The sequence below is a fragment of the Acinonyx jubatus genome, chromosome X, assembly GCF_027475565.1.
Source record: "Acinonyx jubatus isolate Ajub_Pintada_27869175 chromosome X, VMU_Ajub_asm_v1.0, whole genome shotgun sequence".
In the NCBI taxonomy this organism is placed as follows: Eukaryota; Metazoa; Chordata; class Mammalia; order Carnivora; family Felidae; genus Acinonyx; species Acinonyx jubatus.
Window position 1 is genome coordinate 32567676 of NC_069389.1, and position 72089 is coordinate 32639764.

At 41.7% G+C, this 72089-nt stretch overlaps 1 long non-coding RNA gene across 5 annotated transcripts; it reads right to left on the minus strand.

The window, feature by feature from the left end:
* Positions 1 to 260: 260 nt before the first annotated feature.
* LOC113597275 (uncharacterized) lies at positions 261 to 29602 on the minus strand. Of its 5 annotated transcripts, none has more exons than XR_008290073.1 (7): positions 29538 to 29602; positions 28319 to 28450; positions 25949 to 27400; positions 25642 to 25823; positions 24703 to 24807; positions 24438 to 24536; positions 261 to 727 (listed from the first exon to the last, which is right to left on the minus strand). It is a non-coding gene; the product is annotated as an uncharacterized LOC113597275 (long non-coding RNA). The 5 variants fall into 5 exon arrangements; XR_008290076.1 differs by having other exon boundaries at positions 25642 to 25819; positions 25949 to 26040; positions 26287 to 28450; XR_008290075.1 differs by having other exon boundaries at positions 25949 to 26040; positions 26287 to 28450.
* Positions 29603 to 72089: the final 42487 nt, after the last annotated feature.

Here is a 72089-nt window from a genome sequence, read left to right on the forward strand (position 1 = left end):
GAGAGCATCTCTTGGCGGAACTGTATCTCCTTTCACCTTTGCAAATTGGTTAACCCTTGACTGTGTTCAGTTCTTGACTGTAGTACTCTGCTAAAAGAAGCCAAGGAAGACCAACAAAGTGAGTTTTGTTAACTGCTTTCCCATAAGCTACAAGCTCACTAGGCAAGTGGCGTGCCTTTTGATGCACTGACAACAGTTTTACCAAATGTTTGCTATGACATAACGGGGGTCACCATCTATCCAGACTGCGTTATCTGTTTACTGACTGCCTGCTGCCCAAAGTGCTAAGCAAATGGCACATATTACATATTCTGTTAAGTCAGCCCTGCTTCTGGTAGCAAATTCGGTGTTAGTTTGTTTGGGCACCTTAACAGAGATCAGATAACAATGATCTTTTGCAAGACAGAAAATTTATTTCTCCCTCACAGAAAAGTCTGACCCGGGAGGTAGACTGAGGAATAGGGAAACTGCTCTAAAAATTCATCCAGGGACCCAGATTTCTTCTTTCTTTTTGTTTTACCAGCCCTTTGAATGGTGTCTTCATCTGTTGGGTTAAAAGTGACTTGCGCCTGGGTGGCTCAGTCAGGTAAGTGTCCAACTCTTGATTTCAGCTCAGGTCATGATCTCCCAGTTCGTGGGAGGGATCCCCACTCTGGGCTCGGTGCTGATAGCATGGAACCAGTTTAGGATCCTCTCTCTCTGCTCCTGCCATGCTCACTCTCTCTCTCTCAAAAAATAAAAAGAAAAGAAAAGAAATTTAAAAAAACACTTAAAAAAAATAAGTGACTCACCACCACTTAATCTGTATTCTGGACTGCAGAAACAGGGAAAGGGGAAGTGGAGGGCAAGAAGTTTCCTTTTAAGAATGTGACAAATATTTCACACATTTCTTTCACTGGATGGTGTATGAGAGCTGTCTCACACAGCTTGTACCAGCTTGTGAGAGGCGATTGTTAAATCTTCAAGAATTTTGCAAGCTGGTGGCTAAACACAGCCATTATTAAAAATTAAATTATGTAAATTTACCATCAAACAAATTGTATTTTAAAAAGGCAAACATTCAAAGCTCTTCTTAGCTATTTTAGTACATTGTACTATTGTCTGTGCTATTGCTGCTATTTGAATCTATGTTACCTGTATGGCAGCAACAGTCTATAATGGTCTACTGCTGATTTCTTCCCAACTCTGCATTTGGTGACCTTCTATCTTGAAATCAGATGTGGTGGGAGTGTTTACACCATAGACATCAGCAAATGCTGCACATCAAGTCTCCTCTTCCCATACCCCAACCCCTGAGAGCTGGTGGTTCAAGATTTACTGACACATCGTTGCTTCCATTATATCTCTTTGGCCAGCATTTCCTGACTTGGCCACACTAGCTGCGAGGGAAGCTAGGACGTGTAGTCTCTAGCTGGGTGGCCATAGGCCCAGCTATAACTCAGGGATTCTACTGCAAGGAAGGAGAGAATGCATATTGAAGGACAATAAGCGTTCTCATGCTTTGATGTAGAAGAACTAGCTCTAGACAGGTTTTCAGGACTGAGATCTACTCTGTCACTGGTTCCTTAGTAGAGGTGGTAATAAACTCAAAAGAGATTTTAGTGCTTGTCTTGTTCACCATGAAGGATTTAGTGAAAATTAGCAATTTCAGTTTATTGTAGAGACTGGGCACATGAAACAAGCCTCGCTGCACTGTGTCCAGTTCCTAGAAAATGCAAGACAATCTAGAAAAATATAAATAAATCTATAAATGTGCCAGAAAACAAGAAAATGAGCCCTTTTTACCTCCAGAAACGATGAGGAATCACTGAGGGGAAGAACAATGATACAGGATTTAAGAATGTACCTAAAACCCAAAATATGTCCGGGTGAACTCTATCCCTGGCTCCACTTTTAAGGAAATCCAAATCAAAACAGGGAGTATACTCAGATAGAAAAGAAAGTCTGTACTTTTGATTTGCTAAGGAAATGGAATGTAGAGGTACCTAACCTCTGGTTCTCTTCCCTTCCTCAAAGCGGTTCCTTATAAAGGGCGAGTCTTGTTTCAAAGTTTTAAGTCTGGGGGCACCTGGGTGGCTCAGTCGGTTGAGCATCCGACTTCGGCTCAGGTCATGATCTCACAGTCCCTGAGTTTGAGCCCCGTGTCGGGCTCTGTGCAGACAGCTCGGAGCCTGGAGCCTGCTTCGGATTCTGGGTCTCCCTCTCTCTGTGCGCCCACCTCAAAAATAAACATTTTAAAAAATTAAAAAAAGTTTTAAGTCTGTAGGTATTTTTTTCTGCTGATATGCCAAACTCTATACTTTAGTCCTCAATGGAGACTCCTAAGGCAAGAAAAGATATGAGCACTGACTGGATGCAATGCTTGACTTGGGTATTTGTTTCCAGAGTGAATATCCATGCAAACTGTTTGCTCTTCCTACATTCAAGTATAATGAAGATGTTTGGACTATGTAATATGGTCAGAGATGTGTCTTGTGCATATATAACTTATATTAAATGAGCATTCTATCCAAACATTTTATCTTTTAAATCATGTTAGAACCAAGAACAAAAAAAGCCAGAAGTAAAAATATTCCAGGGTGATGGATATTAAACTATTTACTTCCTCCTCATAAAGAAGAAAATAAAATAAAAATGGTGGGTGTCTGTTTTTAGCAGCATTTTCCACAGGAGATCAGAAAAGCCATTACAGGGTCATGAATGAATTATTGGTGTTTGATGATAAGAATGACTAGTGCTTCCATTGATTTAACACAGCTGGAAAAGGCTGTGCAGATAAACAATACTTGAGGATGTTGGACCTCTCAGTTCTGGCAGGAAAGAATATAAAATTATAAAGTTATTTTAATTTTTTTAATTTATTTTTTTATAAAATTATTTTTAAATGATGTATCTATTTCTCACTTTTTGATCATTGGACACCTTCTTGTAATAATATTGAGTCCCTACTATATGTCACATGCCACTAAATCTTAAACTAAGCACAAAGATGCCCTCAAGGCGCTTACAGTCTAGAGGGGAAAAAGAGAAGGGCGCCTGGGTGGCTCAGTTGGTTGAGCATCTGACTTCAGCTCAGGTCATGATCTCGCAGTTCATGGGTTTGAGCCCCACATTGGGCTCTGTGCTGACAGCTCAGAGCCTGGAGCCTGTTTCAGATCCTCTCTCTCTTGTCTCTATCTGCTTGCACCCTTCCTCTCTCTCTCTCTCTCAAAAATAAATTTAAAAAAAACATTATAAATAATAGAGGGGAATAAAGAATATTTCAGCTCAAATTTTTGTAAAAATATTGAGGGCAAATACATATTGACTGTTCCATTTTTATTTTATTTTATTTTTTGTTTTTGAGTGAGCTCGTGAGTGTGAATTGGGGAGGGGCAGAGGGAGAGAGAGAGAAAATATTTTTTTAAATTGTTTTTAATGTTTATTTTTGAGAGAGAGAGAGAGAGAGAGAGAGAGAGAGAGAGAGCATGAGCAGGGGAGGGGCAGGGAGAGAGGGAGACACAGAATCCGAAGAAGTCTCCAGGCTCTGAGCTGTCAGCACAGAGCCAGACGCGGGGCTCGAACTCACAGACCACAAGATCATGACCTGAGCCGAAGTCGGACACTGAACTGACTGAGCCACCCAGGTGCCCAGTACAGGAAATCTTAAGCAGGCTCCACGCTTAGTGCGGAGCCTGACTTGGGGCTCCATCCCATGAGCTGAAGTCAAGAGTTGGACACTCAACTGACTGAGCCACCCAGGTGCCTCAACTGTTCCACTCTTAAAACAAGTGCTCTTTCTCAACAAGTTGGGAATGCCCAAGTTAGGAGATGTGTGGTAGTAGGCAGGAGGCCTGTAATTCCTCAATTTCCTCAGCATTCAAAAAGCACAGCTTAAATGCCCTAGTTTAGAGGGAGAGATAAATCCTTTATAATAAGCCCACTTTTCCCCTAAAGAGGTTAAACTGGGAGAGGAAGGAGAGAGGACAGGACTGAGCTAATCATTTTCCACAGACACTTTGAATCTTGCTGTTGGCTATGACAGGATCCATTTTAGTGATGTATATGGATTCCCAGCTTTTCCTCCTCTCTCACCTTTTGAGAATCCCAGGTTGTTGGAGCATGGCCGCCACAATATTAAGTGGAGAGAAGGATTAGACAAAGTGAAAACACTAAGTTGATTTACATAGGAAAGGGTAGAAAACTACTCCCAGAAGACGAGAGTAGTCTGGAAAGGCTGGAGATGTATATGAGAGGCCCTGGAGAGATTTCAGAGAGAGAGGGGGGAGCCAGGTGTGGGGGGTGAGGGGGAGTTACCATAAATGAATGAGCAGAGGAATGTCTCAAAGAGGACATGAGCGACGTCTCGCAGCGTGGTGAGGTATAGTTCCTCTTCGCCGCTCATGAACAGACGCCAGGAAATGCATATGTAGATTTACAAGGTGCTGTAGAGTGAGACGTGTGTTTTTGTGTGTCCGTTTTTTTGTTTCGGATGTCGTACCATGACACTGTGGGCCTTAAGCAAGGGGTAAGAATGGTCACACATTCACTGAAAATAAAGGGGAAAGGATTCTGTCCAGTTGGAAACACAACACCATTTTACTGTAGGCAAGAGTGAAGTCCTTAATATGTCTCCTCCCTTCCCCTTCTATTTTCACTTATCTGTCATTCCCCTGGCTCTAGAGGTGGGGGAGTGCAAAGTGCTGTGCACCAAGAATCAGTGGTTGGGAGTTGGAGTTCTTGGATCCACTCCTTAGGCCATGGGACAAGTCACTTCATCTTTTGGAGCTTCCATTTCCTCGTACGTCAAATGGGTGCGACAGCACTTGCTCTGCCTGTGTCCCAGTGTTGCGTGACTTAAAGTGGGAAACCTCCCTGCAGAGTGTGATGGGCATGTAAGAGATGGCCTTCTTCGCTTCCTTTTCCTGAGGGCTTTGCTGTTATAGTCTCCTCTAACTTATTACTTGGTAATAAGTAATTACCTGCCCTTCCTTCCAACAGGTAGTTGCATCCTTATAGAGAGGACTCCTAAAGATTAAATATGCTCTGAAGCACGATGAAATGGTAGAATTTCAGCTCAAAACAAATAGTGCTGAGAGGTGGAAGTTGAGGCTATTTTTTTACTTATTTTTAGTTTCTTTCTTTTTTGTTTTGTTTGTTTTTAGAGAGAGAGAGTATGAGTGGGGGAGAGGGGCAGAGGGAGAGAGAGTAAATCTTAAGCAGGTTCCATGCTCAGTGCGGAGCCCAACTCAGGGCTTGATCCCACGACTCTGGGATCATGACTGAGTGGAAATCAAGAGTCAGACACTCAACCAACTGAGCCACCCAGGCACCCCATGGCTATTTTTCAAATATATCACATAGGTAGCTGTCTTTCTCACTTGAGGACAAACTGAGTACTTCAATGTCTAATGTCTCCATTTCAAATTTAATTTTGCATTAAAGTATGGTACCAATTTTCTAACCCCCACTCCTCTCAGTCCCCTAGTCCTGTTTTCAGCCTTATGTGACAAATTGACAGGCTTTCTCAGGATTTGACTTTCCAGAGCATTACTCTCATTAGGTATAGAGAAAATTAACATTAGGTTGCTTAAGTTATGTCTCTGCCACCTAATACTGGACTATTTACTGGAATTGAAATAGAAGATTAAATTTAGATGAGAATAAGTAGCATAATTTAATAATTCCCCCCCCCCCAACTTAAAAGTTCATGCTCATGGACTGGATTGAATAGTCCACTTTTATACTGGAAATGCCATTTTTGAAACAAGAATAGCTCACACTGGATCTTCTAAGACAAAATAATGTTATATTGGAGGGGAACAGGAATGGGGAAATTTCTGAGAAAAAAAGTCCAGGAATACAAAACATAAGGTGTAGTGGGAATTACAAGAAGGTCTATCTTTTTATAGTTTTCTAGCCTTCAAAAATGAGAATGTATGACTTTAAAAACCATGAGACAACTAATTCCATTAAAAATTAAATGCGAGAAACATATCTACTTATATAATTTGCAGAGTTCACTGATGCTCCTAGGATTACTGGAACAATAACTGGCTTTACTAACTGGGCCACTTCCTCAATTTTCTGGATGAAGTCATTGAGGTCAGGGAGGTCTGGTGCCTTGCCCAAGCTAAGCTCCCACAGAGTACGTTGGCAGATCTGGACACGGAATTCGGTTTTCCTAGTGTCTTATCCAACGTGTATTCCACTCACTTGTCCATCTTTTTTTTCAAGCACGGGACTTAATTGTTATGCCTCTAGTAACCATTTACTATGGGGACATCTGGTGATCCCCCATTGGACATCTGGCGTCCACAATTCTAAGTCTGTATTTGAGCAAATGGAACAGAAGGAACAAAGTGAGGGATTCTCTCACTATTTTTAGGAGAATATCTGGATGGTATCCATGATCTCTCCTTAACCCACAGAAAATGCACAGGGTCCACTTGTCCATCTTCATAGGCTATAAAGGCAGGAGATGCGGCAGGCTCTTTGTTACTTTTCAAAAATGTTGTTAAATATAGCTGTATTTTGCAATTCAAACTATCCTGCACAGTGATAAATGCTTCTCTACTATAAATAAATGTCAAGATAGAAGATAGGAAGGCAGGGTATGGGGCAACTGTCTCGCTAGCCTATGTGTGCCATGTGCCCTGGGAGTGTTACTGGAAACTCAGCCTAGAGACTCTTCCTCTAACCCTTTCAAAGCTCATTTTGTGTTTTGTTTTGTTTTTAGTAGGCCTCATGCCCAGTGCAGACCCCAATGCTGGGCTTGAACTCACGACCCTGAGATCAAGACCTGAGCTGAGATCAACAGTCAGTCACTTGGGGCGCCTGGGTGGCTCAGTCGATTGGGTGTCTGACTTTAGCTCGGGTCATAATCTCGCAGTTGGTGGGTTTGGGCCCTGTGTTGGGCTCTGTGCTGGCAGTTCGGAGCCTGGAGCCTGCTTCGGATTCTGTGTCTCCCTCTCTCTCTGCCACTCCCTGGCTCACGCTCTGTGTTTCTCTCTGTCTCTCAAAAATAAATAAAAATGTTTACAAATTAAAAAAAAAGTCACTTAACCGACTGAGCCACCCAGGCGCCCCTCATTCTGTGTGCTTTTATGTATTTTTTAAATTTATTTTTATTAAGTGTTTTTATTTCTTCTGGAAGAAAGAGTGCAAGTGGGGGAGGGGCAGAGAACGAGGGAGAGAGAGAATTCCAAGCAGGCTCCGCACTGTCAGCACAGAGCCTGATGCGGGGCTCAAACTCACAAACTGTGAGATCATGACCTGAGCTGAAATCAAGTGTCGACGCTTAACCGACTGAGCCACCGAGATGCCCCCTGTGTGCTTTTAATACTCATTTATAATTCCCTTCTTGATTAAGATTTTGAAGACTGAAATCTAGAAATTGCCAAATAAACCCACCCAAAGCAACACAGCCAGCAAAAGGGCAGATCTGGGCTTGAAGTCAGCTCTGACCCTCTAACATGATACTGTAACCACTTGGATTCTAAGGTCTTAGAAAGAAAAGAGAACGGCTCCCCTGCTCTTATCCCATAGTGGCTTTCTTTAGTTTTCAGAAGCAATGATACCATAAAGAGGGAGGCCTCGGGGAGTGAAAATCTCTAATCGGACACTTGATTGCAAGGATTGTGGGTTCCCCTAAAAGGCCTGGAGTTATGAGCAGGACTGAAGAGGACATATACTGCTGCTTTTGTGAATGCTGCATCAGGGGAAACTTCGATGCCGTTCGATGTTCAAGGAAAAACATCAGACTGGTGGAGGATAATTAAGCCAGGATTACTGAGCAGACTCTGCAAGTAATGGGGCTATTTCTGTGTTGGTAACAGGAACCGTAAGCAGCCTGAGAATGCTCCCTGTGGATTGCTGAGGTATCATCAAGCTCCACAGGACTTCAGTTCACAGCGTTTGGCTTGTTGCAGATTGTTTAGTGGAAGTATGCTTCTTTATCATAAAAATCCCTTGTGATGTGGGGTAGCCCCGGCACTTCCAGGTTTGGGAGTTGGTGCCAGCCTACTGAGTAGCTCAATGGAGACAATTCTCTCTAGGGTCATACCAAAACAAAAACCCAAAAAACAACAAAGAAAAGAAAGGAAAAGTTAAGTCAATTTGTTTACAACAGATATTACTAATCTTAGAGATATTTTTAGATGTTACATAGGCTTTTCATAACAAGGTCATATGAAGCCAAGTACCTCCTGGATATGGCATGGGCTTGTATTAGGGGATAATCATACAAAGAGTGTTTATTAGAAATATTGAAAAACAAAGTGCAATTTGCCTAATAATAGCCTACCCAGTGGAAAAGAATTGCTTAAACTTCTCTTGGGTGCTTTAATCTCCGTTCTGACAAAATGAAAGCCTGTTGTCAATTTAACAGTTCCTTGGTTTTTAGCTGAAAGAAAATCGAAATGGAGTGCTGCTAATGCTTGAGGTAAATGTGCAGCCTTGCAGGGCTGGAATTAACTTGTTTTCCAAATACATAAAAATATATCATAATTATACTTCATTGAGATTTTTTTCCTGCATTGTTTTATCTTCATTACGTTTCACTGTTGCCTGCCTGATATCACCAGACCTGTTGTTTGTATATTGGCCTTGCCACTCTTAGAGAAAATTAAATGGGAATCACATGTCCTCTTAAGTTTTGGGTTTTTATTTTGCTCTGTGTAACAATCATCCAAACTAGAATTAAAATGGTCAAAAGACTTAAATAGGCATTTCTCCAAAGAAGATATGCTCATGACCAATAAGCACATGAACAGACACTCATCACTAATCATTAGGGAAATGCTGGGGCGTCTGGGTGGCTCAGTCAGTTAAGTGGCCAACTACGGCTCAGGTCATGATCTCACGGCTCGTGAGTTCGAGCCCTGCGTTGGGTCCTGTGCTGACAGCTCAGAGCCTGGAGCCTGCTTCAGATTCTGTGTCTCCCTCTCTCTCTGCCCTGCCCCTCCCCCCCCTCAAAAATAAATAAACATTAAAAATATTTTTAAAAAATTGAAACCAATCATTGGGGAAGTGTTAAAACCATGACGAGATACCACCTCACATTCACTAGGATGGCTACAATTGAAAAAAAAAAACAGATAATAACAAGTGCTGATGAGGATGTGGAGAAATTGGAACCCTCAAAGGTTGGTTAAACATACAGTTACCATATGATCCAGCCATTCTACTCCTGGGTATATATCCAAGAAAAATAAAAACGTATGTCCACACAAAGACTTGTACATAAATGTTCATAGGTGCTTTATTCATAGCAGTCAAAAAATGGAAACAACTAAAATGTCCATCAGGTGATAAATGGACAAATAAATTGTGGTATGTCCATATCACGGAACATTATTAGGCAAAGCCAAATACCGTTGACCCTTGAGCAACATGGATTTGTTGCATGGGTGCACTTATATGCATATTTTTTTCCTATAAATACAGTGCAGTACTGTAGATGTATTTTCTCTTATAATTTTCTTAATAAAATTTTCTTTTCTCTAGTTTACTTTATTGTAAGAATACAGCATATAGTGCGTATAACATACAAAATATATGTTGATCGTGTTTGTGTTGTCGGTAAGACTGCCGGTCAACAGTAGGCTATTGACTACCTTTCGACTCCCCCCAAACCTAAGTTTTGGGGGGGAGTCAAAAGTTACATGCAGATTTTCAATTGTGTAGGGGTTGGTGCCCCTAAACCCCAGACTGTTGAAGGGTCAACTGTAAATGAATAAAGTACTGACACATGTTACATGTGTCGTAAACCTTGAAAACGTTATGCTAAGTGAAAGAAGCCAGACACAAAAGACCACGCACTGAATGATTTCATTTATGAAATGTCCAATATAGGCAATTCTGTAGGGACAGAAAGAAATTTTTGGTTGTTTATAACTGGAGGATTCGGGGAAAGTGGGAAGTGAGTGCTGATGGTTATGGGGTTTCTTTTCGGAGTGATGAAAATGTTCTAAAATTTGATAGTGGGGATTACTGTACAACTCTGTACACTTTAAATGGGTGAATTGCATGGTATGTAAACATATCTCATATATATTGGATATTTATATGCATATATACATGTGTGTATGTACTTGAATAATCCAAAGAACTTTCTATGGGTATATATTTTGAGGCAAATATCACAGGTTTACTTAGTTTTTTTTTTAAAGTTATGTATTTATTTTGAGAGAGAGAGAGAGAGAGAGAGAGAGAGAGTGGGGGAGGGGAAGAGAGAGAGGGAGAGAAGACGATCCCAAGCAGGCTCTGCACTGTCAGCGCAGAGCCTGATACAGGGCTGGAGCTCACAATCCATGAGCTCATGACCTGAGCCAAAATCAAGAGTCAGACGCTTAATCGACCGAGCCACCCTGGCACCTCTCATAGGTCTACTTATAAGGAAGAATGACATTATTCTCTTTATCCCTTGTGGGCTTGTTGACAACACTCGGCAGCTTTCTGCCAGCATCATCTTACACTTTCTGGGAATGTGATAGACGCAGGGGAAAGGAAATCTCAGAGTGAGGAATGTCTAGGGGGAAACATCTGCATGCTAAACTTCCCCCCAATTCGTCTCTTTCATCTCTTTGGAGAGGTAGAAAGTGAGTGAGCTATATGAAGCAACTTCTGTCGTGGTTTAATCCAACAGCTGTACTCGAGCGCCTTAATCAACATTGCATTGAGGCAGGAACTGTGGGGAGACACAGACATAAGGGACGGGGAGATTCTTCTCTAACCAGTCAACAGTACACGAGTGGATGGAAGTCAACTATTGATCTGAGAGCTGGATGTAATACAAGCCCGAGATATACCAGGAGTCTGAGTACCACAACAAAGCATAGGTTGCCCTCAGGCTAGATAAATAACAGCAAAAGGACATAATTCTATTTGGTAAATGCAAAGCACATGGCATCGGAGCCAGTCACATGTTAAAGCAGTTCCTGAAACATACTGATTGTCAGTGTGTGTCAAAGGTTTTATTCAAGCTTATAGCAAGAAAAGGTGAAGAATCTTTCTGGAATGGGATTCTTTAAATTATTGTTTGAAGTATAACATACACACAGTTAAGTACATCACTCTTAAGTGTACAGCTTGGTGAATTTTTAGTTGTGTAGCCACAGTCCAGATTGTGGTACAGAACATTCCCACCTCCAGAGAAATCTCCCTCATGCCTCTTCCCCATCAACACTGCTTTATCTTATGTAGGCCACCACTGATGAATCTTGCCTGCTCTTGAACTTCATGTAAATGAAATTATATCATAGGTTTTCTTTTGTGCCGGGCCTTCTTTTGCTCTACAAAAAAATGCCTATGAGCTTCATCCATGCTTTTCCTGTGGAGCAAGAGTTGATTCATTTTTATTGCTGTGTGGTATCCCATTGTATGAATAAGCCACAGTTCACCTGTCTAGGTGTTCTTGGACATTAGAATTGCTTCTGGTGTTCCGCGATTAGAAATAATGCAGTTGTGGGCGTGCCTGGCTGGCTCAGTCGGAAGAACATGTGACTCTTGATAGTAGACTATCAAGACTATAGATGTGACTCTTGGTAGTTAGTTTGAGCCCCTCATTGGTTTTAGAGAGTAGAGATGACTTAAAATTAATTAATCAATGAATTTTAAAAAAGGAAAGAATGCAGTTGTGACCCTTCTTGTATGAGGTTTTTGGTGGAATGTGCACTACTTTCTCTTAGGTACACGCCCAGGAGTGGAGTTGCTGGGTCACAGGGTTTGCCCAAGCATAGTTTTTGGAGATAATGCCAGAAAGTTTTCCCAAGTGGTTGTACACATTTCCACTCCTCCCAGCAATGAATGAGAGTACCACTGGGAGAGATTTTTTAATAGGGTGAGCGTGTGGTTAGATCCTGATGTTAAACTAGGTAGTAGAAAGAAGGTCTGGCTCTAGGATACAGACAAGAAAGATGGTTGGCTGTGCGGTTAATGTATTGTGAGCATAAATTTCACTTCCAAGATAGGGCTCTAAATCTCCTCAACATGTATCAGAAAAGTGCCCAAACATTTTTATCAGAGATATAAATACTTTCCAGGAGAGGTTGTTAGTAACATCCTCAATAAGTTCTGGCCCAGTTCACCTTTGCTAAGGTTTGAGAACATTTTTGTTCCCATAGACCTAAGTTCAATGCCAGGTATGCCATTTAGTAATTCTATGACTTTTGGCAAAATAACTTCTTAAACTCTTTGTGCCTTTGTTTCCTTAGCTGTTGGATGGGGACAATAATATCTACCACAGAGGACTAGTCTAGGGTTTTCATGCCCAGCATAGAGCAAGCTTTCAATGAATTCTAGCTGTCCCCACTCCCTCATTCCCTCCCTCTCTTTCTTCCTTTTTTTCCTCTTCCTTCCTTTTTCTTGGAGAGGTCAAGTGAATTTATAATAGTAGTGACAACATTGTGCCTTTATAATATCTTAAACAAAAATGTCCAGGGTGATATGAGGAAAATGAGAGGGTGGAAGATGGTTGGAGAAGAGAAAGGAATAAAAAATGTTGAAGGGCAAGAAATCATGTCCCCATCCTAAAAATAAAGTTCTCCATAATATGCCTGCCATGGGACTGGGGAAGTGGCCAGCAGAATAGAACACCTGATATTTTGAAAATTAAAGCTCACTGTCAATATCAGTATTAAGCACACACATATGCACACTAGAAAACAGACTGATTCAGCCTTAATGGCAATGAACTGCCATCAGATTTGCACTGTACTGAAAATATGTCCATATGAAAGTATATCAAAATTAAAATCTCATTTGCATATATAATATCAGTTAGAGCAAATGTTCATTGCATGATAATGCTCCCTCCAGGAGAGGCCATTAGGTTGATTTGCATTCATTTAAATGTTCAGGCGGATGTTGATTTTGTCTGTGCAATTGCTAGGGTAGTTTATTGTGCTACTAAAACAGTTACAAAATTGCATAGAAGCTAGCTGTAACATACAAATGTGGTAACTGATGGGCAGACTGTAATGAAAACTTCTCAGGTAGAGGCACCTGGGTGGCTCAGTCAGTTAAGCATCTGACTTTGGCTCAGACCATGATCTCATGGTCCGTGGGTTCGAGCCTCACGTTGGGTTCTGTGCCTGCTAAAGATTCTGTGTCTCCCTTTTTCTGTGCCTCTCCCCTGCTCGTGCTCTGTCTCTCTCTCTCAAAAATAAATAAGACATTTAAAAAAATCAAACTTCTCACAGAAATAGACACCCTTTCTTCAGTGTGAGCAAAGAAACTGAAACTAACTTCCTGACACAAATCTCCCCCACCCCTTGCACCACCACCCCCAACCATGTTATGCTTGTGGCAGGAATTCATGAATGAATGGCAAGTCATTTTTACAAGAAGCAAAATAAATAAGTTACATGCTATGTTAGAAGATGCAGTAGATTGCAAGCATGGCCACAAATATCTCCCATCCCTGTTTGAGCACGCTTTTACCATGTTATTTTGTGGTATGGCTTTGCAGCTCTTCTTACCAAGAATTGGAATCTATTTCTCAACCTCTTAAAAAAAAAACTAGGCTGGCCATGTGACTTGCTTTGGCCAATCAGACATTAGCAAAGAAGACACACAAGCCAGGTTTGAAAAGTGCTAGCTCACTGCGGCTTACTCCCTAACTGCTCTTTGAACCCTGAGACCACTATGGGAATGAATCAAAGAAAGACTGCTAGAGGATGAGAAAGCAACATGGAAGAGATCAGAGGTTTCTGAGCCTGCCATCCACGAGAAATGTGAACGGGGCCATTCTGGATCATTCAGCCATCAGCTGACCTGCCAGCTGAGCACAGATGCACGCGCCAACCCAGAACCGATCAGCTGAATCAGTTTAGGATAGAAGACCTGCCCAGCCAACCCTCAGTATCATGTGCTAAATAAAACGGCTGTTGTTTTAAGCCGCTAAGTTTGTAGTGTTTTGTTATGCAGAAGTAGCTAACTGGTACTGAAGGTTATAAATACTTCAGAGAAAAATAGAGCAGAGAACGAGAGAGTAGAAGTGTTCATGTGTATGGGTTTGTGTGTGTATGGGGGTGGTGGGAATGACTTGTGATGTTAAATAATTTTGTCAGGGAAGGCTTCGCTGAGCAGATGACATTTGAGTAAACATTTGAAGTAGAGAAGTGATTCTTGTGGTTGAGAGATGAGAATAGCAAGTAGGAAGTTCCTGATGCATAGTGTGTCTGGCTTTTTTGAAGAAAAGCAAGGTCAACTGTAGGAGATGTGGGCAAAGAGGTCACAGGAGGCCAAATATTCTATGAAGTTCCCTATTCAAATCTAGGAAGAGGATTCTAATATATAGGAGGTGGTGCCCCAAAGGCTTGCCGTGTCTCATATGAGACCATGCTAATCAATCAGTCCAGAGGTAAAAAAAAAAACTAACACAAGCTGAGCCAATCAGTTTCTTCCTCCTGGAAATGTGAAACCTGGGATACAGAAACCCAGAGGTTGGGAGGTGTTAGAGTTCAAGTCACCTTCCTGTCTGAACTTGAGGCCCAGGATCCTCAGCCAGTACTAGCTGTTGAATTTCTGGAGCTGGCCTGCTTCTTTTCCATTTGAGGCTCGGGAGCTAAACTTGTTTTCGAGCCTTTGGAATACCCCTGAAGGATCACAATGCATTGGCTCTTACACTCTATCTTTTTTTTTTTTCAATAAAGCAAAGTTAATTTCGGTTGCTTGCAAATAAAAGAGCCTTAACTAATATAATCATCTGTGATTTCTTTCTTGTTGCTTAATATATGCCTTCTCTTCTGAAATGGATTATTCATTTCTTAGAGACAAGAATAATTTCTTCAATTTATTTTGTATCCTTCCTCTACCCAGCTGTGCTTATAGGACAAGATAATGACAGCTAAGCATTCATTCAGTGTCTATAATGTGTCAAGCACTGTGCTAAGTGCTTATATAAATTATCTTATTTAAACTTCACAGTAACTCATGAACAATTTCTCTGATGATCTCCATTTCTACCCAGAGGAAACAGATGCCAGAGAGGTGACATGGCTGATAAATGGTTAAGTGCAGATTCAAACCTGGGCAGTTCCATTGCAGAGCCCACATTCTTTCAGGACCCAGCCCTTAGCATGTACTTGTGTATGGATTCATTGAAGAGTACTGAGTATCCACAAAATCACCTCCTGGGATAATCAACTGGACTTCACCTTCCAGGCAGGGCTTCTGCCAAGTCCATTCACTGTGGGTAGAGAGGCTTCATTCTAGGCACTCACTCTCAATGACAGGCTAGGCGGTATGATGTACACACTCCAGAAAACCATTCCTGCTCAGAAAGTGTTCCTTATCCCAGGGCACCTGGGCAGCTCAGTTGGTTAAGCGTCCAACTTCAGCTCAGGTCATGACCTCACGGTCTGCGGATTCAAGCCCCTTGTCGGGCTCTGTGCTGACAGCTTGGAGCCTGGAACCTGCTTCAGATTCTGTGTCTCCTTCTCTCTCTGGCCCTCCGCCTCTCATGCTCTGTCTCTCTCTGTCTCACAAAAATAAATAAAAGGTTAAAAAGAATTAAAAAAAAAAAGTGTTCCTTAGCCCATCAGGGCCAGACATGACATAAAGGGTCACATTTGGGGTTAAAATTCTTGTTAAGATGGAAATAAGTTATGCAAATGTGAGTGTGTATAACATGACATGAATTCATTAACGCACATCAGTACATACTAATTTACCAAGGGGGGGGAAAAATACCCCTGGGAGGGCAGGGCCTGTGTCTACTCATCACTGCATCTCAAGTGCCTCATGCCCTACCTGTCACACAGTAGGTACTCAATTGAAAAATGTCCAAATGAATGGGATGAAAGAAAAGAGTTAGACATCAGAGAATCAGCGTCTAGCTCGGATAGTTCAGATACACGCAATGACCCACTCTTGATGGCTGTATATGCATCTTACTATATGAGTTTTACAATTCTTTTGATTTGCAGGGGTTTCTGTGTTGTAGATTTGCTGTGAGCTTAGATGAGGCCACTCCCCTGTGTTTTAGAGGTAGGTCTCCCAGGAAGGATGGCATAACAGTTTGAGTTAACGATCCAGACTGTCATAGAGGAATGCAGTAGAACAGCCATGATCACATCCTTTGACTCTGGTTTGAGGGCAGAACAGACACCCATTGGATCAGCCATAGGGAGCTGGAAGGCAGATGAGAAACCAGTGCAGAGAAGTTGTCTGGTGCAATGGGGAAGAACACTGGGGTAGAATGGTTCAGTGACTCCAATTCCTTCTCCTTTCCTGTCCAGATGCTCTTAACCATGTAACTGCAGTACCCTCCTTGGATGGGGTGAACTCCCCTGTCCCTTAACTTTAAGTTCAGCCTAAAGACTTTATTGGGCCAATGGGATGAGGTAGAAATGATGCTGTGCCGGTTCTCAGCCTAACAAGAGACTTTGCGTGTTTCCCCTTGTGTCTTACCTTTCTACTAACCATAAAGAGAGTGTGCCACAACGGCGCCAGCTTTGTAGTTCCAGATGGTAACAGACTCAACAGAGTAGAGTCACCTCCAACCGAGCTCGGCCTAAATCAGCTGACTCTCATCTAATCCACAGATATATGAGAGTAAATGATTCTGGTTTTAAGCCACTGACATTTGGGGCAGCAGTTTGTGACAAAGTCTAATTGATACCAGCACCTTACTTGTGAAAAATAGAACTCTCTGGCTCTTTTGCTAACTGGCTATGTGACCATGGACAAAGTATTTAAACTTTCTGAGCCTCAGTTTCCTCATCAGTAGAGTGGGCATGATAACACCTACCTTATCTTTTAGGGCTGCTAAGAGGAATATCAAAGATACACGTAAAGATCTTAATAAATAAATAAAAAATAGAGTCATGCTTTTTCTTACTGGAGATAATTGATTCTCTCTACAATACTTCTTACGTGCTTTTTTTTCTTTCTTGGTGTGTCATAGGGTTCTTATTTAAAATTCCACATTGTCTCAACTGTTCTACCCCATGACAAAGTTTTAATGAGGAAACACGGGGCCTCTGGGGCCCATGATGTTGGTGGGAGCAGCTGGCAGATTGAAAGAACTTCAAGAGGAATAATGAAACTCAAGTGAACAAAATCAGTACCTCCCCACTTGATGGCTTTTCTCTGGTGTTTGGTTTACTGAGAAACCATTCCCTGCTACCTAGAGGGAGGATATGGAACCACCTTAAACGACACAGCTGTCCTTCATCTCCTGGCCGCCCTTGGTATGAGAGGCCTAGAGTTGAACCAGAAGATAAAAGGAGGTACAGGGAAATCAAATCTCACCAGTCATCCTAACCTGAGACCTCCCAACCCCAACGGTACTACATTCAGTAGGCTGGAAATGCAGAATTGCCCAATCCTTAGACCCAGACAATCCAGCCACCAGCTACTGCTCCACCTCTGAGCTTACAACACATTCTCTCTCCCCACCTCATTTTCCATTTAATTATGTGCTGCCCCATGACACCAATGTGCTACTCCATAATTAAGAGCATGTTATTTCAGTGTCATGCGGTTTCATTGTAATTTTACTTTTCACACTTTTTCTATTATGTTGGATACTGATAGGAATAGAATATTTCCATGACCAAACAGATTTACAGATTTACAGTCAGCTTGTGAGAGTTTAATGTCAAGATATTATAGAACTACCTATCAGGGAAGAAATGGTTCAGTGGAATCAGACTTAATGATTAATCGGGCTTTTCAGATTTAAAACAAAAATCAAGGAACACATCAAGCAGATTTTGTATAATTTACAGGTATTAGTAAGTACATAGGAGAATCCTTATTGCATAATACTCATTATTCTATTTTTTTAGGGAGGGGGGAGGGAGAGAGCATGAGCATGGGAGGCGCAGAGAGAGAAAGAGGGAGAGAGAGAATACTAAGCAGGCTTCATGCTCGGCATGGAACAATTAACGTGATTCATCACATCATTAAAAGAAAGGACAAAGACCATTTGATCCTCTCAATAGATGCAGAGAAAGCCTTTGACAAAATATAGCATCCTTTCTTGATAAAAACCCTCAAGAAAGTAGGGATAGACGGAGCATACCTCGAGATGATAAAAGCCATATATGAGCGACTCAGTGCTAATATCATCAACAATGGGGAAAAACTGAGAGCTTTCCCCCGAAGGTCAGGAACAAGACAGGGATGTCCACCCTCGCTACTGTTATTCAACATAGTAGTGGAAGTCCTAGCTTCTGCAATCAGACAACACAAAGAAATAAAAAGCATCCAAATCGGCCAGGAGGAGGTCAAACTTTCACTCTTCGCAGATGACACGATACTCTATATGGAAAACCCAGAAGATTCCACCAAAAAACTGCTAGAACTGATTCATGAGCTCAGCAAAGTTGCAGGATATAAAATCAATGCACAGAAATCGGTTGCATTCCTATACACCAACAATGAAGTGACAGAAAGAGAAATCAAGGAATCGATCCCACTTACAGTGGCACCAAAAAGCATAAAATACCTAGGAATAAATCTAACCAAAGATGTGAAAAATCTATACACTGAAAACTATAGAAAGCTTATGAAAGAAATTGAAGACGACACAAAAAAATGGAAAAAGATTCCATGCTCCTGGATAGGAAGAACAAATATTGTTAAAATGTCGATACTACCCAAAGCAATCTACATATTCAATGCAATCCCTATCAAAGTAACACCAGCATTCTTCACAGAGCTAGAACAAATAATCCTAAAATTTGTATGGAACCAGAAAAGACCCCGAATAGCCAAAGCAATCTTGAATAAGAAAACCAAAGCAGGAGGCATCACAATCCCAGACTTCAAGCTATACTACAAACCTGTAATCATCAAGGCAGTATGGTACTGGCACAAGAACAGACACTCAGATCAATGGAATAGAATGGAGAACCCAGAAATGGACCCACAAACGTATGGCCAACTAATCTTTGACAAAGCAGGAAAGAATATCCAATGGAATAAAGACAGTCTCTTCAGCAAGTGGTGCTGGGAAAACTGGGCAGGGACACGCAGAAGAAAGAACCTGGACCACGTTCTTACACCATACACAAAAATAAACTCAAAGTGGATGAAAGACCTCAATGTAAGACAGGAAGCCATCAAAATCCTCGAGGAGAAAGCAGGCAAAAACCTCTTTGATCTTGCCCGCAGCAATTTCTTACTCAACACGTCTCCAGAGGCAAGGGAAACAAAAGCAAAAATGAACTACTGGGACCTCATCAAAATAAAAAGCTTCTGCACAGCAAAGGAAACAATCAACAGAACTAAAAGGCAACCGACAGAATGGGAGAAGATATTTGCAAATGACATAGCAGATAAAGGGTTAGTATCCAAAATCTTCAAAGAACTTATCAAACTCAACACCCAAAAAACAAATAATCCAGTGAAGAAATGGGCAAAAGACATGAACAGACACTTCTCCAAAGAAGATATCCAGATGGCCAACTGACACATGAAAACATGCTCAACTTCACTCTTCATCAGGGAAATACAAATCAAAACCACAATGAGATACCACCTTACATCTGTCAGAATGGCTAACATTAACAACTCAGGCAACAACAGATGTTGGCCAGGATGCTGAGAAAGAGGATCTCTTTTGCATTGTTGGTGGGAATGCAAGCTGGTGCGGCCACTCTGGAAAACAGTATGGAGGTTCCTCAAAAAACTAAAAATAGAACTACCCTATAACCCAGCAATGGCATTACTAGGCATTTATCCACGGGATACAGGTGTGCTGTTTTGAAGGGACACATGCACCCCCATGTTTATAGCAGCATGATCCACAATAGCCAAAGTATGGAAAGAGCCCAAATGTCCATCGATGGATGAATAGATAAAGAAGATTTGGTATATATATATACAATGGAGTATTACTCAGCAATGAAAAAGAATGAAATCTTGCCATTTACAACTACATGGATGGAACTGGAGGGTATTATGCTAAGTGAAATTAGTCAGAGAAAGACAAATATCATACAACTTCACCCATATGAGGACTTTAAGAGACAAAACAGATGAACATAAGAGAAGGGAAACAAAAATAATACAAAAACAGGGAGGGGGACAAAATAAAAGAGACTGATAAATATGGAGAACAAACCGAGGGTTGCTGGAGGGGTTGTGGGAGGGGGGATGGGCTAAATGGGTAAGGGGCATTAAGGAATCTACTGAAATCATTGCTTCACTATATACTAACTAATTTGGATGTAAATTTAAAAAAAATAAAAAATAAAGTTAAATTAAAAAAAATTTGCTTGTCCATACAGAATAGGCTCAATGATATTAAAATAAGTCCTGCTTTCTAGACACTAGGAGTTAGGCAGTTGAACACACATACACACACACGTGCATGATGCACACAGTGGGGAGGCTTTATCTCATTTATTTTTTGCCATATTCCTAATACCAAGAATAGTTTTTGGCACACAACAGGCAAATATACACACAAAAATTTCTTGAGTAACTACAACATGCCAGATAGTGTTCTAGGTACTAGGAATACAACATTGATAAAACAGAAATGCATGTTTTGTGGAGCTTATATTGAACATGTGGGAGACAGAAGATAAATAAATGAATACAATATTTAGTATGTTAGATGGGACAAGAACTATGGGGGAAAATAAAGCAGGAATGGAGGATAGAGGGTGCTGGGGTTAAGTGGGAGAGTCATTGTTTTAAATCAGGCAGTCAAGGGGCACCTGGGTGGCTCAGTCGGTTAAGCAATTGACTCGTGATTTCAGCTCAGGTCATGATCTCATGATCATGAGATCAAGCCATGCATCAGGATCCGCGTTCAGCGTGGATTCTCTCCCTCTCTCTCTGCCCCTCCCCTGTTGCTCTCTATCTCTATCTCAAAAAAGTATTAAAAATAATTTAAAAATAAAAAAATACTTAAAAAAATAAATAAATCAGGCAGTCAAGGAAGACCTCAGACATAGAGGACCTTTGAGGAGAAACATAAATTTGGGAGAGTGAGCCCTGATGATATCTGGGGGAAGAGAGTTCTAGGCAGAGGGAACAGTCAGTGCACCAGCCTTGTGTGTGGATGGAATGGGAAGGAGGCCAGGATGAATACAGTGCAGTGAACTAGGGAGACTATGGAAGAGGATGGGTTTAGAAAGATGGTATGGATTGGGTCATGAAGGGACTTAGGGATGATTATAAAAATCAGGTTTTTACTCTGGAGACAGACAGTGGTGAATTTGCAACAGATAAATGACATGTCTGGAATTGTAGTTTTAAAAGATCATTCCAGCTACTGTGGGAGAATAGATTATAGGAGGCAAAGGGCAGAAGCAAGGAGACCAGTTGGGCTGTTTGTAACAACACAGCAGAGATGATGGTGGTTGGACAAGGACATTAGCAGGACAAGTTGTGAGAAGTGCCAGATTCTAGATGTGTTTTGAAGGGTAGAATAGACAGGATTTGCTAATGGATTGGATGGAGTATGAGGAAGAGAGGAATAAAAAAAATGTAAGGTTTTTTGGTTCAGTATCAATATAAAGAGAGTTGCCATTAAACAAGATAGGGAAGACCTTGAAAGGAAGACCTGGGGGAAATATCAAGAGCTGGATATTGTACAGGGTAAGTTTCATATTCCTATTAGTCATCAAGGTGACTGAGGGTAATCAGCAGTTTCCTGGATGGGGTCTGCAACTCAGAGGAAGTTTTCAGACCAGAGACATGAATCTGGGATTCATTAACAAATGACTAGAGTTTAAAATTTTTTTTAATGTTTAATCTTATTTTTGAGAGACAGAGAGAGACAGCATGAGTGGGAGAGGAACAGAGAGAGAGAGGGAGACAGAATCCAAAGCAGGCCCCAGGCTCCGTGCTGTTCAGCACAGAGCCCGACTCAGGGCTCAAACCCACAAACTGTGAGATCATGACCTGAGATGAAGTTGGACGCCTGACTGAGCCACCCAGATGCCTCGCAAATGACTAGAGTTTAGAAACACAAGACTGGATTAGATCACAGGTGCTTGATAAATATTTGATAGTTGGTAAAAAAAAAATATATATATATATATATATATATATATATACACACACATACACTATCTCTTCTGTTAGAACACATTTTCCATAAAAATGAGCTTATATGCAATTGCAAATAGGGGAGCAATGTCAATATAATGTGGAAGTTGTATTGGAGTATAGTTATAATCTTCAGCAAGAAAGGAAAAACGACTTAACTTGCCTGCTGCACAGTTGGGAGCCTTTTAAGCTTTATTAAAAAAAAAACCTTACAGGTGAGGATCTGCATCCAAGACTTCCTCCCCAGGAAGGTACACCCCAGCCTTGCATGGTTCTTGCATCAGACAGATTGCACCCCCTACTGTGCTCCTCTTAATAGTAGCCTCACTGTCTTAGAACTGTGTTTCTATCTGTATCTCCTCAGCTCTATCAAGGCAGAATTCTCTCTATTGGTTCCTTAAATGTTTAATATCCCTGGAGGCAGCCTTTAACCATACCAAGGTGTGTGTCTGAGGTGTCAAAATTATTACCTGAGATATTCATCTTTTTCTTATTTTATCAATATTCTGCTAATAATGTTGTATAAGTTCTGAGTGTTGTACCCCGACTTGAATTATTTTCTACTAGTCCTATTAATTTTAGTGTTATTTTACAAAATGAGATTTTTTTTCAGGGAATTGACTGTATACATGTAGTTGACATATTACTTCTGCCACATCTTTCCTAGCATCTTTTCCTATAGGAACTATAACTTCCCCCTCAGGTAAGGCTGTCAATCTATTAATGGCGCATCACCCATGATAGCCAATCAGAATACCCCACCAACCTGGCCATGGTGATTGGTCCAAGGACAGGCACATGACCCAGGAGAGCCATTCAGACTACACTACATACCTGACCCTGGTGAATGGTCCAGGGCTAGGCATATGACCCAGGATAATGAATCAGAATACACTACCTACCAGGTAATGGTGATTAATTCTAGGATGGACCTATACCTCAGAGAGACAATCAGAACACCACCCACCTGGCCATGGTGACTGGGCCAGGGATGGTCACATGACCCAGTAGCCAGTCAGAATATACTACCTACCTGGCCATGGTCATTGGTCCAGTGATAGTCACAAGATCCAGGAGGGTCAATCACAATACATAACCAATTGGCCTGGAGATTGGTTCATGGAGAATCATGTGACCCAGGATAGCCAATCAAAATACACAACCTACTGGCCATGGTGATGGGTCCAGGGATATTCACATTACCCAGGGGAGCCAATCAGAATACACTACCTACCTGGCCCAGGTGATTGGTCCAGGGTTCAGCAATGACCCAGGATAGCCAATCAGAATACACTACCTACCTGGCCATGGTGATTTGTCCAGGGGGAGGCACATAACCCAGGAGAGCCATTCAGAATACACTACCTACCTGGCCATGGTGATTTGTCCAAGGCTAGGCACATGACCCAGGAGAGCCAATCAGACAATATTACCTTCCCTAACATGGTGATTTGTCCAGGGATGGGCGCTTGACCCAGAATAGTCCTATGAGCATACATTAACTACCTGGCCATGGTGATTCGTACATGGTGATAGGCATATGACTCAAGAGAGCCAATCAGAATACAGTACCTACCTGGTCACAGTGATTGGTCCAGAGATCAACACATGACCCTGGATAGGCACTCAGAATACACTACTTACCTGGCCATGGTCATTGGTTCAGGGGTAGTCACATGACCCAGCCAATAAAAATACACAACCTACGGGGCCATGGTGAGTAGTTTATGGATGGACACAACCCTGGATAGCCAAACAGAATTCACCACAAACACGGCCATGGTGATTAGTCCAGGTATAGGCATAAGACCCAGATAGTCATTCAGAATACACTACTACCTGACCATGGTGATTGGGCCAGCAATAGTCACAAGATTGAGGGGGCAAATCAAAATACACAGCCAAGGGCTGGTGTTTGGTCCAGGGAGAATCACATGACCCAGGATAGCCAATCAAAATACACAACCTACTGGCAATGGTGAGTGATCAAGGGATATTCACATGACCCAGGAGATCCAATCAGAATATACTACCTACCTAGCACAGTGATTGATCCAGGGATAGCCAAATGACCCTGATAGCCAAACAGAATACAATACCTCCTGGCCACGGGATTGGTTCAGGGATAGGCACATGACCCAAATAGCCAATCAGATTACACTACCTACCTGGCAGTGGTGATTTCTCCAGGGCAAGGCACATGACACATGAGAGCCAATGGGAATACATCCTGGCCACAGTGATTGGTCCAGGGATAGGTACATGACCCAGGATATGCAATCAGAATATAAGAACGACCTGGCCTAGGTGACTGATCCAGTGCTAGCCACATGACTCAAGAGAGCCAATCAGAATACACTACCTTCCTGGTCCTGGTGATGGGTCAGGGCTAGGCACATAACCCAGAAGAGCCAATCAGATTATACTAGCTAACTTACCATGATAATTGGTTGAAGGTAGTCACATGATCCAAGATAGCCAATTAAAATTCACCAACTACGTGGCCATGGAGATTAGTCCAGGGATAGGCACATGACCTATGAGAGAGAATCAGAATTCACTACCTCCTGGCCTTGATGATTGGTCCAGGGATAGCCACATGACCCAGGATATCCAATCAGAACACACTACCTACCTGGATGAGGTGATTGGTCCAGGCCTACACACAAGACCCGAAAGAGCCAATCGGAATACACTACCTACCTTGCCACCGTGATTGCTCCAACGGTAGTCACATGATCCAGGATAGCCAGTGAGAATTCACCAATTACGTGGCCATGGTGATTAGTCCAGGGATAGGCACATGACCTATGAGAGCCAATCATAATACCCTACCTCCTGGCCATGCTGATTGGTCCAAGGACAGGCACATGACCCAGGACATCCAATCAGAATATACTGCCTACATTGCCATGGTGATTGGTCTAGGGCTAGCACATGACAAAAGAGAGCCAAACAGAGTAAACTACCTACCTGGTGCTGGTGATTGGTCTAGGGCTAGGCACATGACCCAGGGAAGCCAATCAGAAAACACTACATACCTGGTGCTGGTGATTGGTCCAGGGATAAGCACATGACCCAGGAAAGCCAAAAGGAATACACTACCTACCTTGCAATGGTGATTGGTCCAAGGGTAGTCAAATCATCCAAGATAGCCAATCAGAATTCACGAACTACGTAGCCATGGTGATTAGTCCAGGGATAGGCACATGACCTGAGGGCCAGTCAGAATTCACTATCTCCTGTCCCTAGTGATTGCTCCAAGGTTAGGCACATGACCTAGGACATCCAATCAGAACACACTACCTACGTGGCCAAAGTGATTGGTCCAGGGCTAGGCGCATGACCCAGGGGAGCCAATCAGAATACACTTCCTACCTTGCCATGGTGATTGGTCCAAGGGGAGTCACATGATCCAAGAGGCCAAGTAGAATTCACCAATATGTGGCTATAGTATTTAGTCCAGGGATAGGGACATGACCTATGAGAGCCAGTCAGAATACACTGCCTCCTGGCCAAGGTGACTGGTCCAGGGATAGGCACATGACACAGGATATCCAACCACAATACACTCCCTACCTAGACAAGGTGACTGGTGAAGGGCTAGCACATGACCCAAGAAAACCAATCAGAATACACTACCTTGGGGCACCTGGGTGGCTCAGTTGGTTGAGAGTCAGACTTCAGCTCAGGTCATGATCTCACGGTTCGTGGGTTTGAGCCCCGCATCAGGCTCTGTGCTGACTGCTCAGAGCCTGGAGCCTGCTTCGGATAATGTGTCTTCCTCTCTCTCTCTGCCTCTCCCCTGCTCACACTGTCTCTATCTCTCAAAAATAAATAAATGTTAAAAAAAATTAAAAAAAAAAGAATACACTACCTACTTGGTGCTGGTGATTGATCCAGGGCTAGGCACATGACCCTTGGGAGCCAATCAGAATACACTGCCTACCTTGCCATGGTGATTGGTCCAAGGGTACTCACATGTTCCAGGATAGCCAATGAGAATTCACCAATTACATGGCCACAGCTTTTCGTCCAGGGCTAGCCAAATGACCAAGGATATCCAATCAGAATACACTACCTACATGGTCAGGTGATGGGTCCAGGACTAGCCACATGACCCAAGACAGCCAATAGAATACACTACCTATGTGGGCAAGGTGATAGGTCTAGGGCTAGCCACATGACCCAGGAGAGCCAACCAGAATGCACTACATACCTTGCCATGGTGATTAGTCCAGGGATAGGCACATGACCCAGGAGAGCCAAAAGGAATACACTACCTACCTGGCCATGGTGAATGGTCCAAGGGTAGTCACATGATCCAGGAGAGCCAATCAGAATTCAGCAACTATGTAGCCATGGTGATTAGTCCAGGGAGAGGCACGTGACCCAGGAGGGCCAATCAGCATCCACTACCTCCTGCCTCTGGTCATTGGTCCAAGGCTATCCACATGACCCAGGACATCCAATCAGAATCCACTGCCTACCTAGCCAAAGTGACTGGTCCAGGGCTAGCCACATGACCCAAGAGAGCCAATCAGAATACACTAGCTACCTGGCCCTGGCGATTGGTTCACAGCTAGGCACATGACCCCGGGGAGCCAATCAGAATACACTTCCTCCCTTGCCATGGTGATTGGTCCAATGGTGGACACATGATCCAGATTAGCCAATAAGAATTCACCAACTAAGTGGCCATGGTGATTACTCCAGGGATAGGCACATGACCTGTGAGTGCAAATCAGAATTCACTACCTCCTGGCTATGGTGATTGGTCCAGGGGTAGGCATATGACCCAGGATATCCAACCACAATACACTCCCTACCTAGCAGAACTGACTGGGCCAGGGCTAGCACATGACCCAAGAAAGCCCATCAGAATACACTACCTACCTGTTGCTGGTGATTGGTCCAGGGCTAGTCACATGACCCAGAGGCACCAATCAGAATACACTTCCTACCTTGCCATGATGATTGGTCCCAGGGGAGTCACATGATCCAGGATAGGGAAACAGATTTCACCAACTCGGTGGCCATGGTGATTAGTCCAGGGATAAGCACATGACCTATGGGAGCCAAACAGAATACACTACTTCCTGGCTATGGCTATTGGTCCAGGGATATGCTATGACCCAGGATATAAAATCATAATAACCTCCCTATCTGGCTAGGTGATTGGTTCAGTCTAGCCACAAGACCGAGACAGCCATCAGAATACACTACCTACATGGTGGAGGTGATTGGTCCAGGGCTAGCAACATCACCCAAGAGAGCCAATCACAATAAACTACCTACCTTGCCACGGTGATTGGTCCAAGGGTAGTCACATGATCCAGGATAGCCAATCAAATTCACCAAGTAGGGGCCATGGTGATGAGTCCAGGGATAGGCACATGACCTATGAGAGCCAATCAGAATACACTACCCCCTGGCTATGGTTATTGATCCAGGGACAGGGTATGACCCAAGATATGCAATCAGAATAAACTACCTACCTGGTGGAGGTGATTTATCCAGCCCTAGCCACAAGACCCAAGACAGCCAATCATAATGCAGTACCTCCTGGCCTCAGTGATTGGTCCAGGGCTAGCCACATGACCCTTATTTCCAATCAGAAAACACTACCTACCTGGCTGAGGTGATTGGTCCAGGGCTAGCCATGTGACCCAAGAGAGCCAATGATAATATACTACCTACCGTGCTGAGGTCATTGGTCCAGGGCTAACCACATGACCAAGGGAGCCAATAGAATACAGTACTTACATGGCCAAGGTGATTGGTCTAGGGCTAGCCCTATGATCCAAGAGAGCCAATCAGAATACAATACCTATGTGGCCAAAATGATTGGCCCAGGGCTAGCCACATGACCCAAGAGAGCCAATCAGAATATACTACATGATGATCCTGGTGATTGGTCCAGGGCTAGACATGACCCAGAGGAGCCATGACCCAGAAGAGCCTATCAGAATACACTTCTAACTTTGCCATGGTGATTGGTCCAAATGGAGTCACATGATCCAGTGGGTAATCACAATTCACCAACTATGGTGCCATGGTGATTAGTCCAGGGATAGGCACATAACCTATAAGGGTCAGTCTGAATTCACTACCTCCTGTCCCTGGTGATTGATCCAGGGATAGGCACATGACCCAGGATATCCAATCAGAATCACTACCTACCTGGCCGAAGTAATTTGTCCAGGGCTAGCCACATGACTGAAGAGAGGCAATAAGAATACCCTACCTACCTGGTCTTGTTGATTGGTCCAGGGCTAGGAACATGACCCAGGAGAGTTCATCTGAATACACTACCTACCTTGCCATGGTGATTCATCCAAGTGTAGTCACATGATCCAGGATAGTGAATCAGAATTCACCAACTACATAGCCATCATGATTAGTCCAGGGCTAGCCACTTGATCCAGGGGAGGCAATCAGAATACACTACCTACCTGCAATGGCGATGTGGTCAGGAATGGACACATGACCCATGATAGCCAGTCAGAATATACTACCTACCTGGCCACAGTGATTGGTCCAGGGATTGATATAAGACTCAGGAGAGTCAATTAGAATACACTACCCACCTGGCAGTGGTGATCATTTCAGTTTTGGACACATGATCCAGGATAGTAAGTCAGAATATACCACCTGACTGGGCATGGTCCCTGGTTCGTGAATAGGCATATCATCCAGGAGAGTCAATCAGAATACAATACCTACCTTGCATCAGTGATTGCTCTGGGGATGGGCACATGACCCAGGACAGCCAATCAGAACACTACCTACCTGTCCATGATTTTTGATCCAGAGATAGTCACATGACCCAAGATAGCCAATCATAGTACACTACCTCCTGGGACATGCTGATTAGTTCAGCGATGGACACATGACCCGGGATAGCCATTACCCAGAATTTACCACCTACTTAGCCATTATGATTGGTCCAGGGATAGCCACATTACTCAGGATAGCCAAACAGAATACAGTACCTATCTGGACATGGTGATTGGTCTAGAAGTAGCCACATGATAGAGGAAAGCCAAGCAGAAGACACTGCCTACCCAGCCATGGAGAGTGATTCAGGGATAGGCACATGACCTAAGATAACCCATCAGAATACCCTGCCTCCTGGGCCATCGTAATTAGTTCGGGGATGGACACATAACCCAGGATACCCAATCAGAATTCACTACCTACCTGGCTATGGTGATTATTTCGGGGATGGACCCATGACACAGGAGAGCCAGTCAGAATTCACCACCTTCCTGGCCATGGTGATTGGTTCAGGGATGGACACATGACCCCAGTTATCTAGTCAGAATACACTATATACTTGGCCATGGTGATTGTTTTAGGGATAGGCACATGAACCAGGATACCCAATCAGAATACACTACCTACCTGGCCATGGTGATTATTTCAGGGATGGACATAGAATCCGGTAGAGCTAGTCAGAATACACTACCTACGTGGCCATGGTGATCGGTCCAGGGATCACACATGACCCAGGATAGGCAATCAGCATGTACTACCTACCTGGCCCTTGTGATTGTTCCAGGGATATCCACATGACCCAGTATAGTCAAACAGAACACACTTCCCACCTCGCCATGGTGATTGTTCCAGAGATAGGCACATGATCCAGGAGAGCCAATCAGAATACACTACCTACCTGGCCATGGTGATTGGTTTAGAGATAGTCACATGACCCAGAATGGACAATCAGAATACACTACCTACCTGGCCTTGGTGATTATTTCAGGGATGGACACATGACTCAGCATAGCTGGTCAAATTCACCACCTTCCTTGCCATGGTGATAGGTCCATGGATCGCCACATGACCCAGGATAGCAAGTCAGAATATACTGCCTACCTGGACATGGTGATTGGTTCAGGGATGGACACATGATCCAGGATAGCCTATCAGAATATCCTACCTTCCTGGCCATGGCGATTGGTTTAGGGATAGGACATGATCCATGAGAGACAATCAGAATTCACCACCTACCTGGCCATGGTGATCGTCTGGGGATGGGCACATTACCCCCAATAGCAAATCAGGATACACTACCTACCTGACCTTGGTGATTATTTTAGGGATGGACACATGATTCAAGCAGGTCCAATCCCTGCACCTTTGTTGGAGCTATCAGGAAGTTCAACCCTTAACTCTGGAGCTGTCTTTGATACTATCTGCCTAAAGAATGATGTGTCACAAGATATAAAGGAGACACAAATTAAGAATTCAAAGTAAATTATTCATCTTGTGTGTATTTCTATTATTATTTCCTGGAAAACTCATAGTCTTTTCTTCAAGACTCAGTTCAATTGTCATTTTCTGGTGAAATGTTTCTTGACCTCTCCCACCTCCCTCATGGAGGTCTGTGAATTCTCTTCTCATTCCCATAGCACCTTGGTTTTTTTCCCTATTACAGCACTGTTGAGTGACTTGTTTATTGTCTTCTCCTCCCCTTCACCCACTCCTTGTTGTATGGCATTCTTGATGGTAGAGACTTTGCTTTATTCATCTCTATAAACTCAGGTCCTAACATAATGTCTACTACATAGTAGGTGCACAGTAAATGTGAGTTTGGTGAATAGGTTAAGAGACTATTCTAGTAATGCTTTTGGTTGATCACCTTGCACAGAAAGACACACTGTTTTGGACACACACACACACACCATATTTTGCAGGAATGTAGGATTTTTGGTAGGTAAGAATTTTGATTCAAGTACCTAACAGCTTAAAACAAAAAAGCATCAAATGTTCTTCCTTGAGATTACACTTGAAAATAAGATAGTAAGAGAGAATGCAGAGTAGGGGAAACTTTAGCAAAAGAGGAGAAATAACTTTGGAAAACATGACTTTATAGACTTAGTAGAGGTAGAGAAACTGAGGGTTGATATTATTCAGGAAAGTAGTTGTAGATAAGGAAGAAAAACAAAGTAAATAGATGGGAAAAGATGGAAAGCATAGAGGAAGACATGAAAGGCAGGGGTAGGAAGGTCCTGGATGTTAGACCTTTGAGCTTTCAATAAAGATTTATTTTCCACTGTGTGTCAGGCAGCATACTAGGTTATTGGGACATTGAAATGAATGTCATGGTGCCTTCCCATCGTGGGGAAGATCTAGGTTTATAATGGTGGTAAGAAAGCAACGGGAGGATGAGAAGGGGTGTGTATTGGGGGGAGATTACCCACTTTTATCAAAAGTCAGTAACCTTCCATTCTGGACAAGAACACAGGAAGTATGGCTGCAGAAATGCTGTCTTCAGGCTGGGAAAATGCCCCACTCTCTCCCCATTCTTCTTTCTTTCCCTCTGAATTCTGTAATCCTTTGCTCTTGCCAAAACAAACAGTATTCTTATTCTACGTGCTCTTCCTCTCAGTTTGGATATGATGGAGACCATGGTCTCATCACCCCTGTCCCCCCAGCTCAACAAGATAACCTCTCAGACAACTGTCAGGTCCCAAGGCAGATTCCCAGGCCCTATTTGTTGGAGATCTTACTTCTATTAGTAAGATCTGTTGATATTCTGTTCCGCCGTGACTGTCCCAAGTGAAGCTTGTATATGGTCTCTGCTACTCTTCCCAATCTGAGTCAGATTAGGAGGGTGCCCCCTGGCACCAGAGTCCCATCATCCACACTGCACTCTTCCAGGATCCCAGAGGATCTGAGAGGGGAGAGGCTGACAGCCACCTGTGCGAGGTAGGGGACTCCAAGCAGGTGGGAATAATTTGTGCATTGGTTGTGGTGGGCAGTAGGGGACCTTGGACATAGACACCAACTGTGGGAAGGTCTGGGCATTGCCAGCCCAGCTGATAGGAGTAAAGTGTGTCAGATGAGCAGCCCTGGGTGCACGAGTCTGCAAAAGTCCGGGGAGAGGCAAGACTGATGGAAAAGGATACACCTGGGATCTCTAGGAGCCAGCTGCACCTGTCTCTAGGTTGGGTGGGTTCTGGCGCTACCACAAGGGGGAGACCGAGGGTGGCGGGGGTAGGAGGTTGTGTTTAGCCGATAGTCGATAGTCGCGGAGCCGAGCAGGCTGGCAGAGCCTGAGGGAGGGCTTTGACAAACACCTTGTCCAGACGGCGGCGTGTGGAAGGTGTGTTGAGCTCAGATGGGCAGCCTAAGGGCAGTAGGTCCTGGGGTGGCGAGGGGCAGAGGAGAGGGGAGACCCACCCCGGAGGCACGCGTCCTGCAGCAGCTGGTGGTTGTCTGGAGGGGCGGGCTGTGCTTGAGGCGGCTCTGGCTGGAGGCCCCTGGCGCGGCCGCCTGGGGGCGTCGAGCAGAGGGCCCTGCGGAAGGGGCGGCTGGAGACCGCCTCCCAGCGCTCCAACCGGGTACCTGGAGGGGCGGGGAGGGAGAGGGGCGCGCGACGGAGAGGCGGGCGCCCGGCGCGTGAGTCACTCCGCTCCCCGGGGTGCGGAGCGGGACATCGCCTCCCGCCTGGGATCTGCATTTCATCTCCAGCTTCAGCGACCAGCCGCCTTTCCGTCTAGGTGAGGGCCAGGTAAGTTTCTCGTCTTTTGGTGCCTCAGGCTTGGCTGACTCGGGTGGTGTTTGGGGGGGGGGGGATGTCTCCCAGTCTGTATCTCTGTCTGCCTTTGCTCCCACCCTCGGGCTCTCTCCATCGGAGACAGAAAGTTAGATTTTTAAAACGCAACAGAGGCTATCAAATCCATGCTCAGACCCCAAACAAGCCAAACTCTGGGGCCATATTCTTAATTTCCAGGGTACCTTCACAGGTCCGGATGCGGCGTTTACGGGGCTAGGAATGTTTGATTTGTTTCTCGTGTTTCCCTCCTCCCCCACTTTCTTCCTGGGTGATTCTTAGAGGTTAGGGGGGTGGGAGGTGGCAAGAGAGCTAGAGGGCTGAGCCGGAATCCTTTGCCAAGGCGGTTTCCTCATTCTCGGCGAGGTGGCAGATGTTTCACTGTAGCCTGAGTTGGGATCTTGGAACAACCCTCCCCAGCCCAGGACGTGCTGCATATCAATCTCGTCACCACTGACTGAATCAAAATGTTCCGGAGGCACAATTCATGTGAATGTCACGATAATGTTGAAACAATTCATTTAGGACTCTATTGAATATTTTATTTTTAATGTATTTCAGGAACATTTTAGGAAACTGCTGCTGGTCTTGTTTTCAGAGATGCTTCAAAACCTATTATTTCCCTTGCGAGAAAATCAATGAGGACCTATTCTGTTTCTTATGAGGATTTAACAATGCAAAGCTACATGTTAGTTTTCCTTTTTCTCTACCAGTGTGGGTCTGTGTGTGTGTGTGTAGGGAGGGGGAGGTTTGCTTCCACCAACTGCCTTTAGAAAAACCGATGCGGGGAGGTCACATCCCTGTTTCTCTACCATTAACTGCAGGTGTTTCTGTGATTATTAAATAGGTACTAATTATTGCTGTCGTTTTTGCTTTAAAAGTAGCAGAGGAGAGCATCTCCTGGAATGCATGCATTTGTGGCTCCTGTCGACAACTGATTGCTTTATTATCAATATTGTTTGGTTTGCTGCAATGTTAACAGGTGGCCTTAATTCACAGCCCAGAATTCTTCTGTGCTGCGCAAACATCCCTGTTGATAGAGGAGGAAAGTACTTACCTTCTTTCCCCCCACCCCGCCCCCCACCAAACCTGGTCTTTATCCTGTTTTGTGGGAGAAGGATGGGTGGGGAAGCTTTTCTGGCAGTTGATTGAGTAGCCCATCCTAAATTGCTCTTTCCTGAAATGTCATTTGGTCTACAGTCTGTGATTATAGCAAAGAATCGCCTCCTCCTCCCCAAGAAGGAAAATAAAACTTCACGTGTTTAGTCAAGTCACAGGAATAACTTTTTAGAGTTGAATGGAAGTTTTCATGATTCTCTTTTCCAAAATTATTTATGGGGAGCCCCCCCTGCCCCCCCCCACCAAACCTTTCTGATACTGTGACTCCTCTCCCCTGCATATTTCTGTCTCTGTGCTTACCATCCTGTGACTCTTGGTTTACATACCAGTCTCAAGATAGTAAAATTTCTTGGGAGGCAGGGGTAAAGTTTTATTCATCTTTATATCCCTGGAGTCTACTAAAGTGGAGGTCAGTTAAAAGAATGAATGAATAAATGAATTCGGCAGTTCAGACTGGGTTTACCTTTCCACCTGGGTATGCTTTCTCTTCATTCCTAGAAGATATTCCTTCTCATTCAATAAATCTCAAAATGTGGGGCCTCAGGCCACACAGTGTTCTAAATAAATGAGTTTGACACACATGGAAGACTATATATTAATTGTGATTTTTTTTTTTTCTGCAAGAGAAAAGCCAATTACAGGTGGCTTTTACAAATAGAGAAGCCTGACAGCAGGTGATTACTGGAGTTGGTGGCCCAAAGGCGTCAGGGTTCTGGATCAATGCCTTACTAAGCTCATGGCTTCAAGATGGGTCTAACAACTCCAGACGTTACATCCTTACTCCATGTTCAAAGGCAGGAAATGGGTAGTGGAGAGGGGTAGAATAATTTCTCTCATATGACTTTCTCTTGCCAGAGAAGAAATACCTTTTCTCAGCAGAATCTCTCTTGTATTTCATTGGCCAGAACTGAGCTCTATAGCAGTTCTTAATGGTGAGAGAGGCCGGGAAAGCGAGTATCGGGCTTTTTAGCTGCTGTCATGGAAAGGAGGCCAGGGAGAGGGAGGTTAGAGATGGCTTTGGGGAGCTAACCGGCAGATTGTGCTCGTATGTCATGAAAACGGTTCTATTTTAACCAGTGACGGGATTAATGACTGGTCCAAGTAAAAAATTAAATATTAATCAGTGTAGCAAGAGCACATTCAGAACAGCCCCTGCTCCTGCCCCGCCAAGGTGTATGGTGTTTTAAAGGTGCTAAATAATCACTGTTGTGGAGCACGTTAACTTTTAGAGACTGCAGGTAGAAAAAAAAAAAACGCGTGTGTATATTTGTGTGTGTGTATATGTATATATACATATGTACGTATGTATATGTGTATATACGTATACACATACATACAGCGTATACGGTTTCCATCAGGTAAGGGTCAGATCCTCGAGTTCCTGGAACAGAGTAAACATTAAGTAGATACTTGTCTAGTGAGTTAACTGTAGAGTTTGGGAGCTTCACAACCTCACATGGCCCAGTAGAAAGGGTTTAGCAAGAAAAACCTAATTAGTGGTTTGACACCTACACCCTGAAATGCTGGTTTACATAACCTTAGAGTCTTTCATTTGGATCTGAGGGACCCGGAGGGCAACTTAGAGGGGCAAGAAGAATGTAAGGAGAGGTAGTGGGTACTGACAGTTTAAGTCAACGGGTTTTCTGTGGGGGCCCTCCCTATACCTGTGCTGAGGAAGATTTATTACAAAAAATGTTCAAGACGATCCTAGCCCCAAAATGTTTAAGCTGATGCATGAAATTAAGAGAGCATAGATGACTGCCTGCTTTGATTCTTGACTCTCTTTCACAGTAGGAGTCCTGAAATATTTACAGAAGGACCAGGTTTGGAGACCTACTGATGGGACATCAGTTAAGCAAGTGTCAAGAGATTGACATTTAACAGTTGAAGGACCCTGGGCCTTAGATTTTTCACCAGTAAAAAGAATGAAGCACACCATCGGTGGTTCTCAAACTTTGTTGCACTTAAAAAATCACCTGGAAAGCTTTTAAAAATCCAGATTTAGGGGCTAATCCCCAAGCTACTTAAATTGGGACCTCTGGGAGTGGTACCTAGCTGTCAGGATTTAAAAAACTCCCTCAGATGAGTCCATTATGCACCTGAGTTTGGGAACCATCTTAGTTTGTGAGAGCTACCATAACAGAGTACCCCAGACCAGGTGACTTAAATAAGATTTTTTTCCCCACAGTTCTGGAGGCTAGAAGGCCGAGATTGAGGTGGAGGCAGGGTTGACTTCCTCTTCTTTTTTTTTTTTGTATTTAAATTCAAGTTAGTTAACATCCAGTGTAGTATTGGTTTCTGGGGTTGAACCCAGTGATTCATCATTTACATATAACACCCAGTACTCATCCCAACAAGTGCCTTCCTTAATGCCCATCCCCCACCCACCTCCCCTCCAGCAACCCTCAGTTTCTTCTCTGTATTTGCGAGTCTCTTAAGGTTTGCCTTCTTCGGAGGGCTCTCTCCTTGACTTGTGCATCACTGTCTTCCTGCTGTTTTCACATGGTCTTTCCTCTGTGCACGTCTGTGTCCTAATTTCCCGTCATAAGGACACAAGTTATATTACATTAGGGCCCACTCATTTGACCTAATTTTGCCTTAATCGCCTCTTTATAGAGGTCCTAGCTCCAAATAACAGTCACCTACTGAAGTTAGGACTTCAACATGAGTTTGGGGGTGGGGACACAATTCACCCCACAACAGGAACCCCTGGACGGATACGGCACTTCTCCAGCTTTAATGTGCATACCAGTCACCTGAAGACTTTTTTTTTTATAATTTAGATTCCAATTTAGTCTAGATGGGGCCCAGGATTCTGCAGCGCTAACAAAATCCAGGTGCTACCAATATAGATACTTGAACGCAGTTCTAGTTAGATCGGTGGTTCTGAAGCCCTACCAGGCATTCACATCACCTGGAGAGCTTGTTAAAAACAGATCACCGGGTCCTGGCCTCAGAATTTCTGATTCCGTAGGTTTGGGGTTGAGCCCAAGATTTTACACATCTTTTTTTTTTTTTTTTTAAACAATTTACATTTCTAAGAAGTCCTCAGGTGAAGCTGCTGGTGTTGGTCTAGGGATGATACTTTGTGAAGCACACCATCGGTGGTTCTCAAACTTTGTTGCGCTTAAAAAAAGAAATCACCTGGAAAGCTTTTAAAAATCCAAAAGCTTTTAGCAACATCTCTGACATTTTGAGACTTTATGGTATTGGGTGAGTCTGGTTCATTACATCATTGTAGGTGAGTTTATCTGTGGTATTGGCTCTAATTGCTGATAGTATTGTACTTGTGCTTTTGCCAAGCTTAATGACTTTGCTCAAATGACAAAGGATGAGGAAATGGGAGAAAATACTATAGTGAAGTCTCCCTCAATCTCTTGTACAAATGGCGGTGAATGAATATGGAGACTATACATCAGCCCATTTGTCTCCATTCATGTTTCTTCTCCAGTCACAGAGCTAAATTGCAGCTTGCCCTTGTACCAGCTCCAAGATAATTTTACAAGGCTGGTTCCTTGTGATTTTTCTTTTCAAGGATTAACTATTCTGCGGATGGAGCAATCTCGAGGGGCATTGCAAATTTCTCCACACACATTTAATACAAAATTCGAATTTAATCACATTTTTTTTTCTGCATGAGACCCAACAGTGAGCTACATCAAACAATATCCCCCTCTCCAAAATAATTAAGAGATGGGAAAATAATTTGTCTTCTCTTCGAGAGCTAAGTCAGTAAAGTTCACATTCTGTGGATATTGTTATTCACTTGTGGGAGTAAAACAAGAGACTGTAAATATGAGATTAAATGGCTTAGAAACATCTAAAACCTTAAGCTAGTGATTTGGGTATAATATCAAGAATGTGATTTTATGTTAGAAAGTAGAAATCTACCAAAAATAACAATAGCTATACAGACAGCCTCCAACTTAGCAATGGTTCAACTTACGATTTTTTGACTTCATGATAGTGCAAAAGCCAGACACACTCAGTAGAAGCTGTACCTTGAATTTTGAATCTTGATCTTGTCTCAGGCCAGTGGTATGCAGTGTCTCTCCTGATGCCGAGCCACGATTCCCAGTCAGCCATGCCATCACAAGGGTAAACGACCAATACATATAAAACCATTCTGTTTTTCACTTTCAGGACACTGCTCAATAAATTACATGAGCCACTCAGTGCTTTATTATAAAGTAGGCCTTGTGTGAGATGATCTTGCCCAACTGTAGGCTAATGTAAGTGTTCTGAACACGTTCCAGGTAGGCTAGGCTAAGCTATGGTGTTTGGTAGGTTAGGTGTAGGAAATGCTTTTTCAATTTACGATATTTTCTTTTTTTTAGTTTTTTTTTAAGTGTTTGTTTATTTTGAGAGAGAGAGCATGAGCAGGGGAGGGGTGGAGAGAGAGGGAGACACAGAATCTGAAGCAGGCTCCAGGCTCCGAGCCATCAGCACAGAGCCTGATGCGGGGCTTGGACTCGTGAACCATGAGGTCATGACCTGGGTTGGATGCTCAACCAACTGAGCCACCCAGGTGCCCCAGTTTACAATATTTTCAACTTGTGGTTTTATTACGATGTAGACCCATCATAAGTTGAGGAAGATGTGTATTTTTGTTGCTGACTGGGATGTGTTAAGTCATTGTTCCCATAGTATCTCATTTAACTCTTATAACCGTATCAGATTATGTGTGTGTCAGATGTCTATTGCTATAATAATGTGGTATAGCAACCAACCACAAAATCTCAGTAGTATATGATAATATGCTTAAGCACTTACCACTCATGTGTCAGGATCAGCTGGGGGTTGGCTAGATTGCTTTGCTGGTCTGGGCTGGGATTGCTCACGTGTCTTGGGGTTACCTGGATATCAGCTGATCTAGGCTAACCTTGATTGGAGTACCTTGTGGCCCGGCCTCTTTTTCACATGTTTCTCATCCTCCAGCAGGCTTCCAGTCATGTTCTCAAGGCAGTAGCAGAGACAGAAGTGAGAAAAAGTGGAAATATACAGACTTCTTGAGGCCTAGACTCATAACTGGCATGTCACACTTCTTCCTTATTGTGTTGGCCAAAGCAAGCACATAGTCGTGTCCGGAGTCAGAGTGCAAGGGCCCTGTGGAGTTACATGGCAAAAGGCATAGATGGAAGGAGGGGTGAAGAATATGGGTAATTTTTTCGATAAACTATCCCAGAGGAAAAAATAAGGTCCAGAGATACTAAATAACTTGTTTAGATTGCATTATTCATAAGAGGTGAGCCAAGCTTCAGAAACAACCGTGATGCCAAAGCTTAGTACTCTTCCCTTTATACCACATTGCTTTTCTACTTCTTCTTGTACCGTTTAGAAAAAAAACAATGTCAACAGAAGGTATGAGGTTAGCCTAGAGGATAAAAATATTATCTTTGTTCATTAAGTCACAATTGAGATTTTATACATATGTACACACACAAGTGCACCCATATGTATGTGTATATGTGCATATTCTATTTGATCAATTTCAAGAATTTTATGTTTTAATTTTTTAATGTGGTCTATTATGTCTCTAGATGAAACAACTAAAATATTTCCGTTTCAAACTTAAAAATGGATTCAACTTGCTGCCCCATTTCCTCTGGGGCTGTCCTCAAAAGAATGAGTCTTGCTAAAATATTTTCTATGCTTAGGACATTTCCAAAGTTAGGCCGGGCATATAGGGCCTGTGTTCAGAATGACTTTGCTGATGACCTGTTTTGAGTTTACCTTCAAGGATTTCACACATTTTTCACATTCCTCATGAGTTTTGCCAGCAGTTGGTATTGTGGCTCCCAGCACTGTCTAGGGGAAGAGGTTACCTGTAATGTTTCCAGCCTGATTGTCCGACCCGCCCAATTACACAAGCTAGGTTGTAGAGATGGATGCAACAGGCTGTCAGGACCCGATGCCATTTCAACATTTGAAGTGTATAATAAATTGTATTTCTCCTGATTTCATGCTCAGCAGTCACTCTTATGATTCCCCGTGTTCATTGTCTTCAGGGAGAGAATAACCTGGTCAAGCTGTCTGGTCTGCCTGAAAGTTCTATTTCTCATTGTAAATTACTAAGCCACCACTCTGGCTTTAAACACTTATGAGTATTGTCGGTGTGAGTCAGCATCCAGCACCTTCTAGCCCGAGAAATGCAGAGACACTGATAAAAATCAGTTTTCTGGAGTTAGGCCGCTCAGTGGCAGGCCTGATGATGGTGATTCACCGAAGCGAATTAACTAGCATTTATTAATCATTTTCTGCATACCAGGCACTGTGCAGTTTTATTTGTATGATCTCATTTAGTCCTCGTAACAACTTTGTGACTTAGTACTTTTCTTTTTTCCAGTTTACAAATAAGACTCATTGTCCTTTGTCACCATCTTCTTTAGTGGCAGAATCTAGTTTTATTCCTGCTGATGATGCTTCAGTGAACAGTCTCCATTAGCCAGCATCTCTGGCACTGAGGCGTGATCCTACGACTGAGTTCTGCCCCTGAGATAATTGTTGTGTTAGTGCAGGACTTCTAGGAAGCCTGTGTGAAGAGAGTTGATTTGGCTGGGAGGAAGGCCCTTCTATACTTTGTTTCCTCCAGCTACTGGCCTGGAATGCAGGCATGTTAGCTAGAGACCTCTTGGACGATGGAGTGACTGCTTGGATGTACGCCAGCATTGAGGTTCTTAGGAAGGTAGAAGGAGGAATCGGCCTGTGATGGCATCATGGAGCCCCTGTGCAGCTCCATTCCAGAGATCCTTGCCTACTTTCTGAACATTCTGGTGTTCTCTTAGCAGAGAAAAAAAGTAGGAATGGCTACTGGGTAGGCAGTGGACTGTGTTTACACACCGTGTGCCAAGTGCCTAATATTTGAACTGCGGTAGATACATGTGTTTTGAGTTCCATCTCTGCTGCTTATTAGGTGTGTGTATTAGGTACATCTTGTGCCTTGCTGTGCATCCTTTCAGCCTGCCTTTTAGGCAAGCCATTGGTTCAATAACCACATTTCATGGGAGTAACCAGAGAGTACCTTGCCTTAGCCTCACTTTCTACCCCAGGACTTCTTTGATATTTCAACACCAAAGCTTGTTGGACCCCCCTGGCACCCAAGTATATGTATTATGGGATGTGAGGGAGTTAAAGACCCAAAGAGTCAATATTTGACCAGTCTGGGATGGGAGCCAGGGATAAATCTTCCCTTCTTACATTCAGATATTTCTGAACTGCGTTTTAGTACTGTTTACTTCTAAGAGATTCTCAGAGGGTCTAAGCAGGGTTAAGCCCCAGTTGCCTCCAGTTGTGGTCAACTCAGAAATATACTCCTGGATTTATTTTCATGTTTCCTATTTCCTTTCCCCACTTACCTACCTCTGTTCTCTAGAATCACTTTCCGAAATAGACTACTTCCATTCAAATCCTTGTCTCAGGCTTTGCATTCCAGGGAGAAGTCAGGGTAAGACATTGTATTATCTTCAGTTAAGCTCTACTGATAAAACTTTGGTACTTGCTGACATTTTTATGCCCCTTGTATGACGAAGTGGTACACTGTCTTTGGCATACAAAGATGATGATACATTATGAAATCTGATAGTGTTAAGTGTTTGGTATGGGAATGGATCAGCAGGAGTTAACATACCTTGTTGATGGGAGTGCAAATTTGGTAAAGTCATTTTGGAAAAGAAAACTTGACATTCCCTTGCAGAGTTGAATATCCACATGCCCTATAGCCCAGAAATTTTATTTCTGGGTATAACCCTTAGAGAAATCTTTCTGCATGTGAACCAGGAACTCTCCTTAGGAATGTTCTTAGCAACATGGTTCGTAATAAAAAAAAATGCTGGAAAAACCTGATTTTTCACTGATGGAAAAATAGATAAATTTAAAAATTTGATATTTCACAATAGAATAAAAATGAATTAACCACAATTATATGCAAGAACATACATGCATATTAGAAACAATTGAATAAATAACCAAATCACCAAAGCCTTCATGCGGTTGGGCGTAATTTTTGTAAAGCTCAAAAATAAACAATACTAAACAGTACATTGCAAGGAATCCTATGTATATGAGAAACTGTAAAGCAAGGTGAGCCCAAAATTCAGGCTAGCGCTTTCCTCTGATGGGGACATAGGATAAGGTAGGAACATATGGTAGATACATTGGCATTTGTAGTACTCTAGGTCCTGAATGGGGTGACGGGGTCATCGAGACTCATTAGTCTTTAGAATTTATTTAAATGTGATATAGATTCTTTTGTATGTATCACATATTAGTAATTTTTATGAAGTGAAACCACACCAACAAGGATGCTGTACTGGCAAAGCACGGCCTCAGTGAAAGCCTGCTCTGTTCTTCAGCGTGTGAGGGATTTTTTTCCCCTTTGTGTTCTCAAGTGCATTATAATAAACTAGAATGGCAATGCACAAGATTCGGTTTTCCTTATGGCCGTTAAGGGTCACGTCCTCTAGTATATTTAGAAAAGAAGAGTTTGTTGTGTCCTCTTGCCCCTGCGTCCACTTGCCTGTGGTTCCTACGTATCCTGAGGTTCCCCACTGCTCTTGACTGTGCATGATCCAACTGCCATTTTATTGCTGGTCTCAGTGCAGCACTCAAGGGCTACAATCTCCCTTGATTCTATGGTGTGTGTGTGTGTGTGTGTGTGTGTGTGTGTGTGTGTGTGTGTGTGTGCGCGCGCGCGCGCGCGCGCGCGCGCGCGCATGTATATGTGTATGTATTAGGAGGTAGTATTACGGTAGGGAGTGAGGAGGCTATTAACCTGACAGTTCTCTTTATAGCTTCAAACTTCTTCCTTTCCTTGACAATGCTACCACACAAAGCTGTAAGGTTGTAGCAGATTTTACATCCTAGGCTAGGATTTATAACCTTGAAAACGTTTTTGTGCCATCAACCCTTTGATGAAACTTATGGCCTTCTTATCAAAATGTGGCTTAAATACATAAAATCAAACACTGGATTACAAAGGAAACAAATTATATTGACATACAATGATCAGAATATAAAAAATTTGTGTTATAGTAATATATGTACTTATTTATTCACTTACTAAACAATCTAGTGGTGAGTCTAATGACCATCCAAAGTTTAAAGTAGTGATGGGCAGGGGTGCCTGGGTGGGTCAGCTGGGTAAGCATCTGACTCTTGATTTCGGCTCAGGTCATGGTCTCACAGTTCCTGAGGTCGAGCACCACGTTGGGCTCTGGGCTGACAGCGTGGAACCTGCTTGGGATTCTCTCTCCCTCCTTCCCTGCCCCTCTCCCGCTCACTCTCTCAGAAATAAGCATTAAAAAAATATTGATAAGCATAAAGGATATTGCTCAGTATCTGCAGTAACTAATGTGACATGAAAAATATCTGTGGTTTCTATTGGTGACAGTCATAGGTGCTAATGCTATTGTGGTTTGTTGCCTACATTCATATTTAAAACAAAAATTTTCAGATAGAGATTAGTGAACATAAGAAGTGTTTCTTCCCATCCAAGTTCATGGACCCTTTAAATTCTATCCATATGCCCTTGGGGTTCCATGGATCGCAAGGTGAGAACCTTGCTCCAAGCAAACCAAAGAAAATTACAACAGATGAGGGAAGTAATTTTAAAGTGAATACCCAACATTATCTAAAGCAGAGTCCTCAAGAAAAGCCCTTAACTCTAGTCCTTCGTGGGTCTTGAGGGACGCATAGTATGTCCCAATTCCCATGCTTATTTCACAGACCTTTGAGAGGAACCTGCTCTTCAGTGCCCTCCACACAAGTCTTCATACTCCTTTGGAAGTCCTGCCTCTTTCTCAGAGGAGGTGGTCTTCCCCTTGGATTTATCGGTGTCCTGTCTCTGTTTTCCCAACCTTCAAATACAGTCTCCAGTGACTCCCACACAACAATGTAGGGCGGGCTGTGGCTTCCTGAGTATTCTCTCCTTTAAGGCCTTACAGCTGTGGTGAGTTACAGCAAGCAGAGCATGTGCACCCCTCTTAACTCTCCAGTAAAAACACTTATTCTCAGAGATAGCTCAGTCTTAAAATATAAGGAAAAAGAAGCATTTTCTTGACTACTCCATAAATTAAAAAGCTGCCCAAGTGTGTAGTGAACCTTGTATTGTATGATTATTATGCAGATCAGGGATAGTTCTTTATTCATCCCGCGGCCCCTTTTAAATGGGCTCATTACTGAGCTATAGACCTTTTAATGTCGGTGCCCCGAGCTACACAAACACCTGGATCCCATTTGAAATTTGTGTTTGTACAGCCTGATTAGGCACTTAGATTATGTCATTAGTATCCCCCATAATACCTACTGATTGATTCATTGATTTATTATTTTAACTGTTTTTTTCTGTAATTAATGATGAATTTTTAATCAACTTTGTTTCTTGGGACAGTTTTGATTTACAGAAAAATCGTGAGTATATACAGAGTTCCCATACACATCCATGGAAATTCCTCCGTTATTATCTTACAGCAGTATGGTGCATTTGTTACAGTTAATGAACCAATAATATTATCTAAAGTCCATAATTTATCCAGATTCCTTACTTTTTATCTAATGTCTTTTTTTCTGGAAAGTTCAGAATCCCATCTAGGGCCCCACGTTACATTTTGTCATCATGTCTCCTTAGCCTCCTCTTGACTGTGATAGTTTCTCAGAGCTCTGCTTGTTTATGATGACCTTGACAGTTTTGAGGCGTGTTGGTCAGGTGTTTTTAGCATGTCCCTCAATTAGGGTTTGTCTGATTAGACTGGGGGTATGGGTTTTTGGGAGGAAGACCACAAAGTTGAAGTACCTTTCTCACCACATCCTGTCCGGGGTACATACTGTCAGTATGACTTACCACTGTTGATGTTGACCTTGAGTGCCTGGCTGAGATAGTGTTTGTCAGGGTTCTCCAGTGTAAAGTTGCTCTTTTCCCTCCTTTTCGATACTGTCCTCTTTGGAAAGAAGTTACTATGTGCCCTGCACACTTAAGATATGGGGGTTATGCTCCACCTCCTTGAGGGTGGAATATCTACATAAATTATTTAGAATTCTTCTGCACAGGAAAATTGTCTCTTCTCTCCCATTTACTTATTTATTCACTAATTTGTTTATATTAGTATGGGCTTATGGTAATGAATTTTTAATAAAGTAATAATCCCAATATTATGGCCAGTGGCATGAATTTTTCTAACTAACTGTGGTTAGCCCAATAGTTTCTAAGCTCCCTCCCAAAAAAGAGTAAAACCATTGGTTACACGTGAATTTTTTTCACTCTTTGTCTATATTTCCATTTTTTGGTCAAATGTTTAGTTTAATTCTTAACCAAAAGAATAATTCAGTAATTTGGTAAAAAAAAAAGTTCAACCATTAAAGAGCACACAGTTAAAATTTAGACTACTTTTCACCCCATACCTTCGTATCTCTCTTCAGTGGCAACTCCTGTTAACTGTTACTGATATTTTTCCAGAAATTTTGTGCGTATTAACATCTATTTATTCTTCTTTAGACTAGAAGAAAAGGGTCAGAAGAGGGATAATGAAAGAGAAGTAAGAAAGGAAGGGCAGGAGCAGACCAAAGATGATTAGGTCAGTCATAGAATTCCTAATGCAATCACTGTATTTTCTTGGGAAACAGTTGATTTTTCCAACTTTTTTTCTGGTGGAGTTTTGTCCCATGTGTGCATTTTAACCACTGATTATCAAGAAGTGTGGCTATATCAAGCTGCTTAGTTTAAAACAACCACATTCTCTCTGCCTAGTTTAAGCAGAAGAGTTTATTTGAAGGCATTAGGTGGTAGGGTGTTTCTGGCCCCAATTTTCCCCACCTCTACCCATGCCTTTGGGACATGTGACCGTGGTTTTTCTCACTAGGGCAGAATATCTCTATGTCTCTTCAGTCTGAGGTTGACCAGTCCGAGGTGACTTGACCAATGAAATGTTAGTAGATACATGTATAGAAGCTTGTAAAAGCATTTGAACATTTATGCTTTTGTTCTTACTTGTCTGTCATCTGTGAGAGGACATGCCAAGGCCAGCCTGCTGGCGGCTGAGCGACATGTGATGTAGAGCCAAGTCATTCCAGTTGTCCCAGTTGAAGCTATCCTACGCTGGCTCACAGCCAGCTGGCCCCCAGACGTATGGGTGAGCTGAACTGCAGCTGGCCACAGACACACAAACCAGCCCAGTCCAGCCTAGCCCATCTGAGCCCTGCAGATTCATGGGCTAAATAAGTGCTTATTTTTGTATGTCACTGAAATTTTGGGGTCCTTAGGCAGCATTACTGTGGCAATGAGTAACTGATACAGGTAATTGACAGAATCCGTGGGAAGGCCCGAAACCTGGTTTGGATGTTACTTGGCCAGGAGAAGTGCCAACTACCCCACAGGATGTTTCTAGCAGAAACTTCACTCCTGCTGCCTCACAGTCCTCAGCCCCTATGATGCTACAGAATAGAAAGAACCTTCACCAGTGTTCTTCAGAGGAGCCAATGCCTCCAACCGATCACTTTTACGAATCACCAATATCCCTGACAAAGTTTACTTCCTCATTTCGGTCTTCCTGTGGTACATCTGAGGGGTAGAATCTAAAGCACACCTGGAACGTTAGCTGTGAGGGAGTCTGGAAAATGTGCTTTTTGACTCTCTGGCCTCTGCAATGCAAGGAGGCCTGCTAGAAGGGGGTGGGAGTAAGTGTGAATGAGTCCCTCTCCAGTGTCTGCGACAGAGGCATAGAGAAAAGAACTCAGTGTCCTGATCCTCTGATTGTCTGCCATCTGTGCATGGGGACACTAAAGGTGTGGACACTCCCAAGACTTGTAGTCTCAAGGAGAGGAGCCTTGGACCCTTTAACTGCTCCATACCAGACTTGCTATGGCAGTTTAAGCTCTAGGAAAGCAGTTTGGTTCTGATATTGGTGACTGAAGGTACTCCCTGCCTTTTCTTTGACATCTGGCAGAGTAGCATGTGAATAATTCCAGGTGAAACAACACTTTATTTTAATTTTATTGGATACTGTAAACAACGAGTTTGGCCAAGTTTCCCCCTCTCTGTAATGAGTGAAAAGCCACAAGCAAAGGCATGTAGAAAATCCTGTTCATGCTCTTGTGTGGGGAAGATGTAAAGGAAGAAACCCATCCCTGTTTCTGTCCACCCTCTATACTCGTGTGCCAAGTCTGGTGACCCAAGTGTCCCAAATATCTAAAGGGTGACAGCACAGGGCTGATGAATTTTAAGCTCACCCTAGTCCTCCAACCCCACTCCCCACTACAAGTGAGAATGGCCCTCAGAAGTTTCTGGTCTGGGTCATGTGACATTAACTGATTGATAGAAGACATATCCGCTAAATGAAAAGCCTGTGGGTGCATGTGTATTTATCTGTAAAGTGGCAGTTGTGAGATTGGCCACGTGAAGCCTTTGTTTATTTTTATTCTCTGAAAATCTTGTTCCAGCTAAACATTTGTTGAAATGTTTTGGCGACGTTTTTGTGTTTTAACTTAATAGGCAAAACCATGCTGTTACTAACATTGCGAAACTGAAAGATGTCGCATTTGTGTAGTATTTTAAGGAGGTATTTTGGGATATCTGCGTGAAAAGTATTCAGCTGTATTGCCAATATCTGGATCCTTGACTGGTTACTAGGAAAAGTAGGAGCAAACCCATTGGAATGTACGTATGCTCAGAATTGCAGATAGACTATAAGCATTCCCGACCGTGACAACATGACCAGAACATTTTCTTGGAGGAGCACAAGAGGTTCTGATATCGTTAAGATGCTACTTGGCCCATATAACTTTGTACATTCAGTCATTTGGTTTAATATGCCTTGTGTATGGATGGAGAATCTAATATGGGCTTGTAATGCACTCAGCTAACTAGGAGTTTGTGGTAGACATTCGTAATTTTTATTTTCTGAAGTGAATTTCCTTGTATGTCACCAAGCATATCTGTGACAAGGTCTAAAACTTCTGTTCACAAAGGTGCCAGACTTGAATCAAGACAGGCCAGGGGAAAGCGATCTCCACAGATCGGCCCCACCTGCACCCCTCATGGGTGGTCCCCTACTCACCTCCCTATAGAATCTTCTCCCCCAGCCAACTGGTATAATTGTTGGTCACCAATGATATATATTTTTCTACTTTTGTCTGTACCTTTTGACCTGCCTGGAGGATGTCCCTGGCCCTCTTGATACATCTTTGGTCTACTATATGCAGGCTGGCCTAGACTGAGGTAAAGCTTAGCTATAAATCCAGAATTTTCCTGGTTTGCACAGCCTTTGCCCACTGCTCCCTCCTCTGAACTTCTGACACATCTATACTCTTGGCATCTAGGTTGGGCATTTTGTGCCTTCACGATACCTCCTCACAGTTAAAATGTTAGCGTCTAGAGTATACAACAGCTGACCTGTAATTCTGTGTATCCTCAGCCCCTACATTAGTGTTCATGCAGATATAATCAATGCTCAGTTGATGGCATGTAATGCCTGGAATCCCCAAAACAAAGCTATAGAGTTTGGGCAGCAAAAGTCCTTGCATTTCCCTAGAGCTTCCTGCACTGGCATTTCTGACTTCATCCTTATTTTCAAAAGGGTTCTATGATCCCTTTGTTACAAAGGGTCACATGATTTGTTTATTGCTTCTTTCCAGTAAGGGAGAGGAAAGGTATTTCGTCTCACTGGTCTTTTGTCCCAAATGCCTCCTTATGCTTTCTGTGTATGAGGTACTTAAACAGTGCGGCCTTTGGTTTGTGGGCCTGGCCGATGATCTCATTTAATCCTCACTACAGCTCTAAGAGGTTGGTGCAATTATTATTCTTGTTTGGAGATGAGGAAATTGAGGCATGAAGGAGTTAAGTAATCTAATGTCACAAGCTCTTAAGTGGAGGAGCCAGGATGTGTGCTGGGACATTCTGGCTTCCAGGTCTGTGCTGTTAGCTTCTATGCCACACTGCCTTTCTGGATGCCTGGTTGGTGTCCATTAGATGAACCTGTAAACCTCCGAGTTTCCTGAGTTAGAAAGTTTAAACAAATGGAAGATATTGCTAGTCTAGGAACTTGTGTTATTCTTATTGTGCTACCAAGAATCATAGAACATCCACTTGGTGGAAGAACTAAATGGTTGGATGTTAAGTATGATACCCTCCTAAAGCCACAATATACATATTGTGAAGGCTTCAGAAACATCCATGTCATTAAGACCAAACCTGGTCTGTAAGTAAAGGCAGAACCAGGATGTGAATCCTCACCAAGTAAAATACCAAGGTTGGAATTCTGTTGCCACTTACTAGTTATAACATGGCTGTGTTACTTGACCTAACATAGCACTTATTAATACTAAATAAGCGTCAACTATTATTTCTATACTACAATGTTTCCTCAGCCCTGTGTCCTTCCTAATAACAAAGCTCAGTCGGATAAGCGTCCAACTCTTGATTTCAGCTCAGGTCATGACCTCACAGTTGGTGAGAGGTTTGTGAGATCTAGCCCCGCATCAGGCTCTTCACTGACAGCACGGAGCCTGCTTGGGATTCTCTCTACCTCTCTCTCTGCCCCTCCGCTGCTCTTGTGTACGCACGCACACGTACACACACACTCTCTCAAAGTAAATGCATAAACTTAAAAAAAAAGGGCAGTGTAATTAGCTTTCACATCAGAAAGCTGCCTCCCTCCACCTCACTGAATTAAATAAGCGTGTTTGTAAATATGTCAGGAAACAGTGACGATGAACGAATGGATACCTAAGAAGTCTAGATGGGAAGGGTGACTTTGTTTCCTTTGTTAGTAGAATGACAAGTTGGAAGGAAAAGGAGTGAGTCACTCTAACATTGAAATGCTACCAACTTGGGATTTGTTTTATTATTTTATGACTGTTTCTTGTTTCCTGTTGCTATCATTTCTTATTCATTGGGGGAAAAAACAATCCTTTTTTGGCTTTTTGAATTTCATAGCTGAGACATCCTCTTCAAAACACATTAGCCAGACCTTTCCCCCTCCCCACCACCTCATCACCATCTCAAACACCAGAAATCAAATTTCCAGAATTGTCCAGGAGTACTGGATGTGCAAAACTGTTGGCATGTGCTTTCTCCTTTGGGTGTATTTCCTATGAAGGGTTCAAAGGGGGGTTATTACAGGGGCCTGAACATTAAGGGTGTTTGTGGCAATTGTCATGTCCCCTCTCTTAAACTGATGTTGGGTGGAGAGCTTCTAAGGTGAAGATTCTCAAATTTTCTGCAACTATAAAAGCCAAGTATTGGGGAAAAAATTTCAAATGACCATAAAGCAAAAATATTAAGACCCAAGAGTTGATGATCCATTTTATAGGAGAGAGTTGGAAGTAATAACATAAGTAGATCTTACCCTAGGGAACGTGTGGATGTACTTTACGGAGTGTTTAAAGACAAATTCATTCTGTGCCGTGCTTTACCTGGGACTCCTGAATGCATTTTCTTTCTGTACACATTTGTTCTTACATCATGTGTCTTCTGGCAATGTCCTTATTGCCCTTGGAAACCAAGGCACTTCTTCTATGATGTAATTCAAACGTGTCTAAGTTTTTCAGTCCTCAGAGACTGATGGAAGCCCAGCATTACCTCTCCCTTTAATAAGCCAGGAACATGGTTTTTTAGAATGCTGGGAGTCAGTTTCCTTTCCCACTATGCTTGAGGGGCCCTATCATTACACGTGTCACAAGTGTGTCTGGATGGTCTCTTGTCCCCTCACGTAGCTCTGCACACATTCCAGCTTCTCTCTCAGTACCTCTGCTGCCTATGACCTGAGCCTCCGTGCTGCTGCCTCTCCCTGATCCATCCCATCCCTGCCTACAGACAGGGTCTCTTTCTTAAAACCCCACTTACAAAAGCTGTCTGGTTTAAGGCTTGAAGATAACATCAGGGAAGTACCATGCAGAAATAAAACTTTTATTAATTTTTAATTCCATATAATTAACATACAGTGTTAAATTTCAGGTGTACAACAAAGTGATTCAACACTTCCATACAGTACCCAGTGCTCATCGTGATAAGTGTGCTCTTTAATCCCCATCATTTATTTCACCCATCCCTCCCTCCCTGCTGATAACATCTGTCTCTTCTCTGTAGTTAAGAGTCTGCTTCTTGGTTTGTCTTTTTCCCCCTTTGTTCATTTGTTTTGTTTCTTAAATTCCACCTATGAGTGAAATCATGTGGTATTTGTCTTTCTCTGACTTGACTTATTTCACTTAGGAATATCCTCTCTGGCACCATTCATGTTGTTTCAAATGGCAGTATTTCATTCTGTTTTATGGCAGAATAACACTCCACTGCGTGTGTGCGTGTGTGTGTGTGTGTGTGTATCTCACATCTTTATCCATTCACTTATTTATGGACACTCGGGCTGCTTTCATAGTTTGACTTTGTAAATAATGCTGCAATAAACATAGAGGTGCAGATATCCTTTCATTTTAGTGTTTTTGTATTCTTTGGGTAAATGCTCAGTAGTATGATTACTGGACCGCAGGGTAGTTCTAGTTTTAGCTTTTTGAGGAACCTCCATACTGTTTTTCCACAGTGGCTGTACCAGTTTGCATTCCCACCAATAGTGCACAGTGGTTCTTTTCTCTCCACGTCCTTGCCAACACCTGTTGTTTCTCGTGTTTTTGAGTTTAGCCAGTCTGACAGGTGTGAGATGATAGCTCATGGTGGTTTTGATTTGCATTTCCCTGATGATGAGTGATGTTAAGCATCTTTTTCATGTGTCTCTTGGCCATCTGGATGTCTTCTTTGGTGATGGGAACACCTGGCTGGCTCAGTCAGTAGAGCGAGTGACTCTTGATTTCACAGTATTGAGTTCAAGCCCACCTTGGGCATAGAGATTACTTAAAAAAAAAAAAGTAAGAAGTCACATCTTTGAATCTGAGGGTATAAAAGCTTTATAACATAGTTCAAACTTGCTTTATCATGAGGCCTTCCCTGACTCCTCCCTGTAAAATAATAACATAGTACCTCTGACCTCTTTTGTACTTTATTTTTTTCTGGTATATATCATCTGAATTATTACATATTTACTTATTTACTGGATGTCCACCCTGCCCTCACCCTGAATAGAATGTATATTTCACAGGAACAAAGCCTTTGCCATTTAGTTCACTGCCGGATCCCTGGCACTTAGAACAGTGATTAACATATAGTCAGCATCTAATAAATATTTATGAAATGAATGATCGTAGGGATTCAGACAAATTTTAATCAAAGGACATTTAGTTCTTTTTCTTTCTATTGGCTTTTGCGCTAACATGGGAAACTTTTTGGCAAGTGAATTGACACATTGGAGACAAGTTTTGTTAAGTCCATCACGTGTGTTAGTAATGGTCATCTCTAAGCTATTTGAAATTTCTCCCTGTGTGTTATTTGCTTGCCTCCAGAATCCCTCTCTACCCAGAACTTTAACAGTCTTTGTCAACTTTGGTAATTTATTTCCTGCCAGGGTATCCCTGATTGCACATTTGTAATTTCCAGATCTTTGTTGTCTCTGACTCGGTGGTTCCTGTATAATAGCTGCTGTGTCTCATTTTCGCCAGTAGATGCCAGTATCTGATATGCCTTAGTAGGGATAAATCTACCACTTATGGAGGACTTTTTTCTGGAAAGTGTTCTGTATTTTGAGAATTCAGAAAAAACAAAAACGTTTTCTCTGTTTATAGGAAGCCTGTGTTGAAGCTAATTGATCTCTCTGGACAAGGAATATGAGCTTTGAATTACCTAGAATACTAGACCCCTACTTGACCGAAATCTCTTTCTTAACCAGTAAACAGTGGGACTCATTTTAACTAATTGTACTTACACTTAAAGAGTTATTCCGTCCTATCCTAAATGCTACCTTTGAATTCAATGCTTAATTAGCATAATCTACCAAGAAACCCTCTTCCTAGCACTTAAAAACTACTGATGGTAACTCTTGGTGGAATATTCTGTGGATTCCTTTACTAGCATGAGTTCCTTGGCTGGCAAGGATGTTTTAAGCTCTGGTATTCTTTGTTTTATAATCTGACACTGACATGAGTTAAACCCTTAAGTTCTTTTCTTTTACCATTGAAATATTTGATGAGATCCAGAAACAACCTGGCTTGTGATACAGACTCTCATAACTTAATTTAATTTCATTTATTTAAAAATTTTTTGACATTTATTTATTTTTGAGAGACAGAGAGAGAACGCCAGTGGAGAGGGGCAGAGAGAGGGAGACACAGAATCTGAAGCAGGCTCTAGGCTCCAAGCCCAATGGTGGGGGCGGGGCTTGAACTCACAGACCCTGGAGATTATGACCTGAGCTGCAGTCTCATGCTTAACTGACTGAGCCACCCAGGCGCCCCTCATAACTAAATTCTAAAACTTCTGACTGTTCAACTACATTTCCTCATCTTAAAATCTTCCAAAGGATGGCAAGAAGAGGAAAACGCATGCCAATATAAAAAGCACAAACCTGTTTCCTTGCTCTAACTCTTCCCAAGATAACTGGTATCCTGTCTTACTAGGACTGGTCCTTAGGAGAGACCAAAGCAGGTAAACAAAGGCAGCCCAGACAAATAAAATGCCTGTTTGGATGTATATGAGGGAGATAGTTGTATTCAGTGTTACTAACCTGGCAGAGTTAATTCAGAAGTGCTCTTTATGTGTTTTCTTGTGCTTCCTCTGGAGTCCACTCCCCAGGATCAGTCACGCCGTGCTAACTTTGATTGGAAGTGAAAGCAAGTCTGAAAATACGGCTAATCCTTAAAACACCTTCAGAATACTTTCCAAAATAGTGACAGAGAAGACACAATGGAAATGCTGAGATGGTGTGGGTCTGGTTTAAACCTTGCATGAGCTGATTATAGAAAGGGAAATTTGATTTTATTACTTAAACATTTACAAATGTTGCAAAGAGGAAGTGAAAGCATTGTATATGGCCCAGAATTTTCCCCTGAGTTTTTGACATTTCCGTGCTGTGTTTACCTGTCCACTGCATGCATGCAGGGGAAATAGCCAAAGTTTTGTGTAACCTGAAACTAACACAATTTAATTGGCCGCCTTGAAGAAAAAGATCGCAGAATAAATAGTTCACATATGCAGTCTGACTAGTCTCCCTGCCCAGAGGAGGAGGCTTCTCTCACCCACATGCTCGCTGTGGTCTCCAGCCTAGTACAGTCCTTTACACCAGGGGTCGACAGACTACCTCCTGTGCCGAATGTGGCTCACCTCGTGTTTTTGAATTGGAACGTTGCCACAGCCGTCCCATTAGATACTGTCTGTGGCTACATTTGCGCTACAACGTGTGAGTTGAATAACTGCCACAGACACCATACAGACTTGGAAAGCCTAAAATATTTACTCCCTGGCCAGTTACAGAAAAAGCTTGCCAACTCCTGCCTGACACAGTGGCTGTGGGTTCCATCTCCACTTTTCTCTGAACCGATTCAAGAGGATCTAAAAGAACCATTCAGTTTAAAAAAAAATTTTAGTCATCTCCTTTCTTATTTGGAAGTTAGAATTTAAGTTGTAAGTTAATATGATACAATATCATCCTACCTACTTAATTGTGCTTTAGAATATATGAAGCTGGACCAAACTGCTATTTTATTTTATTTTTAAAAGTTTTTAAATGTTTGTTTATTTTTGAGAGTGAGAGAACGAACGAGGGAGGGGCAGAGAGAGGGGGAGACGCAGAATCCAAAGCAGGCTCCAGGCTCTGAACTGTCAGCACAGAGCCTGACGCGGGGCTCGAACTCAATGGACCCTGAGATCATGACCTGGGAGCCGAAGTCCCACTTAACTGACTGAGCCACCCACGTGCCCCCTCCCACCCCACCAAACTGCTGTTTTAAAAGCTACCTGCAGGTAGAAACTATTATGCATAAAAATGTGAAGTGCTGTCTTCTTTGGAGTAAGGGCTTTGTCTCTGGATTCTTATGCTGTTCATGGACTTTCTCCTTTTAACTTCCTTTAAGGGAAGTGAGTTGCGGGGGGGGGGGGGGGGGGGGGATAGGAATTTCTGGGAGAGAGTACAAAATGGAGATCTATTATCTTGAGTAGAAAGAGGCTTTCCTCCCCAGCAGCAGGATACCGTCCGGACTGGCTAAAGAGGAGGGTGTCAGTGTGAAACCCCTAGGGAAGGGTGTGATCTGGGGGCTCTAGAGAAATAGGCCTACAAACAAGTTTTAAGGTTTTCCAGGGGCGCCTGGGTGGCTCAGTCAGTTGGGCGTCTGACTTCGGCTCAGGTCATGATCTCCCAGCCCATGGGTTTGAGCCCCGCATAGAGCTCTGTGCTGACAGCTCAGAGCCTGGAGCCTGCTTCGGATGTTGGGTCTCCCCCTCCCCCTCTCATGCTCTGTCTCCCAAAAATGAATACATGTTGAAAAATTGAAAAAAAAAAGATTTTCTAGATTCGTGTAGAAATTCCCCCCCTCTGTTTATCACAAGGCTTCAATAAAGTTAGTGAAACAATGGTATCTATTGTGCTTTAGTAAAAAATGGGCAGGACTGTGTCAATGGTTTGGATCCAGTATTGGTGAAGTAGGTGGAAGTGAGGAGAGCAACACATAAAGGAGAATTGAATGGAGCAATGACAAGATGGGCAGAGGGAGTCCGGGGAGGATTAAAGAGGTGATCCTAGCAGGAGCTAAGGCAAATGGCCACCTTTGGGGGGAACTCAGAAGCATTTGAGAAGGGAACTGGTTATTTTCTTTGGCTAAATTAAAAGGGATCTCAGAAAGCGTGAAATCGAGAATTGCACACACAAAGCACTTTTAGGTACAGCTATTAGAATGGCTTTGGTGTTACAACTGAGAGATATGAAAAATGTGACTGATTAGGTTTTGACCCTTCTAAAGAGGAAAAAAATGACCAGAATTCAGAATTCCATTGGGCTGCACAAAGATTACCTGAAGGAAGTTAGCTGCAAAATAATTGGAATTCAGTGTCAACTTCTAGGGAAGCCAAACAGATAAATTACTTTAGGATGAAACCTGAAACCAGCAGAGACCGGTCCCCCTCAAAAAAGTAGGGAGAGTCTCCTGTTTCTTTTTTTTTTTTTAATTTAATACTTATTTATTTTTGAGAGAGAGAGAGAGAGACAGCCAGAGCGCAAGTGGGGGAGGGGCAGAGAGAGAGAGAGAGCGCAAGCCAGGAGGTAGTGAATTCTGATTTGCACTCACAGGTCATGTGCCTATCCCTGGAGTAATCACCACGGCTACTTAGTTGGTGGATTCTTATTGGCTAATCTGGATCACGTGTCCACCATTGGACCAATCACCATGGCAAGGGAGGAAGTGTATTCTGATTGGCTCTTCTGGGACATGTGCCTAGCTGTGAACCAATCGCCAGGGCCAGGTAGCTAGTGTATTCTGATTGGCTCTCTTGGGTCATGTGGCTAGCCCTGGACCAGTCACTTTGGCTAGGTAGGCAGTGGATTCTGATTGGATGTCCTGGGTCATGTGGATAGCCTTGGACCAATGACCAGAGGCAGGAGGTAGTGGATGCTGATTGGCCCTCCTGGGTCACGTGCCTCTCCCTGGACTAATCACCATGGCTACATAGTTGCTGAATTCTGATTGGCTCTCCTGGATCATGTGACTACCCTTGGACCATTCACCATGGCCAGGTAGGTAGTGTATTCCTTTTGGCTCTCCTGGGTCATGTGCCTATCCCTGGACTAATCACCATGGCAAGGTATGTAGTGCATTCTGGTTGGCTCTCCTGGGTCATGTGGCTAGCCCTAGACCTATCACCTTGCCCACATAGGTAGTGTATTCTATTGGCTGTCTTGGGTCATGTGGCTAGTCCTGGACCCATCACCTGACCATGTAGGTAGTGTATTCTGATTGGATATCCTAGGTCATTTGGCTAGCCCTGGATGAATCACTGTGGCCATGTAATTGGTGAATTCTCATTGGCTATCCTGGAACATGTGACTACCCTTGGACCAATCACCATGGCAAGGTAGGCAGTGTATTCTGATTGGCTCCCAAGGGTCATGTGCCTAGCCCTGGATCAATCACCAGCACCAAGTAGGTAGTGTATTCTTTTTTTTTTTTTTTAATTTTTTTTACATTTATTTATTTTTGAGAGATAGAGACAGTGTGAGCAGGGGAGAGGCAGAGAGAGAGGAAGACACAGAATCCGAAGCAGGCTCCAGGCTCTGAGTTGTCAGCACAGAGCCCGACGCGGGGCTCAAACTCACAAACCAAGAGATCGTGACCTGAGGTGAAGTCAGAGCCTTAACCGATTGAGCCACTCAGGAGTCCCAAGAGTCAAGAGTCTCCTGTTTCATAGCAGTTATAAAAAAGGCTAACAGCATCTAATAAGGCCTCACAGGGTGATTATCCCAAAGCTTGGATCCTGTATCCTGACAACCATGCCTGTCTTCTGAGATGGTAACCCCAGTTTGACTAGTTGGTAATCTCAATATGCTTAAACATTATAATTATGATATTAAGACAAACAGTTATCCTTAAATGTTCATGTTTTCCTCTTATAAGTTAACAGTTCCCCAGCCTTTTAGCTGGGCCCACAGATGTTCAGAATAAAGATTACATTTCCTAGCCTTCTTTGTAGTTAAATTTGATTGCATGAATGCAGTTTTAAAATTTTAATTCTAGTATATTCACATACAGTGTTAGGTTAGTTTTGGGTGTACAATATAGTGATTCAACACTTCTATACATTGCCTGGTGCTCATCACTACAAGTGCATTCTTAAACCCTATTACCTATTTAACCCATCCCCCCATCCACCGTCCCTCTGGTAGCCATGGGTTTGTTCTCTGTAGTTAAGAGTCTGTTTCTTGGTTTCTCTCTCTCTCTCTCTCTCTCTCTCTCTCTCTCTGTTTTTCCTTTGCTCAATTGTTTTGTTTTTTAAATTCCACATATGAGTGAAATCACATGGTATTTGTCTTTCTCCTACTTATTTCACTTAGCATTATACTCTCTAGCTCCATCCATGTTGTTGCAAATGGCAAGATTTCATTTTGTTTGTGGGTAATATTCCATTGTATGTATATACCATTTCTTATTTTCCACTCATCGATCAATGGACACTTGGGCTGCTTCCATAATTTAGTTATTGTAAATAACGTTGCAATTAACATAGGGGTTCATGTATTTCTTTGAATTAGTGTTTCTGTTTTTGAAACGGAAACGCTGTTTTGGAGTAAATACCCAGTTGTGTGATTAATGGATTGTAGGATATTTCTATTTTTAACTTTTTGAAGAGCTTCCATACTGTTTGCCTCAGTGGCTGCACCAGTTTGCATTCCCACCAATAGTGCAAAAGGGTTCCTTTTTCTCCACATCCTTATCAACACTTGTTTCTTGTCTTTTTAGCTACAATAACGCATGTGAGGTGATCCCTCATTGTAGTTTTGATTTGAATTTCCCTGATAAGCAATGATGTTGAGCATCTTTTCATGTGTCTGTTGACCATGTGTATGTCTTCTTTGGAGAAATGTCTGTTTATGTCTTCTGCCAAATTTTAATTGGTTTATTTGATTTTTTGGGTGTGGAGTTGTGTAAGTTCTTTTATATTTTGGATACTAACCCTTTATTGGATCTGTCATTTGCAAATATCTCCTCCATTCAGTAGCTTGCCTCTTAGTTTTGATTGTTTACTTCACTGTGCAGAAGCTTTTTATTTTGATGTAGTCCCAGTAATTTATTTTTACTTTGATTTCCCTCATCTCAAGAGACATATCCAGAAAAATGTTGCTGTGGCCCATGTTAGAGACATTACTGCCTGAGCTCTTGTCTAAGATTTTTATGCTTCAGCTCTCATACTTAGATCTTTAATCCATTTTGAGTTTATTGTTTTTTGTGTGTAAGAATGTGGTCCAGTTTTATTCTTCTGTACATAGCTGACCAGTTTCCTAGCACCATTTGTTGAAGAGACATCTTCCCATGGATGTTCTTTCCTGTTTTGTCAAAGATCAATTGACCATTTATTTAGTTGTGGGATTATTTCTGGGGTTTCTATTTTGTTCTATTGATCTATGTGTGTGTTTTTGTGCCAGTACCATACTGTTTTGGTTAGTATAATTTTGCAGTATAATTTGAAGTCTGGAATTGATATACCTCCAGTTTTGCTTTTCTTTCTGAAAATTGCTTTGGCTATCCAGGGTCTTTTGTGGTTCCATATAAATTGTAGGGTTGTTCTAGTTCTGTGAAAAATGTTGTTGGTATTTTGATAGGGATTGCATTAAATCTGTAGATTGTTTTGGTTAGTGTAGACATTTTAATAATAATCGTTCTTTCAATCCGTGAGCATGGAATGTCTTTCCATTTCTTTGTATGGCTTTCAATTTCTTTCTTTAGCATTTTATAATTTTCAGAGTACAGGTCTTACACCTCTTTGGTTAAATTTGTTCCTACGTATCTTATTATTTTTGGTGCAATTGTAAGTGGGATGATTTTCTTAATTTCTCTTTCTGCTATTTCATTATTAGCATATAGAAATGCAACATATTTCTGCACATTGATTTTTTATCCTGTGACTTTACTGAATTTATCAATTCTAATAGTTTTGGGTGGAGTCTTTTGGGCTTTCTATGTATAGTATCATGCCATCTGCAAATAGTGAAAGTTTTACTTCTTCCTTACCAGTTTGGATGCTTTTTACTTCTTTTCCTTGTCTGATTGCTGTGGCTAGGCCTTCCAGTATTATGTTGAATAAAAGTGGTGAAAGTAGACATCCTTGTCTTGTTTCTGACCTTTGGTGGAAAGTTCTGTTTTTCCCCAATGAGTTTGATGTTAACTATGGGTTTTTTGTATGTGGCCTTTATTATGTTGAGGTATGTTCCCTTAAAACCTTTGTTGAGGGCTTTTATCACGAATGGATGTACTTCATCAAATGCTTTTTCTGCATCTATTGGAATGATCGTATGGTTTTTATCCTTTCTCTTATTGATGTGATGTATCACATTGATTTGCAAATCCCACTTGCCCAGTTGATCATGGTGAGTGATTTTTTAAATGTATCTTTGGATTCAATCTGTGAGTATTTTTGAGGGTGTTTGTATCTATATTTATCAGAGATATTGGTCCATAGTTCTGTTTTTTGTTGTCTTTATCTGTTTTTTTTTTTTTTTTAATCAGGGTCATACTGGTCTCAAAATGAATTTGGAAGTTTCCCTTCTTGTATTTTTTGAAATAGTTTGAGTAGAATATGTATTAATTCTTCATTAAATGTTTGGTAGAATTTGTGTATGAAGCTGTCTGGTCTCGGACTTCTGTTGGCTAGATTTTTTTAATTACTGGTTTAATTTCTTTGCTTGTAATTGGTCTGTTCAAATTTTCTATTTCTTCTTCAGTTTTGGTAAGTTACAGGTTTCTAGGAATTTATACATTTTTTCTAGGTTGTCTAATTTGTTGGCATATAGTTATTCAGAATATTCTCTTACAGTTTGTATTCTATGGTGTTGGTTGTTATTTCCTTTTATATGTGATTGTGTTTGAGTCCTACCACTGCTTGATGAATCTGGCTAAAGGTTTATCAGTTTTGTTGATCTTTTCAAAGAATCACCTCCTGGTTTCATTGCTGTGTTCTTTGGTGTTCTCTTGCTTTTGTTTTTGTTTTTGTTTCCATATCATTTATTTCTGCTCCAATCGTCATTATTTCTTTACTTCTGCTGGTTGGGGTTTTGCTCTTTTTCTAGTTCATTTAGGTGTAAGGTTAGGATTTCTTTTTTTTGAGATTTTTCTTCTTGAGGTAGACCTATATTGCTTTAAAGTTCCCTCTTATAACTGTTTTTGCTGCATCCCAAAGGTTTTGGGCCTTTGTGTTTTCATTTTGTTTTCATGTGCTTTTTAATTTCTTTGATATCCTGGTTGATTCATTCATTGGTTAGTAGCATGTTGTTTAACCTCGATGTATTTGTGATCCTTCCAGATTTTTTTTTTCATGGTTGATTTCTAGTTTCATAGCATTGTGGTCAAAAAAGATACATGGTATGACTTTGATCATTTTGAATTTGTTGAGGCTTGTTTTGTGGCCTAATAAGTGATCTATCTGGGGAATTTCCATGTGCATTTGAGAAGAATGTGTATTCTGTTTTTGGATGGAGTTTCTGAATGTATGTGTCGAATCTATCTGGTCCAATGTGTCATTCAAAGGCACTGTTTTGTTGTTTTTCTGTTTGGATGATCTGTTCACCAATGTAAGTGGGGTGTTATAGTCCCCTACTATTTTTGTATTACTGTCAATTTGTTCCTCTATGTTTGTTATTAACTGTTTTATGTATTTGGGTGCTCCCATTATGGGTGCATAAATACTTATAATTGTTATATTTTCTTGTTGGATTGTGCCCTTTATTATTATATAATGTTCTTTTTTGTCTCTTTTTACAGTCTTTGCTTGATCATTTATTTTGTCTAAGTATTGCTACTCAGACTGTCTTTGACACCCATTTGCATGATAAATGTTTCTCCATCCCCTCACTTCCTATCTACCTCTGTCTTTAGGTCTGAAATGAGTCTCCAGTAGGAGAATAGGGATGGGTTTGTTTTTTTTAATCCTCTCTGTCACCCTATGTGTTTTGATAGGAGCATTTAGTCCATTTACATTCAAAGTGATTATTGATAGATATGTGTTGATTGCCATTTTGTGGCTTGTTTTGTGGTTTCTCTGATCCTTTCTTCTTTTTCTCCATGGTTTGGTGATTTTCTTTAGTGAGTCTTTTGGGTTCCTTTCTCTTTAATTTTTGCATATCTGTTACTGATTTTTTATTTGTCATTACCATTAGGTTTGTATATAACCTCTTAGGCATATAGCAGTCTATATTAAGTTTATGGTTGCTTAAGTTTGAACCCATTCTTTATTCTTCTTCTCCCCTGTTTTAGATATATGATGTCATAATTAGAGTGAAAAACAGCATCCTGGCAGTCACTAGAAGGGATACAACAGAGTTGGAATACTTTCAAAGCTGCATTTCCAGAGAATTATGGAAATTATTATATTATCTGGCAGTTCCCTGGAGAACTCCATTCTCAAGGCTGTCCTTACTTGACTTGGGGCTTGCCCAGCCTGCAAAGGTTTTTCTTCAGAGCATTTGTAAAATATCAGAGGCAGTTGTTGAACCTTACAAGCTATCTACGGTGGTAGATAACATTTGGGGCAAGCAGTAGGCTAACCAAAAAGCTTAAATGGAAAAACTGGTAAATGAGATGTCTGTAGGGAACTGTGGAAAACTCTGACATATTTGTGAAACTCTAGAAAGCCATGCACATATAGAAGGCTATATACATGCTCAGGAAAAACTTGAGAAGACCCTAAGCTCGTATGTCTGACTAGCCTTGAGATACTGTGTAAACAGGAAGTAAAGGCTAAGGCAGAGCTGGAAACTGTCCAGCTGAGTATTAAAGGCATGCTCTAAGTGCACATAAAGCCCCTCAGCAAAGACTAGGAGACATTGGTTTTAGGTACCTAAGGAAATTTCTGTCTAATCATTAACTGAACACTAAGCTAACAAAGACCTTAGTAGCAACACTTGAAAAAGAACAAAGAATTCACAGAATTAGTTTACAGAAGTCACTAAACAAACAACAGATCCCGGGAACAGGGAGAAATTGACTTCCAGAGTTGCCACATTATATTATTTAAAGGTGTCCAGTTTCCAACACAAGTTATGAGGCATGCAAAGAAAGAAGAAAGCGTGGCCCATCCACAGAAAGAAATGTAGTCCATAGAAACTATCACTGAGGAAGGCGAGATGTCAGAGTTACAAGACAAAGACTTGAAATAAGCTATTTTAAATAAATTTAAAGAAGTAGGGGTTCCTGGGTGGCTCAGTCCAACAGTTAACTGTCCAGCTGTTGATTTTAGCTCAGGTCGTGATCTCACAGTTCATGGGATCCAAGCCCCACATCAGTCTCTGTGCTCACAGTGCAGAGCCTGCTTGGGATTCTGTCTCTGTCCCTCCCCTGCTTGCACGCTCTCTCTCTCTCTCTCTCTCTCTCTCTCAAAATAAACAAACATTTAAGAAATAAATATAAAAAGAATTAAAGGAAACCGTGTCTAAAGAAGTAAAGGAAAGCCTTTATTCTTGTTTGCACAGTGCCTCAAGGCTAGTCAGACATAAGAGCTTAGGGTATGCTCCATGTTTCCTGAGTATGTGAATATTGGCAAGAACAATGTCACACCAATAAAGAAAAACAGCAGTAAATACAGAAATTATTTATTTATTTTGATTTAATTTAACTATTTTTTATTTTTTAAAATTTACATCTAAATTAGTATATAGTGAAGCAATGATTTCAGTAGATTCCTTAATGCCCCTTACCCATTTAGCCCATCGCCCATCCCACAACCCCTCTAGCATCCCTCAGTTTGTTCTCCCTATTTATGAGTCTCTTTTGTTTTGTCCCCCTCCCTGTTTTCATATTTTTGTTTCCCTTCCCTTATGTTCATCTGTTTTGTGTCTTAAAGTCCTCATATGAGTGAAGTCCTATGATTTTTGTCCTTCTCTGACTAATTTAACTTAGCATAATATCCTCCAGTTCCATCCATGTAGTTGGAAATGGCAAGATTTCATTCTTTTTCATTCTTTTTCATTGCTGAGTAATACTCCACTGTGTGTGTGTGTGTGTGTGTGTGTGTGTGTGTGTGTGTGTATATAAATACACCACATCTTCTCTATCCATTCATCCATCGATGGACATTTGGGCTCTTTCCATACTTTGGCTATTGTGGATCGTGCTGCTATAAACATGGGGGTGCATGTGTCCCTTCAAAACAGCATACCTGTATCCCGTGGATAAATGCCTAGTAGTGCCATTGCTGGGTTGTAGGGTAGTTCTATTTTTAGTTTTTTGAGAAACCTCCATACTGTTTTCCAGAGTGGCCGCACCAGCTTGCATTCCCACCAACAATGCAAAAGAGATCCTCTTTCTCAGCATCCTGGCCAACATCTGTTGTTGCCTGAGTTGTTAATGTTAGCCATTCTGACAGATGTAAGGTGGTATCTCATTGTGGTTTTGATTTGTATTTCCCTGATGAAGAGTGAAGTTGAGCATGTTTTCATGTGTCGGTTGGCCACCTGGATATCTTTGGAGAAGTGTCTGTTCATGTCTTTTGCCCATTTCTTCACTGGATTATTTGTTTTTTGGGTGTTGAGTTTGATAAGTTCTTTGTAGATTTTGGATACTAACCCTTTATCTGCTATGTCATTTGCAAATATCTTCTCCCATTCTGTCGGTTGCCTTTTAGTTCTGTTGATTGTTTCCTTTGCTGTGCAGAAGCTTTTTATTTTGATGAGGTCCCAGTAGTTCATTTTTGCTTTTGTTTCCCTTGCCTCTGGAGACGTGTTGAGTAAGAAATTGCTGCGGGCAAGATCAAAGAGGTTTTTGCCTGCTTTCTCCTCGAGGATTTTGATGGCTTCCTGTCTTACATTGAGGTCTTTCATCCACTTTGAGTTTATTTTTGTGTATGGTGTAAGAACGTGGTCCAGGTTCTTTCTTCTGCGTGTCCCTGCCCAGTTTTCCCAGCACCACTTGCTGAAGAGACTGTCTTTATTCCATTGGATATTCTTTCCTGCTTTGTCAAAGATTAGTTGGCCATACGTTTGTGGGTCCATTTCTGGGTTCTCCATTCTATTCCATTGATCTGAGTGTCTGTTCTTGTGCCAGTACCATACTGCCTTGATGATTACAGGTTTGTAGTATAGCTTGAAGTCTGGGATTGTGATGCCTCCTGCTTTGGTTTTCTTATTCAAGATTGCTTTGGCTATTCGGGGTCTTTTCTGGTTCCATACAAATTTTAGGATTATTTGTTCTAGCTCTGTGAAGAATGCTGGTGTTACTTTGATAGGGATTGCATTGAATATGTAGATTGCTTTGGGTAGTATCGACATTTTAACAATATTTGTTCTTCCTATCCAGGAGCATGGAATCTTTTTCCATTTTTTTGTGTCTTCTTCAATTTCTTTCATAAGCTTTCTATAGTTTTCAGTGTATAGATTTTTCACATCTTTGGTTAGATTTATTCCTAGGTATTTTATGCTTTTTGGTGCCACTGTAAGTGGGATCGATTCCTTGATTTCTCTTTCTGTCACTTCATTGTTGGTGTATAGGAATGCAACCGATTTCTGTGCATTGATTTTATATCCTGCAACTTTGCTGAGCTCATGAATCAGTTCTAGCAGTTTTTTGGTGGAATCTTCTGGGTTTTCCATATAGAGTATCGTGTCATCTGCGAAGAGTGAAAGTTTGACCTCCTCCTGGCCGATTTGGATGCCTTTTATTTCTTTGTGTTGTCTGATTGCAGAGGCTAAGACTTCCACTACTATGTTGAATAACAGTGGCGAGAGTGGACATCCCTGTCTTGTTCCTGACCTTTGGGGGAAAGCTCTCAGTTTTTCCCCATTGTGGATGATATTAATGTTGAGTCGCTCGTATATGGCTTTTATCATCTCGAGGTATGCTCCGTCTATCCCTACTTTCTTGAGGGTTTTTATCAAGAAAGGATGCTGTATTTTGTCAAAGGCTTTCTCTGCATCTATTGAGAGGATCAAATGGTTCTTGTCCTTTCTTTTATTGATGTGATGAATCACGTTAATTGTTTTGCAGATATTGAACCAGCCCTGCATCCCAGGTATAAATCCCACTTGGTCGTGGTGAATAATTTTTTTTAATGTATTGTTGGATCCGGTTGGCTAATGTCTTGTTGAGGATTTTTGCATCCATGTTCATCAGGGAAATTGGTCTATAGTTCTCCTTTTTAGTGGGGTCTCTGTCTGGTTTTGGAATCAGTGTAATGCTGGCTTCATAGAAAGAGTTTGGAAGTTTTCCTTCCATTTCTATTTTTTGGAACCGTTTCAAGAGAATAGGTGTTAAATCTTCCTCAAATGTTTGGTAGAATTCCCCTGGAAAGCCATCTGACCCTGGACTCTTGTTTTTTTTGGGAGATTTTTGATTACTAATTCAATTTCCTTAATGGTTATGGGTCTGTTCAAATTTTCTATTTCTTCCTGTTCCAGTTTTGGTAGTGTATATGTTTCTAGGAATTTGTCCATTTTTCCAGATTGCCCATTTTATTGGCATGTAATTGCTCATAATATTCTCTTATTATTGTTTTTATTTCTGTTGTGTTGGTTGTGATTTCTCCTCTTTCGTTCTTGATTTTACTTATTTGGGTCCTTTCCTTTTTCTTCTCGATCAAACTGGCTAGTGGTTTATCAATTTTTTTCATTCTTTCAAAGAACCAGCTTCTGGTTTCATTGATCTGTTCTACTGTTTTTTTTTTTTTTTTTTGGTTTTGATAGCATTAATTTCTGCTCTAATATTTATTATTTCCTGTCTTCTGCTGGTTTTGGGTTTCATTTGCTGTTCTTGTTCTAGCTCCCTAAGGCGTAAGGTTAGGTTGTGTATCTGAGATCTTTCTTCCTTCTTTAGGAAGGCCTGGATTGCTGTAAACTTTCCTCTTATGACTGCCTTTCCTGTGTCCCAGAGGTTTGGGGTTGTGGTGCTATTTTCATTGACTTCCATATGCTTTTTAAATTTCTTCTTTAACTGCTTGGTTAGCCCATTCATTCTTTAGTAGGATGTTCTTCAGTCTCCACGTATTTGTTACCTTTCCAAATTTTTTTTTGTGGTTGATTTCGAGTTTCATAGCATTGTTGTCTGAAAATATGCACAGTATGATCTCGATCTTTTTGTACTTAGGGCTGATTTGTGTCCCAGTATATGGTCTATTTTGGAGAACGTTCCATGTGCACTGGATAAGAATGTATATTCTGCTGCTTTAGGATGAAATGTTCTGAATATACCTGTTAAGTCCATCTGGTCCAACGTGTCATTCAAAGCCATTGTTTCCTTGTTGATTTTTTGATTAGATGATCTGTCCATTGCTGTGAGTGGGGTGTTGAAGTCTCCTACTATGATGGTATTACTATCAATGAGTTTCTTTATGTTTGTGATTAATTGTTGTATATATTTGGGTGCTCTCACATTTGGCACATAAATGTTTAAAATTGTTAGGTATTCTTGGTCTATAGACCCCTTGATTATGATATAATGCCCTTCTGCATCTCTTGATACAGTCTTTATTTTAAAGTCTAGATTGTCTGGTATAAGTATGGCTACTCTGGCTTTCTTTTGTTGACCATTAGCATATAAATGGTTCTCCATCCCCTTATTTTCAATCTGTAGGTGTCTTTAGGTCTAAAGTGGGTCTCTTGTAACAGCATATAGATGGGTCTTGTTTTCTTATCCATTCTGTTACCCTATGTCTTTTGATTGGAGCATTGAGTCCATTGACGTTTAGACTGAGTACTGAAAGATAGGAATTTATTGCCATTATGATGCTTGTAGAGTTCGAGTTTCTGGTGGTGTTCTCTGGTCCCTTCTAATCTTTTGTTGCTTTGTGTGTGTGTGTGTGTGTGTGTGTGTGTATAATTTTTTTTTCATCTTTTCTCCCCTCAGAGAGACCCCTTAAAATTTCTTGCAGGGCTGGTTTAGTGGTCACAAGCTCCTTTAATTTTTGTTTGGGAAACTTTTTCTCTCTCCTTCTATTTTTAATGACAGCCTTGCTGGATAAAGAATTCTTGGCTGCATGTTTTTCTGATTCAGCACACGAATATATCCCCCCACTCCTTTCTGGCCTGCCAAGTTTCTGTGGATAGGTCTGCTGCAAACCTGATCTGTCTTCCCATTTAGGTTAGGGACTTTTTTTCCCTTGCTGCTTTCATGATTCTCTCCTTGCCTGAGTATTTTGTGAATTTGACTATCATACGCCTTGTTGATGGTCGGTTTTTGTTGAATCTAATGGGAGTCCTCTGTGCTTCCTGGATTTTGATGTCTGTGTCTTTCCCCAGGTTAAGAAAGTTTTCCCCTATGATTTGCTCACATAACCCTTCTACCTTGATTTCTATTTCTTCCTCCTCTGGGACCCCTATGATTCTGATATTGTTCCTTTTTAATGAGTCACTGATTTCTCTAATTCTTAAATCGTGCTCTTTTGCCTTAATCTCCCTCTTTTTTCTGCTTCATTATTCTCTATAAGTTTGTACTCTGTGTCACTGATTCTCTGTTCTGCCTCGTCCATCCTTGCCTCTCCTGCATCCATGCATGATTGCAGCTCAGTTATAGCATTTTTAATTTCATTCTGGCTATTTTTTACTTCTTTTATCTCTGCAGAAAGGAATTCTAATCTATTTTCGACTCCAGCTAGTATTCTTATTATCGTGGTTCTAAATTGTGGTTCAGACATGTTGCTTGTGTCTGTGTTGGTTAAATCCCTGGCTGTCGTTTCTTCATGCTCTTTCTTTTGGGGTGAATTCCTTCATTTTGTAATTTTGAAGGGAGAAAAGGAATTAATGAAGTAGAAAAATTGAAATTAAAAAAAATATTAAAATTAAAAATTAAAAACACACACAAAAATCGAATAGATGATGCTAGATCCTAGGTGTTTTGGTCTGGGTGTAGAAAATGGTTTGACAGATTAGAGAAACAAACAAAGGGGGAGAGAAAAAAAAGGAAATCGTTTGAGAATTTGAAAAAATGAATACACTAAAGTAGACTAAAATAGTAGAGAAGATAGAAAAAAATATAGAAAAATATTTTTAATAAAAATTGAAAAGAAATAAAATGAAAAAGAGAAAAGACAAGTGATTTGAAAATTTGAAAAAGTGAATACACTGTAGTAGACTGAAATAAAATGATGGGAGTAAGATAGAATTTGAAAAAATTTACATAAAAGCAAAAAATATAGTTATAAATATTAAATAAAATATTTTAAAAGAAATTTAAAGTAAAAATGAAGTTTTTCTCTTTCTGCATTCAAGAAAACAGAAATGAAAAAGAGAAAAGAAAAAGAAAAAAAGGAAAATGTTTGAAAATTTGAAAAGGTGAGTACACTTAAATAGACTAAAATAAAATGATGGAAGTAAAGTAGAATTTGAAAAAATTAACACAAAAGTAAAAAATATAGTTACAAAAATTAAATAGATATTTTTAATAAAAATTGAAAATAAAAATGAGGTTTTTGTCTTTCTGTATTAAAGAAAAAGAAAAGAATTGTAAAAGAGACAAAGGAAAAAGAAAAAAAATTGAATATGAACCTGCTAACAGATTGAAGTAGGACTGAAATTGCTTCATTTTCCCCTAGAGGTCAGTCCATGTAGCTCTTTATAGTCCATAAATTAAGCCGGTGGTGAGGTTTGTGATCTTGAAGAGCAAAGTTGGCCCAGTTGGGCAGGGCTTGGTGTAACAGCTCCACTCTCCCCTAGATGGCGCTGCTAGCCTACTGGGGTGGATTGTTGCAGGGTTCGTCGGTGTGTATGCGCATGCGTGGGAGCGGTGAAAATAGCGCCACCCAGCCACCCAGTCTGTTCTCCCGGATCAGTGTGCACCTGTCCTCTGTCTTCAGCTCTCGTCCTCTCCCTGCTTTTCCACTCCCTGTGACCAGGCCCCAGGCAGTACCTCTCTCCCAAGTTTTTTCTCAGATGCGGCTGTTTTCCCCCGGCCCCTTACTTCTGAAGGACTGTGGCTTTGACCCACTCTGCTCCTCTGTGGGAGGGTCTCACCGAGCAATGGCTGAATGAGCAATGGCCGAGTGTCGGCTGCACCCAGGAATGCCCACTGGACCCTCCTGTTGCTGGTGCCCCGAGACTGCGGCCAGGTGCCAGCCCGTCCCCCCAAAAAATTGCGAGACAGTGTAGGCTCAGCGTTTCAGGGACCATGGAAAATCACAACACACATCTGACACCAGGCTTCACCCTCAACAACCTTGCCCCAGCACCAGCGAATGTGGCTGCCTTCTGGGGTCTGCTGGGACCAGGTGGCTTCAGTAGTCTCTACCAAACGTCCTTCCAGCAGAACCACTTTTCCCCGTGTGGCCCGAGAACCTCCCAGACCCTACTCTGTTCCTGGGGATTCACCTTTCCCGCCAGAACACCACCAGGTATTAAGCTGAGGAGTTGCAGCCTTTGTGCTCCCTGTTTACAGTCTTAGTGGAATTTAAATCCTCTCCTTTCTCCCTTTTTAATTTAGTGCCTGTGGCTGTTTCCAATTTTCCACTTTTTCTCTAGCTGCTTTTGAGAAGGGGTGCTTTTCCCATATGCTCCCCCCTCCCCAGTCTCTGTCCTCTCTCCGCCCGCAAAAGGGGTTCCCTACCTTTCAGGGCTTCTTGCTCCCCAAATTCGGCTCTTCGTGTCGTGTACCTGCTGAATTCTGTGGTTCAGGTTGTGCAGATTGTTGTGTGAATCTTCCAATTGGTTTTCTAGGTGTGTAGGATGGTTTAGTGTTGGTCTGGCTGTATTTCATGGATGCGAGACACACAAAAAGCTTTCCATGCTGTTTTGCCATCTTGGCTCCTCCCGTAGAGAAATTATTTAGAAAAAAGAGAAGCAAATAGAAATTCTCAAGTTGAAAAGGACAATGTGTGAAGTGAAAAATTCAGTAGAGGTGCTCAACAGTAGATTTGATCAAGCAAAGGAAAGAATCAGTGGTTTTGAAGGTAGGTCAATTAAGATTATCCATTCCGAGGAGCAGAAAGAAAAAACAATAGAAAAATTAACAACATAAGAGATCTGTGGGACAATATCAAGCATACCAAAGTATTCATAACAGGAGTCCTAATAGGAGGGGAGAAAAAAAATAAGCAGAATGTTGGAAGTTATAATAGCTTAAAACTTCACAAGTTTGTTAAAACACAAATCTACATATTCAAGAAGCTTAAAAAATTCCAAGTAAGATACGTTCAAAGATATCTATATCTAGACCCATCAAAAACTCTCAGTGGACAAAGACAACACCTTGACAGCAGCAAGAGAAGCCAGTCATCACATACAGGGTGTCCTCAATGAGATTAGTAGCTGATTTCGTATCAAAAACCATGGAGAGTAGAAGGCAGTGGGATGCCTTCTTTTAAAGTACTGAAAGAAAAAGACTATCAACCAAGAATTCTGTATTCATGAAACTATCCTTTAAAAGTGAAGAATTTAAGCCATTCTCCGATAAAACAACAACAAAAACAAACAGAAAATCTGTCAGCAGACCTACCCAGCAAGATAAATTAAAGGGAATCCTTTGGACTGAAACAAAAGCACACTAGTCAGTTACTCAAATCCACATGAAGAAATAAAGAGCCCTGGCAAATGAACTCTGCAGGTAAGAATATAAAAGACAACATAGGTATATTTTTTGTTCTTTTTTTTTTTTTTTAAATCTCGTTTGATTAAAAAGACAGTTGTGTAAAGCAATGCTTGTAATTCTGTGTTGATGGGCCATGTACACAGGTGTAATTTGTATGACAATAGCGTAAACGATGAGGAATGGAATGGAGATAAACTGGAACAGTTTTGTGTACTATTGTAATTAAATTGGTATTAATCTGAACTAGACTGTTTTCAGTCAAGAAGGTAATTGTCATTGAAGGATCAACCACTAAGAAAATAACTCCAAAACATAGCAAAATAAATGGCAAGGGAATGAAATAGTACACTAGAAAATAATGTTTGAACACAAAGGAAGGCAGTAGTGGAGGGAGAGAAGCACAAAAAAGATGTAAGATACATGGAACACAGGTAGCAAAATGGCAGGTATAAATCCTACCTTATTAGGAATCATGTTAGCTATATATGTATTAAACTCTCAAAGTGAAGAAATTGGCAGAATGGATAAAAGAAAAACAAAACAAAACATGGTCCAGGTGCACCTAAGTGGCTCAGTTGGTTGAACTTCTGTTTCTTGATTTTGGCTCAGGTCATGATCTCAGGGTCATGGGATTAAGCCCTGTGTTGGGCTTCACTCTAGGCATGGAGCCTGCTTAAGATTCTCTCTCTCTCCTTCTGCCCCTTCCCCCCACCCCACTCAAATTTTAAAAAATGGTCCAACTGTACACTAGCTACAAGAGACACACTTAATATTCAAGGTCACAAATAGGTTAAAAGTTAAAGAGTGGAAAAACCATGCAAACAGTAATCACAAGAGAGCTGGAGTGACTATTATCAGTTGAAATAGACTTTACAACAAAATTGTTGGTAGAGACAAAGAGGCAACTTTTATCATGATAAAAGTGTCAATCCATCAAGAAAATTAAATGATTCTAAACAAATATGCACCTAACAACAGAGGTCCAAAAGCATATGTGATGGGAGGTTTTGTTGTGGTTATCTTTAGAATACATAATCTGCTACATCCACATAGATTAAAAATTGGAAAAATGACACCACTTTTAGAATTCACATTGTCTTGTTCCAGTAACAGCCATCTAGTTATCTGTTATGGAAATTAATGAATTGATTACCCGAAAATTTCAAGATCATTTATTAAGCCCAAATTAGCACCATTAGCAATGCAGAGTGTATACAGTTCGCATGACTTCAAAAAGAAAATGCTCTTGTGTCTAGGTTTGTTATCCCTTGTACGTCAGTCTGACTTCCCCGGAGGTCTCATTCCCTGTACAGATAGTTAGATATTGAGGGCTGTGGATGAT